The 72,089-nt window shown below is 40.2% G+C and overlaps 1 protein-coding gene across 1 annotated transcript; it reads left to right on the forward strand.

Annotated features, from left to right (window-relative positions):
- Positions 1-1,662: 1,662 nt before the first annotated feature.
- LOC306950447 (neuronal acetylcholine receptor subunit alpha-7) lies at positions 1,663-38,422 on the forward strand (the record flags this gene model as incomplete). Its single annotated transcript, XM_079540716.1, has 10 exons — positions 1,663-1,717; positions 2,664-2,803; positions 22,748-22,792; positions 26,572-26,681; positions 31,533-31,612; positions 32,639-32,806; positions 33,188-33,382; positions 34,737-34,823; positions 35,711-35,820; positions 37,904-38,422. The coding sequence occupies 10 exons, from the start codon at positions 1,663-1,665 to the stop codon at positions 38,420-38,422; spliced, it is 1,509 nt and encodes a 502-aa protein (XP_079396842.1).
- Between the last annotated feature and the right edge of the window lie 33,667 nt (positions 38,423-72,089).

Genomic DNA, 72,089 nt, shown 5'->3' on the forward strand with positions numbered 1-72,089 from the left:
GAGGAAGGGAGTTCCCTTCCAAAACAAGAAGAGGTAAAAGCCAGGTGCTCAGAGCACTGCCAGGTAAGGGTTTCATTACAAATGGATGACACTTGGCTGCTCAGACAGGAACATGGAGCTCCTAGCAACACATTCCTCCTCTTTGCTAGCTGTTCCAAGAAGGTCAACATCGCACAGAAAACAAACAAACAAAAAAACCACCCTGAAAACTAAAATAAACTGAAATAAAACTCAACCTAGACAATTCCAAAGCACCTGAGAATTCTATCAGGGTATGTTCCTGCGTGAGCTGGTCTGTAGGAGAATTACTGTTGCTGATTTTCAGGTTGGCTCATTCCAAAGGGGCATGATTCCACTGAGCCATATATAAGTGCCTGTATGACCAATGCATGCATATGCTGGGCTGTTCAGGTTGTCTCCGTTCATCTGGTCCTGAGCTCAACATGTAAAAACATTTGAACAGTGCCTCCATAAGTTAGATCAGTGCTTAACACAAAACAAATTACCTGGACTTTAAAATCTAGGAATGAACATGGGCTAATCGCCTGCTGTTTGCTGGGTGACTGGAAGAACAAACATTTTGTTATTTCTTGCAGAGGGGAGGCTCTTCAGTGGCATCCTCCCTTGAATGCAGCTGCCTGGATCTTTGTTTAACGCAGCAGCTGAAGGTTGGGGATTCGGGGATTTGGGCTGACCACCTACACACAGTGTCACAAATGTCAATTGCAAACAGGAACCTGATGATCACCAAAATGCTCTGAATTTTCTGGGCCTGCTTTCCAGCTTGCAAGGTGCACCTACACCAGGCAGGAATTCTGGCATCATTTCACTCAGTTCCCTGTTTGTCAAGTGCTGAACGCAGCACTCCTCAGCACAGGTTATTTTTTCTGTAAATGGACAAACCATTGCACACCTGACCCCACGGCCCTGCACCTCTGCTGAGCATTGAGCAGCCATGCGTGCTCTGGGAGAGGACATCGTTTTGCCCACCTCCTTCCTCTCCAAGACCTCAGCAAAGCCGAATTCCCACCTGGAGCCTCACACTGTTTCCTTGCCGCTGTTTCACTCAGCACGGACAGGTGCTCTCCTGCCCAGGTCACTTGCTGCCGTCGGGGCCGCTTTCCACAACGACAGCTGCCATCGATGGCGCTGCGCGGGAGAAAGACGGAGCCCCCGGGATGAGGAGGGGGTAAGCAGGGAGGGCGGCCCCGGGGATCCGGCTCCCGCCGCTCGCGGCTGCCCGGGCCGTGAGGCAGTGCTGGCTGCCCGCCGTCCCCGGCCCCGCCGCGGTGCCTCCGCCGTTCCCGCTGCGGGCGGCGCGGGCGGGCAGCGCTCGGGGGCAGCCCGGGGCGGGGCGGGGCGGGCTGCCGGGGCCGCGGGCGGGCTTCCACGGGGAGGGGGCTCCCGCTCCGGTCTCTATAACGCCGGAGCTCGCCGCGCCACGCCGCTCCGCCCGCGGTAACCTCCCGCTAGCGGCTCCGCTCCCGTTCCGGCCGGCGCCGAGCACGGCAGGGCGGCCGTACCCCGGCGGCGGGCGGCACCGGGCTCCGCAGGAGCCGGCACCACAGGGAGAGCACCGCGCGGGCGCAGGAGGGGGCCGGACGACGAGAGGTCCGCGGCGGCGACGGAGGCTCCCGGCTCCGCTGCTGCCGGGCTCCCGGAATGGGCCTCCGGGCGCTGATGCTGTGGCTGCTGGCGGCGGCGGGGCTCGTGCGCGGTGAGTGGGGCCGCGGGCACGGCCGGGCGCGGGAGCGGGCGCGGCGGCTGGAGGCACCTCGCTGCGCAGCGGCCCCGCGCTGCCGGGAGCGGACCGGGGAGAGGGACGGAGCGGGGAGATGGCCGGACAAACTCCCCCAGGGCACTGTTGCTGCTTTACAGGGGAAGTTCGGGACCGAAAATGAGAGGAAACTGTCTGGAGTGGGGACAGGAGCGGGCACGTTAGAGGACCTGTTCCTCTCTGACCCAGATTTCCTTTCCTCCCGAAACTGCCTCTGTGCCCGGTCTGCTCTGCTCCATCCGTGCGGAGCTCCTTCTCCCTCCATAGAAAATGGCAGAATAAAGATCCTCCCTGGATTCGATAGGACAGAAATCCCCGAATATTATCACGTACGTTAATGTAGCACCTATCATCCCTGCCAGGGATCCAGTACCCACGCTTTGCTGATAGCTGACTGCACAGAGAACAGAGCAGAGTACTCGCCCGAAGAGTTCTCAGTTCGAAGCAGTCGGGGTGCACGGCTCAGTCCTCGCCAGGAGCCATTTTTCTTCCACTGTCTCGTTGGTGCTCCCTGCCACACCTGTGCTGTGGCCCCCTGGTTATATGTGTGCCAGGACATGTGTGCCAAAATGCACTGCACTGCCTCCTCATCACTCCTCTGCCCGACCAAAGAGTGTGTGTGATGACAAAGGGTCACTGCCATTTCAAGTTTACCGTTGCTGGACAGCCAAGAAAGGAAATCCCCTTTGGGGGTGAGAAGAGTGGTAATGCATTTGGCAAAACATTTTGCCATTGCAACTGATGAACTACATGAATTGTTTTTCCAAGAATGCAGCATTTAAAGTAATAATAGCTACATAATATCTGGTAGGATGAAAAGAACATATGTCTGAGCCTTACTTTCCAATGCAGAATCCTAATGATTTCTCTCTTCCTATGCCCAAAGAGTCCCTGCAAGGAGAGTTCCAAAGGAAGCTGTACAAGGAGCTGCTGAAGAACTACAACCCTCTGGAACGACCAGTTGCGAATGACTCCCAGCCACTCACTGTCTATTTCACTCTCAGCCTCATGCAGATCATGGATGTGGTAAGTCTGTAACCTTACAGGAAACTATTTATTTAAGAAGATGGATTTTTTCCTTTCCCAGAATGGAGATATGTGGTGGGAAAGGAAGCCTGCAAGACTCTGGAAAGCACACGTAATTGAAGATGCAATGCCAAATTTTGCCTTTAAAAAAGGAAAAAAAGAAAAATGTAAATTTAAATTTAACAGTAAAGCTTTTCTACTTCCTTCAGCTCTTGCCACTATTCCCCTACACTCTTACCAGTATTAAATACATAAATGAAACTTTATTATACTTTGCCTTTTGAATCCTTAACTGTATTTAAATCATCAAGTTCAGCCCATGGGGGAATATGCAGCAACAAAGGCAGTGACTGTTGGTGGTTATTGAAGAGCTGCTTATCTGAGAATGGGAGAGCAGTGAGAAGGAAGAGGATGTTCAGTCCAAAATCTAAATTATATTGTTTCTAATCTTCTTTAGACTTTTTAAAGGTTTTTAAATTTTATCTACTTAGTTTTTATCTGCTTTATTTATAGCCACAGTTAGTTGGTGTAGTGATGGACGTTCTTGTGCAGCGCCTGCCAGGCAGGATCTTTTGGTTTCCATTATGAGTAATTTAAGCTTTATTCTGTCACAGCTGCACTGAAGTCAAACTGTACATGTAAGCAAGTTTACAGCACTTAACTGTACTGAATTCAGCCAGCTCTGACCACTAGTAAAGAAGATAATTACTTTAAACTAATAGTTTCTCTCCAGAGTCCATCCTCTTTCTATTAGATGCTTAAAGTCCAAGGCACCACATGATTCAGGAAAATCAGGATGGGATTATTCATGACAAGCAGCCTGCATTCAGTTCCCTTACAGGCTGCTGGTTGCCAAGATCCAGGCATTGTTCATGTAGTATCTAAAGGTCAGCACACATATAGAACTCTACAGCTTTAAATTCTCACAGTTTCTATAAACATTTTTGCAACTTGTAGAGTTATTAGACCTAGGATGAAAACTAGGGAATGTTTTTCAAGTGTGATATTTACTACTTGCTGAAGTGAGAGTAGGTGATTGTAATCAGCGAGTACCACTGAGGCCTGCAGGCAAACACATCACTTATAGCCTGCCTGCAGCAGCTGAGACACTATGTGCAATACCAGCCAGCCAACAGAGCAGTGTGGAGCGTGCTTCTCTGAATGAGGGCAAGAGATGAACGTGTTGCACAGAGCACAACAATTACCAGAGGTGCTGGCAGGCAGGCTCATGCTGGCTACGGCTATGCTGCATGGACACCTGGGAGCCAGCAGTGCACAGCTCGATGGTTATCTGACCCAAACTTGGACATGAGATAAGAGCCTGTACCAGTGGTTCATGCAGTGACAGGAGCATCACATTACCTGTTTGTGGGCACGCTTTTATTGTTAACAATGCTTATTATGGGTGAGCTTAGAGATTCTGAAGGAAGTGGATTTCTTCACATTGAACACTGTAGATGCAGTACTAGGTGAATCTGGACAGCAAGAGTCACAACAGACCAGTAAGCAAGAAAATGAGCAAAAGCACAAAACCAATAAATGGTACTGTGTTAACAAGCGATACATTAATTTCTTGATTCGTGTTCTAATCAGATGCCTTTAGGTCAAAGTAAAAGCAAACAGCGGGATGTGAATGGCAGTGGGTGTTTGAGGCCTGGCAGAGAGCAGCAGGCAAGGCAAGCTGAAGGGAACAGGAAGAAGAGCAGCATGGGACAGACAGTGCGTCAGAGGCCTAAATGCCTGAAAGTTGCTGTTTGGGCTTCTGCTGCAGCTGTTCCTGCTGGCTCACACCTCTCGCCACGTACGGCAGGGAGCATGGGGTTGGGGCAGAAGTATCCTTGAGGCCCCCCAGGCCCCATATGACCTGTCTGTATGGTTTTAGCTCCAGCCCAGCTCGATGCAGCAGGAGGCCCTGTAGAAGCCTTTGCAGGAGCTCCTGCTGGATGGAGTCTCCAGTTGTGGCTGTGCTTTCCTATCTGTCTGGTTTTCATTAGATTTTCATCTTTGGCAGTAATAGGCTAGAATATCAGGAAAGCTTATCCACTTTGAAGGCCTATTCTAACTTAGCACTTAAAACATATTTTGATGTACTCCTGCAGAAATCATGACCATGGTGTTTCAACTGGATCTTACACCAGGATTCAATAAAACCCCATTCCAACTACAAACACACTGCTTAGCACTGCCTTGTCCTGCAGCTCCCTTTGGGGATCAGCCTCCAGCTGCTGGAGGACCTTCTGCTCTGGTACAGGACTGTGAGGTCTGCTTCAAAGGATTCTGTACAACTGTGTGTTCAGGAAACATTTATCCGGTGCTTGGTTTGCTTTGATAGTCAAGAAAAAAACTTGGATGCTTTGGGGTGTCTGCTGTTTGAATTTGTTACTGTTAGCACTGCTAGATACATAAGTTACTCTGAAAATAATGCCTCCTATTTATTTCCAGGGAAACTACAACCAGTACAAAGAGCACAATAATACTGTTTGATAGAGCAAATTCTCAGCTGCCAAACACTCTTGTTCAACATAGGACCACCATTAGCTATGCGTTTTCACCACCAATGAACAAGACCATGCATGCCACACTTGTAAAAAAAAAATCTACACCAGCATCAGTGTCCCACTGTCACTGTCAGCTCTACAGAAATGCACCAACCACCACCTCACTGCGCTCACATCCACTCTTTGGTCTCCATAAATGTTCAACAGATATAGATGAATGTTAATGGGTGCCATTTTTTCCACATGAAGGAATTCAACTGCACCCCTTTGCTTCATCCTAACTTCCGTGTCAGACACCATTCTGTCAGACTGCTCCTCTGCTGCCACCTGTCGCAGCAGCACGTAATGGAATATTGGTGGGAAGGTTCAACTTCTACTGCCATACCACCAATATTTGCCTCTGACATCATGGGCCAACATAATAAAATAGGAGGTATTACTTTTGGAGCAGCTCTGATATCATTCTGTATAGATCTATTTGGCCTGAACACGTTAAACATTTTTTAGAATATTAAACTACCTTGGGAAATGTTTGTTGTGTAGACAAATCCTTCTGCTGCTGACGCAGGTTACAGAAGTCCTCCTCAAATCATTGGTGAAAGAGTCCTGAATGGGATTAGCTGAGCACCCTGGAGACTTCTTCCAAGAATAGAATCTCTACCATAAAGGTTTCCCTTGCAGTTCTACATCTGTTAAAGAATGGGGCTTTCTCTTCCCCATGCTCCTCACACAGGTATAACTGTGTCCTTGTACCGTATGAGGGGATGGCTGTTGGACAGACAAATGGCCAAAGGCCAGCAGATGGTCATCTCCAAAGTTAGAACTTCTGGAGTTGTCCAATTTAATAATAAAAAAGCAGAACTGAAGAGCAAATACCCACAGATCACTGGCCAATCTGGGTACACTCCATGACTGGCAGTCACAGCTAATGCGCTTCAGAAGGAGTTTTTGATCCTCCATGCCTTCCAAAAAAATCCCCTTCATTATCACTAAGAAGCTGCTGTTTTTGTCCTGGCAGTTTAGTTACAGCTCATTCTGCTAGCTATAAATCTGACTGCATTTATTTCTCTGAGATCTGGGATTGACAGGCAAAGAAAGAAACCAACCATGAAGTAAATTAAGCTTCACACTATAAAACAAATGAGTTTTCTTCATTGTCAACAAAAAGCAAACACTGCTGGGAATGACAGCTATTTGCAATAACAATTACTGGTGTAACAAGCTTGAAATAAAACATGTCACATCACGCTATCTTGCAGTTTATATATTCGCTTTAATGGCCTCTCAGCTGATACAAGGTGAACTGAGAGCGAGACCCATCCAGAGCAGTTCTGGAACATGCCCTGCAGAACAGGCTGAATCCCAGATGCTCATGTCTTTACTTTGAGTCTCTGCCATTCTGCTCTGACTTAGCAAAGGGGTAAGAGTACAGTACAGTGTACTTCCCCAGTACAGTGGAGGTTTCCTACCTTACATTTTTAGTTTAACCTTTTTCTTTCAAGAACGAGCAGGTACTTCTACCCTATCCTTGCAGATCTTTTTATTGGTATTGAACATTTATATGCACATGGGTATCAGGACTACAGAATGAGAGAACTGTATCTGTAAATTGCTCCCAACTTAGTTTAGTCAAGTAGAAGACTAAGCTAATGAACTGTCTAGTGCGGATGCAAACAAACATAATGAATTATGTAAGGTATTGCTTACGGGGGGGAAACAGTGGCAGCACATGAAAAATGCAGTTTTGAAACACATTAAAGTAGAGAGCTAGGAAAGTGGGAGTGCTTAGAATGGAGATGGGGCCACATGCATGGTAGGCCAGAGGGACAGCAAAGGAGTTTGGGAGAAAGTCAGAATTTAGGTGCAAGAGGACAGAGGGATGAAGCGGAAAGGCGAATAATGGAAGCTTCTGTGTCAAGTCAAGGGAGAGATCCTAGGTATCTTTCTGTTCACTTTATTCCTATACGCCTAAATAAAAAGCTGGTGCTCTTAAACCTTTGCAAATAACCTTACAATTAAATTGTTCTGAACTGAAAACAAAATGGAGACAGCCAACTGGCTACAAATGCTCTTTAAGGACACTTGAGATATTAGAATATTAGAGGATGAAATAAGTGGCCCCTTGGTTTTTGTAATTATTTGCTTCAATTTTCTTGAAATAAATACCAAGCAGTTTGATAAAATAGAAAAAAATAGCCTACTTCCTGCGTGATTTGCTGAAATCTTGGTTCAAAACTCCTTGGAGGAAAGCAATGTATATCAAACTCATAGGCATAATAAATGTTTCTCTGATCTGAACTGGAAAACGTATGGAAACATCTGACTTAAGAAAACTAATCAAAATTTCAGAACAAGAATAATGGGAAGAAAATCCTAACAGCAAACACTGAGGATATCTGCATTTGTTAGTGGCAGTAAAGGAAGGGGGATTAGTGGATAACTATAGCTGGTCATGGTCACAGTTTCAGCACAGTGTCAAAACAATACAGGACAAGATGCAGAGAAGCTACTTACTTTCTCTGCACCTCAGCTGATGGAAACTCCACTACCTGCACAAAACACTGGTCTATGGCCTCTGCCTTTCACTGCTGGCATAGAGCACAAACCTAGCCTATGCTTTGTAAAAAGCATTCAGTATATGCATTTTTGTGAAACAGATTCCTGAAGTGTGCAGTTTCCACACTGGATACAATTACAACCACCCCTTTCTTCAGCACTGAGTGGAGGCAAGCACCTAACATTCATGCTTTGTCTTCTAATACCCATCTCAGTAATAACATCAGGGAAGATTATTCTAAACATATTGGTTTACAGTGAGCAACTGGAATACACGCAGAAGCGGTGCTGTTCCTGCACAACAAGGACTGGCACAGAAAAACAAATACAATGATTGAGAAGGTATTCATGCTGTGCCTAGAATGACATTTTTCCAAGACATTCATGTTTGTTCTAAGTTAGTGGAGTTAAGAGAAACATCAATGGGAATTCCCTCCCCTGAAGTTAGAATATGAAACCTTAGAAATTAACAATCATACATTTATACTGCAAATCACTGCTCAGAAACAGAAACAAAGTACTGGAATACACTGACTTTCACAGTGATAGTTCAAACTCTGTTTCTATTGCTATTTAGATAAGAAGAAGAATCAAACAGTCTTATTTTAGTTTGAAAGAGACCTCCAGAGGTCATCTAGTCCAAACCCCTGCTCCAAATATGTCTGAATAGATCATGCTACTCAGAAGTGTGTCCAGTCAAGTACTGAACACTTCCAAGGACAGACTCCACAACCTGGGAAACCTGTTTCAGTATCTAGTTGTCTTCAAGGTAAGAACTTTTCCCTAACATCTGATCAGAATTCCCCAACTTCCACCTTGGGAACAATGCTGAAAACTTACTGAAAGAATAAGGCACTCTTCATTCTTCAGCAAAATCAGGCACATTACATGAAGATACTTCTAGTGATGTATATCAGATTGCACGACTACTTGCTGCAAGGTATGCAGTTTGACTTCAGTAAAGCCTTTTGAAATAACATTCTCAGAAAAAAAAAAAAAAAACAAACCTAGGGGGTGAGGCCATGATTGTAGAATGGGTTATAAAATGGCAAAGTGATTGTCAATGGTGCATTGTCCAAATGGTGGGATTTAGATACATGGTGCGATTCCCCAGGAACCCATCTCATCCTTAATTATTTTCATTAATCACCTAGAAGATGAATAAGGAATATTTTTATTAAATTAGCAGATTACTTACATTTGGTAGGGGTTTGCAGAATATTGAGGACAACAGTAGAATTAAACATTGTCTTGTGAAGATAATGGGACTGGCTTGACTTGATTTGATGCACGTTTCCCTATCCCTTTGGCTTACTGTTAATGCTGATGCGATCGAGCTAGATCGTTAACTAGCTAATTAAAGCTTTTACTACACAACAGTTTTCACTTATTTTCCGGTTTGTCCTTCTAAAATTTCTGGTTACAAGAAAGCAGAGTGCTGAATAGTTGTTTGTACCCAGTGAGCAATAGCAGAATCTCAAGAGATATTCTGTTCCTTTAGGCTGTTCGATTCACTTGTGCAGACCAAAGGAAAAAATGAAAACGCAAAAACTTTTTATGTTTATCTGAACTCCGTCAGAGTTTGCTGATCCCACATTGCCCTGCTTACTTGTATGACTTAGATTTATATATTCAAGAGCTTTTGTCCTTGTTTCATTTCACAAAGTCTAAGTGTACAGTTGACTTCAATGACTTTACATCCAGCACTTAGGAAAGCCTGCATAAGAATCTGCAGGCTCAGTAGTTGCAATCAAACACCCTGGACCCACTGGGCAAGATAGTAATGAGAAATATTTTGAAATTTTAAAGAGAAAATTATGCTGACATTCAGAAAAGCAGAACAGGTTCTGTAAAGAAACAGACTATAAAACAAACAGCTCCTCAAAAAAGAAAAAAATAATGAAAGGAAGAAAAAGAAATTTAAATCTGGAAAGGCAAATAAAACAACACATCAACAGGCTCATTGAGAAATTGTGCTAGAGAAGTTCCTAAGCTGTTTATCAAACCTCAGCAGCCTCTTTGTAAACAATGGTTGTGGCAGAAGCTCAACAAATCTGCATTATTCTTTTAATTTTAGCATTCATTTGGGTACATTAGAAAAAGTCTTTTCCAGCATTATTTTCCTCTCCCTTGACAGCTTGGTTTTTATTCCCTCCATGCTGAAAAGAGAAAATATTTTCACTTTCCTCTTGCGGCCATTTGCCATCCTACTGTGATCTCTCTCTTAGAATTTAGAAAAGCAGGATGGCGCTGGAATATGATTTTCAGTATTTTTAATCAGATTAATACCTACTAGAATTGCTGAATGATAACAGAAAACAGAACTTTTCCACACAGAATACGAAGAATAGATCTTCTCAAGTAACAGCCTAAAATATTCTTATTATTAATGTACCAAAACCAGCAGATAACACATCTCCAACCCTGCTGTGGTGAGATACTGATCTGCAAAGAGAAATTGCTGCTGTAGTTTGTGGGATTTTTCTGTTTTTCGTGTGCTTCTAAATTCTTTTATTCAATGTATTTTGGTTCTGATATTTTCTTCATCACCTTTCTTTCACCTAGTCATCTCAGCCAGTGAGCTTAGTACTTAGTTTTCTAGATACATCGGCACAGATGCCCCATTAACCCAAAAAGTGAGCAGATACCTAGTGATAATGTGACTTATGATGAAAGTTTGCATCCCTATGCACACATGGCCTTGCTTACACACTCTATAATCTGCTGCTCACTGACAAAGCCTGTTTAACTGTGCATGTAAAGATGGGAATTTGGTTGATTCTTGCTGGATTTAATTGGCTCTGACTGAAGTGTAAAGGCACAGCGGGGGCAGAATCTGAGCGCTGGACCCATTTGTTTCTGGAAGGCTCCTGGCAGTGCAGTGGGAAGATGCTGTGGGCTGGATGAATTCCTAGATGGAACCCACACCTCAGCAGCACAGCCTCAGCCCTGCTCCTGTAACGTGACCTGTGGGGGTCCTTCAGTTGGCAGAGGAGTGCTGCAGCATGTCCAGGGCTGATGGCAAGGGAAGCCAGGAGCTGCTGCTAGAGCAACCCTTGGAGCACCTGTGTGCAGTCAAGGGCTGGAGTCAAGTACCAGTATGGGTTTAGCATCTTTATTTGCTAGTCCAGGTGGATTATGGCTCTTGAACAATCAAGTATGTGTTATCCTTTCATTACGGTCTGCACAGATACAGTGACTGCTTTTTTTCCTCAGAAAAGCACATACTATAAAAAGTTTTCAGTAATTTGCAAATCAAATAGCACTGACAACAGTAGAACAAAGCATTGCCAATGGAAAGCAAGCAAACACTTTTCTATTTATGAGCAGTATATTAACATAGAAACATTCAAATGTTAATTATTTCAAATTTAGATGATACAGATTTGAATCTTTCTCCAGAACCCCTCACCATGTTTGCTTGAATAGGCTATGGAGCTATTCAACAGACCCAACTGTTCCCAAGCTAAGAAAACTTAAAAGAAATGGAAGGGGGGAGGGGGGGAGGGGGAAGATATAGGAATTAGATGTCACAATGGGTTGGCAGCAGGCAGTGCATAAGCGCAAGCACTTATGTAGAAAAATAAACCTTTTAAATTAATTTGGAGTTTTAAATACCTGAATATTTATTTTTAATGTGCTAACTAATTTATGTTGAATTTTTAATATATTCAACATTACAATTGATTATTTTTCAAGAATAACTAGAAGCCTAAATTCAGATGTAACTTTCATTTATGCTTTTATGCATATGGCTGTTCACTGAAACTAGAGTTTGATTTTGAAGCTGTTAACACCAGCTTCAGCAAGAGCTATCCTGGGATGTGCTAAGAGCATAAGAATAAAGCATTTTATTGGCAGCAACAAAAGAATGAAGTCTCTTGAGTTCATTCCTCCAAAATCATCTAGCAGAAATGTGAAGCCACGTCTAATGGCCTATAAACACATCTCCGCGTTGTGTGTGTGTGTGACTGTTGATTACCATGTGCAAAGTCAGCGGCCCCATGCATGTTTAGTGATATAGCACTGTCTCCTGGGATTGTTCTGGCAAGTTCTTTGTGTTCAGCTGTGAGCATTAAGAGATTTCTGTGGTTGGCAGCCCCACAATTACCCTTGCTGGCTACACAGTTGTGTCAGTTCAGTATTCAAGAGGAAAGAAGCAGGCTTTTTGCACATCAGCACCAAAAGTACTAAATGCAAGAAGAGGACAGTAAAAATAATGAGCACTGCTGAGTTTGGTCAAACTGCTCACTGAGCTCAAGACATTCAGATTAGTATTTTTATGGATTTTGGCATGCTCGCTCCATCTCTGACCGCATCAGGCAGAAATGCTCTTTTCACAGGAGAGAGTTTGCTCTTTTGTGTTGCTGAAAACAGCAGCCTGAAGGACTGTGTAGGTGTTCTGACATTTTGGTCATGATGCTTATTGCATTTGGGAAGAAAGAGACACGCCATTCATTTTCATCAGCATATTCTTCTCAGCCAGCCTCACGGTATCTCAGTATCTTTTTTAGTGATATGAATTCTCAGGGAAGCTTGAAAATAAAGATCCTGTAAAGGAGGACTGTTTCTGTGTGCCTGCATTTCTCCCTTCTTTGCCTAACTACTCTCCCTTTTCATTCTGAATCTGTTGGTAAAGTTCAAGTAACCTCGATAAGGATGAGGACATGAAGATAACTAAGTTCCTACAGACTTCTTGAAAGCACACAGTGGGGTAGAGGATGAAAGGAAATCACTATTTTTTAGTTGCCACAGTGATGTGTCAGTATCCTAGACTGAACAGAGACCCTGAGACATCTAGAGGTAGAGTTATGGTTTATATTACTATTAGAGGACTTCTTTTTAGCTACTTCTTGTATAATTTGCCTACACTTTGAAAGACAGAGATAAGAAAGAATAAGATGTAGTTGAATCCTTTGATATAAGGCTATCCAGGCATTGCTGTTACATCAAGATGTTATAACCTGACCTTTCAACTTCTATATTTTGCAGCTAACCTCTAGGCAAATGAAACTTCAAAGGCTCCCATTCCCTCATTTTAACTGGGAAGGAGGGCTGTGGGAGCTCTTTTATTCCCTCTAAGCCAAGGGAATGCTCTGCACCTTCCAGAAACCAGCATGAATTATGAGCTAGAGTGCCTATTTTTGTCAGACCAGCAATGATAACACCTAGAGCCAATATTTAACGCTAATTCAGGGTTTAGTCTTCTCAATTGGAGTCTGCCATTGAATACAATTGAATCAAGACATATTTGTAAATAAAGTGACACCGTGCAGTTATTACCTTGCATGCTTGCAATAAATGTAACAGGGTTTTTAGCAAATGTAATATATGTAACAATTAAACTGGGGGAAACCAACAGTGAATCGTGGGAATTCTTAAGTTGAAAGAAATTCAACCTCCCTCTCTTCTCTTCAAAAGGTTTTTTTTTCCCCCCCAAGTAAGATGTTCTAAAGCACAACACTAGCTCTGCTGTACTCTGCTTCTTCAATTAGCCTGATCCCTGCTTGTCTTCGCTTTGTCAGATGAATGTGTTCAAATCTAAATACAACCTCTTATTAATAATGATGTACTGAAAAACAAAAATGACTGCTATTACAATCACATCCTCATGGTAACAGAAATGACACATCATGAGGCTGTTAATAATCTCCACTCCTTTTCTGTGAAACCTAGGTAGAAAGAAATCTCAAGCCCTTGTCAGGACAAAACACTATCACCGGCAATGGCAAGCATGACTGCCAAAACTTTTCTGAGATTATAAATGTAATGGAAACCAATTCCCACTCTGTATCCTTCAAGACTGTGGAAAGTGCTTGGGACAGCAGGTTGTGTTGGGAATGTGCCAAAGAATTGCCATGCGTTCTGCCCAGCCAGAGATTTAGGGCACTTCAATAAGCTGTACTCACTACATAACAAATGAAAGAAGGGAGATCAGGAGGGGGTCTCCCTATAGCAAAGTTCTGTTCGTTTCTCATATTATAATAGGAAGTACTTAAGTTAATCATGGAGTGGCCCTTTATTTCAACTCACAGTCCTAAAAACTGTGAAAAGGGGTAGCGGCAGCAACCTGTGCCAGTCTGGGTTATCCCCAGCAAAAACCTCCACTTTCTCCAGTTAGGAGCAATTCTACAGAGACTTCTGACCTGACTATTCCAAGCAAAATTATGTCTGCTCCTGGCTTTGGCTACTCAAGAAGATGGTTATCACTCAAAGATGAAGTCTCAGAGGCTCACAAGGCACCATTTGATATGACTTTAGAGGGTCAATCTCTGAGACTAGTTTGGATTTGTTATTAGGCATAAGCTGATAACATAGACTGAGGTTTTTTTATCCAGGGTCATGGACAAGCTTGCTTTATTTTCCAGCTTGCCTCTCATTCACCGTTTCTTTTAACATGAGAAGCTGGACTACTTTTACATCTCTTACATTCTGAAGCTGATTCTGTTTTTCAAAGCAAATTGAACTCTGTTTTTAAGTCCCACTTAATCATTTTCTTTGTCCTTTTAGTAAATGTTCTAACAGCTGGGCTAACCTACCTGATATTAAGCATTCTGAAGTAAGATAGAAAGTGATTAATGCCATTCTTTCTTGCTAAGTCTAAAATTTCACTAATCATAGCAAACACAGCAGCTGGAAGCTCCCTATGCTTGGGTTGTTCTGGTAGCAGCTTGGAGATATGTTAACAAATGTTCAGGTGTAAAGTCAGCTTTGGGTAGTCAAAAGCCCACTGCTACTGCTAGACAGCTGTCATGGCAGACAGGCTCCTCGTTCACTAAGGAGTCCTACAGATGGGTGGTAGTGTTCTGCCAGTAGATTGAATCATTATCTGTGTTGATGAAATACGTTACTGATGGCTGAACTTCATGTTCTCCTGACTTTGTTTTACCTTTGGTTCACGCCCTTGAGTCAAACAGACTTTGATATCCTGCAGCAAAATGCTGCGTGACAAAATTGCCTCTTTTCAGCCCTCGCATGATGAAATCTTGTATGACAATTATTTGCTCGAGTCACATTCTCAATTTGCTCAAGATGAACTGAAAACTGATTAGCATTTTAGTTTCCAAGAAAGTACTCTCTTCTTTTCCCAGCACAAGAAGATTTTTCTTTCTCACAAAGGCTCTGGAAGTTACTAAAACTAAAAGTTACTAAGAGCTCAATAGAAAAGAAGTTTTCAAGTTTCTCTTTAACTATTCATATTTCATTTTGCCTTAAGATTTTAATTCTTTGATTAAAAGGGCTAAAATAAATTAACGATGAAGAAGTACACAAAGCAAGGAAGACATTTTCAGGTTGGATTTCAGAGATTTAAGTGCAAAATCCATATTAATGTGGTAGGAGATAGTTAGGTAAGCCCTGAGCACTACTGCAATACCTCATCCCTAAAGGTGTGAAAGAGCCTGAGGTTCTGAGTTGGAAGGTGTGAAAGTCAGACTGACAAGTATCATCCTGGCAGTGAAGGTACCTCAGGGCTGAATTTGGCTTTGATGTCCTAAATATCATTAGCAGCATGGAGTGGCTGAGTATAGAATAATGCCTTCCAGGAGGCATTCAGTGCAAACAATCAAATGAAGAGATGATGCAAAGGGAGCTGGCCTGAAGAAAGCACAAGCCCAAGGCACTCAGCCATGCAGAACTGGCACACTGTGCTGAATAGGCTGGGCACTAAAACACCCCACCTTAAACTCCGTTGTTACTATTTGTAAGAGCTGCCATCATTGTTCAGGCAGTGCTCCGTCCCAGTGGTAGGCTGCACAGTACAACACAGAGTCACTTGCTGTCAGAGCTCAGTTTTCATATGGAAATCTCACCGATATGACAAAACTTCTAACACTAAATATGTAAAATGTGTAAATAATGCGCTTAACTTTGAAGTGGTTTTGGGAAAAGTACAGTGAAACAGTAAAAATTTACCTCTAATTCTGACTATCAAATTATTTTGCACTTTCTGCACCCATTTTCAAGGAATCAGAAACATTTTGTGGCCTGTTTCTGCTCTTGTGCTCAGTCATGGAATATTATTTATGCATTGATAATGGCCTTTCTACTGCATTTTTTGCATAATTGGAAGTATGTGCTGTAAGCTGAGCCAAACATTTTTCAATGATAAAGAAGTATATCACTGACTACTAGAGAAAGGAGGGGTAAATGCAGTACTTTTTTATGGTGAAAGGGAAATCAAGTGGGAAAGAAGGATCAAGAATTCAAATCCCTTTCATCTGAAAAATCCTGTATCCTACCTTTTCCTTCACATTGTCTAAAAACCTGTTTCACATTGCCAACTCCACATGTGGGTATTTATTCCTACACAAAAAAACCCCAAACAATTCTTACAAAGACAATCTAGGGACTGAAGCACCTCCCCTACAAAGGGAGGCTGAGGGAGCTGGGCTTGTTCAGCCTGGGGAAGAGAAGGCTGTGGGGTGACCTCATTGCAGCCTTCCAGCCTTCCAAAGGGAGCCACAGACAGGAGGAGAGTCAACTCTTTACAAGTAATAGCAGGACAAGGGAAAATGGTTTTAAGTTACTTACTGTGCAGTTGCATATAGCTAGCTAGGCTAATAGCAAATTTCTACACTGCGGCTACATTAGCAGCTCACTAGGGATCCCACCTAGGATCTGGTATACTGCTGGGAGAACACTGCTCATACAACAGATTATATCTGCTCTATCTTTAGTTCCTGACAGCTTCCATGAATCTTAGCTCAACTTGACAGCAGCTTGATCTGACAGCATCTGAGAAGCACTGAAAGAAGCCAGAAGCCAACGGTAGATTTGAGTATCTTTTGCCAACTGGCCATTTAACAAGTGCTTAACTCACCCGCCAGCCCCTATTCTCAGTAGAATTCAGGCATTTTCAGTTTAGACAGAGCTCAGGGCATGGCCCTAAAGAGTAAGAAGGAAAAAACCCCAAGCTGTATTAAGCAGAAATTCCTTCTCTAATTAAACATAGCACAATTTTAAAAGAGGTGGGATAAGACTTCATTAGGTGCTAGTAATTTAACAGAAGATGCCGAGAACATTTAATGAGCAAGTGTGAGAAACTAAGATAAGAGGTAATGAACTAATTAACCTTCTGGTTTTGGTAGGATAACATTCAAGCAAACAAAAGTGAAAATCTATATAGGAAGTGCCTTACCAGTCTCTCAGTGACTGCCAGCCCATTTTTAATTTCAGACTACGATTATTAACTTCAGTCTCATGATGAGCCAGTTAGGAACCTAGCATTTTTGCTAATAATGAGAGACGTCTTTTATTAAGGTTCAGAGTAAGTGAGGTCAGTTCAAAGAGGTGCTTAAAAAGGCTAGAAGCAAGCTGTGTGTCATCTCTAGAGCTTCACAATACTGGTCCTTAAAATGCTCAACAGCCTTCTGGTCTGAGGATTCTCATTCTTGGATATCAGAAGTAATACAATTTCAAAATGATTCTGAAAACTAATACCCCCTTAATATGTTGAACTCATAAATAACAGTTCTGGGAATTAAAAAACTTTTATGAAAATTCTTACCTGGTAAAGTTTTTCTCAAAACAGAATTCAAGTCATTATGAACCTGAACTTGCTTTTCAACAAAGCAAATTGGTCCTTTTTTTTCTATATAGCTGTATAATCAATGAATATCAAGGTGCTATAGTTACAAAATAAACAAGAAAGTCAGGCAAAGCAGATTATGATAACAAAAAAAGAGAATAGATAGAAAGCTTACCCCTATCCCAGGCTCACTCACAAAACTCCAGCAGAGATCCTTCCCCCCCGGCAGGCAGCTCTTAAATAGGTCTAGGAGGGATGCAGCCAGGCTCCACCCCTTCCGGCAGCACAGGTGAAGGCAATTCACCTGTGCTGCTCTGGCTGAGTCATGGCTCACCTCAGGTGGTCAATCAGAGGTTCAGGCCGTGACTCAGCAGTTCCCATAAAACAGCTGTATGTAATTCTTGACCAAAACATTGAGAACACTGATGCAATCTGAAGATTTAACATGAATCTTTTTGGGAGAAAGAAAAAAGATTAATAGGGCTTAGGAAATCTTTTATTTAAAAGAAACTTCTAGGAAATTTGACTGTACTCATTCACTCAGTAGTAGAAAATCTTTAGCTAACTTATGGGAGAGAAAATACTGAACTTTCTAAGGGTTTTGCAAAAAAGGGACAAAGGAGTTATAAGCATTGCCTGGAATGGATGGAAGGTGGGGGAGACAAGACTTTACATAGACAGCGATCATAAACATTTTCTCTCCTCAAACCCAAGGCGCCTACAAAGAAGCATTTTAATCAATGGACAGCAGTGTTGCTTCCTCCTATGGCCAGAAATGCAGTATCTGTCTTGGCCCTGAGAAACTGAAATGCTCAGTGTGCCTGCAGGTTAGAATACAAGGAGCTGAGTAGACTCCAATGCTTAAGTAGTGACAAGTAAGGAGTTTTCTGTGATTTATTCATTCTCATGAAAGAAAAAAAACACATTAATTTCAGTCATCTGGAAGCAGTTTGCAAACTCAGACTGAATGTTGTTCATAGTTTAAGTTGCAAAACTGACACAGTTAGTGCTGATGGTTCTACTGTCCCCCAGTTTTCCAACAGCCCTGTGGCCTGCAGCTCTAATACTCCTCTTGTGCTTTCAGTTTCTCCTCCTCATGTTGTTTTGTTTAGAAAAATTATTCAAAATCTGTGGGGGAGGAAATAGATTCAGCATTTTTCTCTGCCTGTATTATTACCGTGCTATAAAGCAATTATACTTTTTTGTTGTTGTTCAATAAATATTTAATTTCTTCTCTTCGAGAGGGAAGGCAATGTGATCACAGCTCCCAGGTAGCTGTATGTTTTCGAAGAGGTGACGCAGTAGGTGTGGCTGCTCCCCGATGGTGGATCTGAAAACTGCTGCATCAACCATCTTCACCCAGGAACATGAGGCACAGCTGCACATTGCTGTAGCTAAACTCCCTGCTGACAGTAGCAACGTAGCTTTTTTTCCCTAGGTCTTACTTTTTCAGTGATTTAGGTGACATTCAACAAAGTAAAAATAAACGAGGAATTGGATTTGAAGTGCAAAAGTTACTGCTAATACATTTTAGTTAGGAATTCCTTTTATGCAAGTCTTCTGCAAAGTGTGCATTTCCCTCTGGCTGCTTGTCACTATCTAGATGCCAATCTATAGCGTCAGAGGCTTATTTTTCTTTATTTTATTCCTTGCTTTTTTCTGCAGTGGATGCTACATGTGCTGACATCCCTTTGAAAGTAATCAGATAATATTCCTCACAAAGTTTATATTGTCCAGGTTAATGGCCTTCAGAAAGCATATATCTTTCTTTTACATATTTTGTTGAACATAGGGTCAAGGTAAGATAATGTGACTGTGTTCCCTAAGGTGATCAGTCCGATAGATTATTTAAAGTGAAAAGACAGACAGAAATCAGATGGGAAATGAAAGAATAAAGACAGTGCTAAATCCTGCAAAAATCCTGCATGTTTTTGATACCTCTACCTATGAAAAAGAGTGAAGGACCATTCAAATCTTTTTTATGCCAGCGACATCCCTTTCATTAATCACACTACCATTAAATAATGTGATAATCAGTCCAGAAGCAGTTGCCATCTGCCATCACAGATCATGATTACAGTTATGAATTAAGCAGAGCGAGGCAGCATCGCACTGACATCCCGCAACACAAAAGGAACCTGACTTGCTTCTTCTGAGCTATGCTGCTTGTCCAGCACAACCTGAACACCAAGTGACCTGGACTACCTGATGTTAATGCAGTTTGCTGTAAAGCTTTTAAAGCTGTCCAAAAAACTTCCCTAGATACGAGAACTCCTGCAGAATGTCTCCTGCCCCACCCTTCACCAGCTTCTCTTGGGCTTGCAGAAAAGGACTTTCAGACAGAAAGCCTTTCAGACAGAATCTTTCCTCTAGTGATAGTCGAGTCAATCCGATAATGACAAGATTTTGGAAGCCATCTGTTCTGGGAAAAAAGAACTCTAAACCAGCTCTCAGCATGCAGCAAAGTTCTTACAGCTGAGGAGAAGTGATAGGATTTAATACAGCGATCCAAATGGGAGCTACTTTGATCATCTATATACTCTTTCAAGCCCTAAATGTTTAAAATATCAGAAAGAAACACCAGGAAAACAGCATAGTCCATCTTGTCTTCTGTGCAAAAGTTATGTTTGAGTTTGTACTCCTGAGATACTCAATTTCAGTTAGGTTTGAGCGGAAGCTTACTATTCAGAATAACTCTTGGCTTGTGGTGGATTAGTGTCCCAGAAAAGTCTGTAGAGACCCCTGCAGGCAAACCTGAGATGCTGTGCCATGTGGCAGCTGCCTTGGCAGCACAGCAGGCAGCTGAATCACTCTGCCAGAAGCACAACTGGATTTAAGGTCTGCTGTTCCCTTCAGCTGCACTGGTTTAACTGCTCAGTGATTGCTCTCCAGCATACTCTGTGATGTGTGCTGGTTGATAGTAGAGCTCCTTTCTGTTATTCCAAAAATAGTTCATCTGACTACGCTGTAGACTCAGGGCTTCAAAATAAATCCCCATGGCATATCATTAGCTTAAGCATCAGCATCTCTCCAGCTTTAGTACAGTCTTTTCTAGCTACTCAAAAGGGAATTTTTAAAACATCACTTATCTAAGGCTAGAGCCATTCATGTGTGGAAAGATATCACACTGGGAGTAAAATGTGAGTTTAACTCAGGATTTAACAATGCAGAAATACATGCCATTTAGCTAATCGTCCTGAAACGAATTTCCCACAGCATAATAGATTCTGAATTGCTCTGCACCTTAAAGTAGCCAGTTAGACCTGTGCAGGGCAACAAACCTCCTGTGTCCTGCAGTGAAGGCACACAGCAGTAGTGCCATCAGTGTAGCTCAGGTGTAACAGGTGGGACATCGCATCAGAGGAATGGGCATGTTTGTCTGGGACAGCACACAGAGCCTTGAGAAAATGCTGTTGAACTTTAAATAAGTTAGCATTAGTGGTGCTAGCAGTAGAGGGGCAGTCTAACAGAATGGTGTCTGACATGGAAGTGCAGATGAAGCAAAGGGATGGAACTGAATTTCTCTATGTGAATAAAATGGCACCCAGTGAAATTCACTGACATCTGCAGAATGTTGATGGAGCCCAAGCAGTGGATGGAGCACAGTGAGGCAATGGGCAGTGTGTTTCTGCAGTGATGGCAGTGACAATGGGGCACCTCCACCAGTACAGATTCTTATGAGCACAGCGTGCAGGCTTCTTGTTCATGGCTGGTGAAAATGCATTGCTAATGGTGGTCGCTATACTAAAAAAGGAGGTTTGGAACTGGTAATATGCTTTATGAAATAGTGCTATTGCGTTCTTTTTATCTGTTATAGTTTCCATGGGAACAAATAGGAGGCATTACATTCAGAGCAACAGACCTAAACTAGCTTTGTTGTGGTTGCAACATATGCAGGTTACTGAGAGAGGCATCAAATTAATGTTTGTATGGCTAGCAAATAATAGATACTATTACGAATTAGTTACTACTTTGCCTGGCTGACATCTTCAGCAGTGCCTTCAGCATGTTATTTCATGCACCATAATGCATTTCTTGTACTAAAGGGTTAAAGAGCCCTGTTTCCCCAGGATGCCATTTAAATGGCACGAGATAATATCCAGCACAATACCAAACTCTACCTAACCGTTTTCTTACTTGTCTGCATGTTGTACATTTAGTTCTGATCACATACGACCTACTAACACTGATGTGCACTTAATGATGCTGCTTTTCAAAAGGCTCCAGTTGTCTGAAACTGTCCCTTGCACTGTTTAATTTTACTATTGTGTTAATCTAATACCACTTCAATTAAATGTCTTTCAGAACTTTTATTGGATTTGTTCACTAAACAAGAAGAAGAGCATTTGTTTATATTTAGTAAAGAGTATTAAGATGGTATGAAATGTGATTAAATCCTTTTTAGCCATATAAGGTCATTTAGGAACAATATTTAAGTTCAGGAGTCGTAGCTGTGAATTCAGAGCTCTGGATGCACAACAGCTCTGACAGCTCCTGCTGTACAGGTGACCAACACTTGGCTGCCACCCTTCCTTTGCCTGAAGCTCTGGCTGTTGCTGGGACAGGGACTGCGATTTCAGCTCAGAGTGCCCAGTACTGACAGTATGTGCTTCACAAAACCCAGGTGGATACTGATGATGGGAGGATGACTGAGGGATGAGTAATTGCTGGTACCTCTAGAGAAATGAGGTCACCAACATTTTCCTGTGTTTGAGAAATGAGGAATTAATCTTCTTAATTAACTGCAGCGTTTAAAATGCCGTTCTGTCCCTTGAGCTTGCATCAGATAGTTATAGGAAGCAAGGGGAAAGGCCATGTGAATATGGTAACTTTCAGGCACAGTAATAACATTCTGCCCTGCAAATCCTTTCTTGTAAAGCTGTGACACAGCATTTCCTTGTATCATTCCACTGAAATCAGTCGTGCTACAGCTGCCTGTTAAGAAGCCACTGGATGTGGCCTCAACACACATCACTGAGCTTAGTCACTGTTTGTTGTCCAATGCAGTTTCTATGGTCTGTGTATGTTTGGTGTGTGAGGTTAATTAAGGAGAGGGCTGCTCCTAAGCAAAGGTGGAACAAGCAACCTTTGCTATAATCTGTTTCGTCTTTTGAGATACATTATTAAAGAAGGAGCCCCAGGGAAGAACCTGGCAGAAGGATACCCTCTGGTAACAACTTGACTGACAGCAGTAGTACACAGTGCGTCAAAAGTACCTGTGAACACTTCCTATGCAGTAAGGTAGAGGCAGTAATTCGCTTTGTTTTAAAAGGTACCTTAGTACAACTGTTTCATAACACTCATATATATCTACTAGCGTTATCCATATGACACTAAGCTGGTTTATTTTCTTCTCTCCAGGATGAAAAGAATCAAGTATTAACAACAAACATCTGGCTACAAATGGTGAGTTCTGAGGAACAAAGCATGTTTTTTCTTCCTTTGTTCTCTGCATTTAATCTGGTGCAGGTATAAATTTTAGGAAGCTTCCATGCTTCTGTTCTGTGTGTCACTACACAGTGCACGAAGCTAAGGTGAATGGCAGTCTGCAGAGCTGAGATTTAGGGCCTGATGCTGTTTCGGACATTTCTGAAAACTTTTTAAGAAGCTGAGTCACCACAGCTGGGTGGGTTACAAACTCACCTTAGCCGATTTAAGCCACTCTAGATTAATCATCACGAGATACCCAGAGTTCCAGGATGGTGCAAGTTCCTTATCACCCACTTCAACAAATCCATTACATTGTGGTAAATCATTTATTTGTGAGAAAGAACTATACATGTGTGAAATGCATTTAATCTGTTGTGATCAGAATTCTGAAAATCACCAGACATTCCAAAGAGATGGATTATTTCATGCTACCTGCTGCTGTTATCCTACCTGAATGCCTCTGCTGTCCTGTTTGCTTTGCTTTCAATCTGTCTCCATAAGAAACCGCAGGAAGATTTTAATTAAAATGGACATGCTGTTCTCATGTTCCACAAAATACTGTTTTTTAAATATAAATTATCATCTTATTTTTACTGTGAAAATGAGAATTTTTAATGATATTGCTCCAAATTCCATTTCTCAGTTGTATGACAATGTGTATTTGAACATACCTTCAGTTTCCCAACGTTCAGCTGTGAGCACTGTATTTTTCCTTGTTTCCCTGTTTATTTTGCATACATATGGTGTTTGTTTTTCAAGCAGTAGCTTTGTTTTACCTTTTGTTGCAGTGTTTACTTTCTACAGTTGTCAGAGGCTTTTCAGACTTAACATACCTCTATTACTGCCATAGATGGCACAGCAGAGAACTTTGCCCCCCATTAACTCAAGGCTGACATTACTGGGAAATAATGTTAATCACTTTTTAATAAATGGAACAGTCAAGATCTCTGTAAAAGTATTTGAATTTTTTTTTCTTTAAGATGAATTAGTGAGGGGTCACTCCTAAGCAAAGGAGCCTACACGGATTAATTCTCATAGGATCAGTTTTGGAATTGGTTCACCACCTAAGGTTTAGAATTAAAAAGATGCCTCTTACCATAATGACTACTGGTCTCCTAACCACAGTTTCTACCACAGATCCGTGTTTCACAAAGATGAGATACAGCATGGCAGTTTTTCCCACACTGCAGAGGCCAGGATGAGATCTGGCATTTTGTTCCCATCTTACAGAAACAGAACTGCATGGGCTAAGTAAAGCTTTACAGAAGAGTTGCATTTTTCAAGACAAGCATGCTGCTTCAGCAGAAACTTTACATCTTTCTGTTTCTTTAATTAGATCACTTAGTCTAAATATATTATTTTTCCTTTGACTGTAACACTTTAATGGAGGATCTCTCCCACTCAGTGGTAGGCCTCAGGAAAGAAATGAAAGACTATTTGGATGACCTAGAAAAAATAGTGTGGCTATTCCTTCTCTTCACAAAGAAGAGTTGACTTGGAAGAGGCACTCAGATCGTGCTATTTTAGAGGCTTATTTAAAAGTAAGATTAAAACTGTCAAACATAGCGTATTTTTGGCTTTGACTTGTAACAAAAACAGTTGCTGTAATTACTTACCAGGAAAAAAAGTGACCATTCATACTCAAGAAGCTATCAATTATTTCCCTCTCCTTATTCTTCCTGAGACTTTGTTTTTTCCCCCTAAGGAAATTCTCCTTTTTTTTTTAACGTATGTTAACTGTATTTCTTTTGATTTTTTTCATCTTAGTATTTACTGTATGAGGAGCATGTTATGGTCGCAGTGAGCAGATCGTGTGGTGTAGTCATTCATCATGGCCTGTTTACACATTAAAAAAAAAAACAACAAAAAACCCCAACCAAGTGTTTCTGTATTCACTGTATGCTACACAGATTCAAAGCATACTTATGGCAAACATAACATTTTATTGTGCTAAATGGTCTGCAATGAGAAGTTTTTCCCTGTATATTCATCTTTGCTCCCTGTTTTGATATGTAATGCGTATAGTCAGAGATGTATATTAAATATGTTTTGTCTAGTCGTCACAGGAATACCAAAGTATGAAAAACTAACCTGGGAGAAGGGAGAATAAATCTAGTTTATATACAGGCTCTTCGATTGTTGGTTCTATCTACATGGCAATACTGGTCAGTATCAAAATCTTAAACATATCCAGGTTTCAGCAGGAGCCTTGCCTAGTCACACAGATTAATATTAAACCAAATACTCTCAGGTGCTTGCTTTTCTAGTCTGTATCAAACATGCTTTAGCTACAGTGGAAACAGTAGCTCCAAAGTTAAAACAAAATTGGACAGCTCACGTCCAGCTTGATGAGAAACTGTAGAAGTTGGCAAAATGGAGCAGTCCCAATCTGTTTAGCATAATTTATAATCCAGACTTCAAACATAAGTTTGCTGTCACCCTTTGGACTATCTTTATAGCATTCAGTAGTGCTGTGTGCTCTACCATACTAGCCACTATAATTGCTCGAAGTTGTTATAATCAGAAATAACTGGATATATTGGCATTACTGTAGCACAGTTCAGATGGCAATCAACCTGGGTGGGAGGCCAGTGAGCTGAGCAGCTCCTCCATGGCCCCACAGCCCCAGCCAGGAGCCTACTAGTCAGAAAGTGATTTGTTCTGACAGCTACTGAAGACGAGTAACCCAAAGCCAACAAGAGCCCACAGATTTAAACAGGACAGCTCAGAACACACTTCAAATGGCTTACACTACTGGTAAAATAAATAAATGAAAGTATCATGAGGATCTTGATATTTCTAAATTCTACACAAGATGAAGTGGTAAAAAGTTCAGTATAAAATAATATAAGGTAAAAGTGGAAGTAAAAATCCTGAAAAAATAGATGAGAAGCCGTCGATCAGTTCATAGGAGATGTGTGTAGATGGGCATGAATAAGACTCATAGTTTGTAGTGAAAAGAAAAAGGTAAGAGCAGAGATATTGAAGATCTCTGTAAAAACTACTATTTGGAGAGCAAAAGGAAGAAAAGCAATTCACAATGCTGGTGATTTGTCCAGGTGACAAGGAGTTAAAAACTGTTAGTAAAAAATGAGAAATACCTGGAAGCACATACCAAGAAACCCAGATCTAAACCCTGTTGGATTGACCACACCAGAATCTATGCCTATATTGATAGCCATACTGCCACCAGGGCAGCAGCCTGCAGCGCAGGAAGTGCCAGTGGGAAGGGAGCTTCTGCAGCAGCTGCTGGGCACTGCTTCAGAGGTTGGCTAACTACAGGAGCTGCTAGTGTTAACTACTCAACCATTTCCATTGCTTTTCCCTATCAGCAGTCTGTTGGCTGCTCTACCACACATCTGTAATCAAGTTATTACAGTGTAAGAATTCACAAACACAGAAAACAAAATTGTGTCTGAAGAAAAAATGTAATTGAAGTAAAGTATGAATTATAAAACAAAACCTGTTGTGTCCCAACTTGCTACCTGAAACAGCATGAACAATAAAATAGAGGCATCTCAAATCTTCTTTTATAGGCTGTTACATATGCATTGCAGTGTGAATTGAAAATGAGATTATTATGCTTTTGAGTGAGCTCTTGGTGGCCTATTCACCCTTTCCAAGTTTTTCATTGTCTGAATCTAAATAATAATCCGAACAAGAAAGCGTGTATTGTTTCAGGCTGTATAGTCTGGAGAGCTACAGTAAAGCAATGAATAAGCTAATCTAACTTACTTTCTGTCTATATGTCTTAGTACTGGACAGATCATTACTTACAGTGGAATGTGTCTGAATACCCTGGAGTGAAGAACGTCCGCTTTCCTGATGGACTGATTTGGAAGCCAGATATTCTTCTCTATAACAGGTGGAAATACTTTTATTTTCCTGTGGGGAAGGAGAGAAGATAAGACAAATGACATAGCCATCTAATCAAAATGGCTAGGCTCTGAGCATTTGGAATGCTAGAAAATAACTGTTCTCTTGTTTACACAATGGAAGATGATATTTGCAAGTACTCAGTAAATAACAACACCTTCCCTACCACCAATTCTCATTAGATTCTATGTGATGATTAGAAAACCAGATTTTTCTGGCTACGTATAGTAATACAGATAGTGATAATTTTCTCTTGAGATTTTTTTTTAATCTAAATGTTAACAATGACTTCAAATCTGACTTCTGACTGCTTGCCTAATTTCACTAGAAGCAGAATAGGTAAATGCCTGTAGGAGTGTTTGCATTTTTGTACATATTTCAAGCATTAAAACAGTCTGCCTAGGGAGATGATGGAGTCACTGTCCAGGAGGTGCTCAAGAAAGGTGTAGTTGTGGCACTGAGGAATATGGTTTAATGGGTATGGTGGTGATGGGTTGGCCTTGATGATCTTAGATGTCTTTTCCAACCTTAATGATTCAATGGTTCTATAGCCACTTTTTGTGTCTTTCCATATTTCTACTACAAAAATAGCTAGACCTTAAGCTGCTCTTTTCTTCAAACTATCTGTTCTTAGTTGGGCTTATTTTAGGGGCAGATTACCTTCAAACTGCTAAAGAAACATTGCACCCAGTGTTTCCTATAAGATGAAACAGTAATGAATCTGAATCAGTTTTCCTTCACTGTTTCCTTTAAGATGAATCAGTAAGGAATCTAAATCAATTTTCCTTATGTACCTCGCAATTAGACGATGAATTGTTTGCTTGCACTGTAACTCTTCACACTTTGCTGCTAATGAGCAAGACCTCTGGATGTGCCTATACTTTCTAGGGCAGTCTGAATTTTGAAGAACAAATGGTCTTCTTGGTTTTAATTATTCTATACTAAGCAATTGCGAGAGGAAGCCCCAAGGAAAAGCATTAAGTTCTTCATCTCCAACAGGCCCAGATTAAACAAGACCTGCCTATGCATACATTATATTTCAAAAAATTCACTTGCTGACACCCCAATTTCCTGCTGTCTGTTGTCTCAAGATGAAAGACCATTTCTGCCTCTCTCAGAGGCATTGGTCAGTGTACACTGTGCACATAAAGCAGTGCAGTCTCCTATCTGAATGCTCAAGCAACCCTTATAGAGATCATTTCTTTATGAGTAAAGGCATAGATATAACTGCACAGATGAAATGCCAGTGCAAAGTCGGGGCAAGCAGCTTGCAGGTCAGCAAGCGAGCACTGATTTCTGGCATCTCTCTTCAGAAGTGTATCTCCATGCAGGGGCTGCTGGGGAGTCTCCTTTCCTATCAGAACTGTACTGTTAAAGCACTGGAAGATGTCTGCTCTTTAACAAGTTGTCCTTTTCTGCTGTTATGATATGCCTTCTTGCAGTTCCCCAGATACTGGAAAGGCCATCTGCTTTGTACATGCTCCACTGGTTCTTTTGTGGAAGACAGGCACTTGGTTATATATTTGCCCATGCAGGTGACAGGAACCTTTTGTCTTCTTCTGTGTCTCTGCCATATGCCCAGAAGACACCCTTGTGCTGAGCATCACCCCAATTCCCCCTCTGTGTGGCAGGAGCTGCTTCTTGTTGCAGCAACACCCATACAGTAGCAGGACTCGGCCTGTCAGCTGCAGCTGTGCTGTCCCTCTGCCACTTACTGATCACCTTTGTGGTTAATGTCACGGTCACAGCTGTTGTGAATTGCAATGCTGTGACAACAGCACACAATGTCAGCATTTGACAGCATACTTCTCCCCAGGGCTTACATGACTGCTTTGCTTACAGCATGCATCTGCGCCTCTCCCAAAGGTACAATTACCACTAAGTGATTTGAGGGGAGCTCTACTCAAGTTCCCCACACTGTAAGTGCCTGTCAGAATCACTTTTGTTTCTGGTTCAAGCACTGCAATTAGTGCTTCAGTTGTCCATACACCAGGTGAATAATGCTCTGTACATAAACAGTACACGTGCTGTGTACTCCTGAACACATATATCTGCAACACTGACCTTGCTTAATGTATTTTTCACTGCAAATTTGTTATTTTGAGTATCTTTTCCTATCTGGCTTGATTTCATAAATGAGAGCATTCTTGGGAAAGTCCCACACATCAGTCCTTTTCTCAGTCCTTTTCTCTTTCTCAGTAAAGCACTGGGTGTGCCATACAGCTCGTGCTCTACAACAGCAGTCTAGAAGTTTCCAGAGGAAGGCATCACACACACAACCTACCTGAGAGGCTTTCAGTGCATCTGATGATTTATGCGTCAACATTTCAGTATGTGTAAAATTAAAGTGTGATTTTAGCAATTTTCAACTACATTTCATAATATTCACACAACCATGCTAACTGTAGCTGAAGCACGTTACACAATTAGAACTGAACACCTGGAAAACCAGCAGCTATACTGCCTTTATTACCCGCCTATTGTAAACAGACTGAGCCCAGTTCATCTGTGGGTTTTTTGAGGGAAGTGAATCTTGGCCTGTGTACAAATGATTGCAGGACCGGCTGTGTTAGTGTTGTGTCTGGCCCTCTTCCACTTTGCTAGTTTTACTACATTTATTAGAAGTTCTTATTTCTGGTGGTATTATTTTTCAAGTGGCCACAGTGCTCGTGAGTTCATGGAATAATGAAAATTCTGGTAGCTATGTCTCAGTTTCATTTTTCCTCTTTTATAAACCTGAGATTCTCCAGTTAAGTCCCAGTGGAATTGTTTCTAGTAAGTGTAGCTGTGTCATCTCAACGTCTCACAGTCTATAGCTTTCTTCAAGTCGTTACACTTGAAAAAGAAACGTAGCAGAGATAATTTTCTATTATTATATTAAAGTACAAAATCTCATCAAGCAAAGGCTTTCCTTCTTAGCATAATCCCAGTTGAAGCACTGCATTTCAGAAAACAATCAGAAGCTCAGTGTAGAAAACCATACGCTCCTTTTTCTGAAGAAAAAATATTTTCAGGAAATATTGAGTCTAAATATCTTTTGATGTTCTTTTAAAGATATTTCTTATTAAAACCCAAACATATGGCAATGAAACCTAGGTTCCTTGTTCACTTCTGTGTTCATTTTTTAAATGTTACATTTACAAATGACCAGGAACAACAAACTGCAAGGTCTTCAAAGCAGCTTCTGGGCTTCTAAGACCTCTGCTCGAGGGAAAATGACTCGAATCTAACCTGGGAAACTAAGAATTTTATTTCTAGTTATTGCTTTCCACTTGTAAGCAATTTGTTCAGCATGGATATTTTCCATAAATTTGAGTATGTGGCTTGATTTTCATAGTGTAGCCCTTATTAAATTCAAATTACTGTAAATACGTGTCTACATCCAATATAGAGACCTGTTGCAGAAGTCTGATTTCCTAAGGAAACAAGAATTATGCAATTGGAGTGTATGCATGCATGCACACCTGTTTGTGTGTGATTCTTCTTGCCGCCCCTTCTTCCAATTCCTGCAAAATTTGGCGGTGCAGTGAGAAGACATCTTAGCAGTACCAGTCAGTACCAGTTCCTTACAAATGTCATGAAAATGGGCAACCAAGTTGAGGAGGGAGGACATTTAGTGCTCCAGCCAGAAGAGAAGCTGCAACACAAGCTCAGTCTGTTAAGCATCGGAGAATCCAGCCATGAGCTGTGAAGCTGAAGGAGAGTGGCCTGCATTCCTTCCACTGACAAGAACTGATTTGCCTTTTTCCCTGGGATCCATTCACATTATTCAATATTCAATATTTAAACTCTTCATCTCATCTTCATAGTTCAAATTAAACAGTTGCAAGTACACTGATGACTTTCAATACTGCAAACCTTCTACTCACCACTGGAAAAAGTGCAATTCCAGATAGGCAAGTAATTGTTTAGATATAGCTTTTCTTGTCTGCATATTTCACAGATCAGTCCAGATATCTTATACGTGTAATTTGTTTGAAATACAGAAGGCAAAATGTAAAGTGACAAAGACTAAGATAATGACTAAGATGGGCCTTTAAGATACATAATTTTGTATCAGAGTAGGTCCATTTTTTATTTTATTTATTTATTTATTTATTGACTGAGAATAAGTCAATAGGGCCTGCTATGCTACTGGAAGAAGATTCCCCTTACTATACTTACTTTTTGCTTGAATCATGAATATTTCACTTTCTCCCCATCTCAGATTCTCACCATATTTTTCTGGCAATGCTTTACAAGGTGATTAGGCAGTGATAAGGTAGCAGCCACTGCTGGGCTGACCTGACACCTGCCATTGTCACACAGCGCCAGCACGGGCCTTTGGCTCCGCACGTGCTCTGGCTGCAGCAGGGAGCCGGACCGCGATGTCCGTGTGCGCATTCATGCGTGCGGAGCTGTGGGCTCGGTGCCCTCCTGCTCCCACCATCCCTGCAAGGTAGATATCTCACCTCGCTCTCTCTCACACAAATGAAAGCCCAAGAAGGCCGTTGCTAAATGTAAACTGCAAGAGAACAGATTTCCCTGTACAATTGCCTGAGAAGTTTTTTAAAAGTGCTTACTATCCAAATGGAAATCGATAGAGCCATGGCACTGTAGCAAATCCCACAGGGTAAATGAGCAGAGGGAATGAGGTGATTCACCTCTGCTTAAGCTGTTAATCAGGAACAAGTCCAATAGTATTAAGGCACTTACCCTGAGGCCACAGAAAACTGGTGCCAGGAGTAGAGCTGACAAGCTTTATTTTGGGGAGAAGGAATCTTTTTATGAAGAAGAAATATCTTCTCAGATATTTTGAGCCGAAGACCACATAACCCACTTTGTTTCTTCCCTGTTCTAGTGCTGATGAAAGATTTGATGCTACATTTCACACTAATGTTTTAGTCAATTCTTCGGGACATTGCCAATATCTGCCACCAGGTAGGCTGTTTCCATGTCATAAATTCTGATAACTCAGACTGCTTATATATGGTGTGGTTTCAAATTTGACAGAAATTCATCGGTATTTTACTTATCTAGCCATCATCTGCTAGATTTAAAACTAGATGCATCCTGAATGTAGTTAATGCTTTTGTATGAAAACCACCATAGAAGATTTCTTATTGCCATCATTTAAATTATTCTGTCATAATACACTATTACAGAAGCATGGAAGTATAAAAGAAGATAAAAAATAAAAGCCCTTAATGTAAAAAGTTATTGTTTATTGAATAAAAGGTAGTGTCTCAATAAAAATGTATTTCATTAACATAGCTGTTTCTCCTACTAGCACATTACCTTTATAATGAGATGCTTAGAAACATGGTATGGGACATATCATCTATTTGAAATGACTCACTGAATACTCCATCAAAACGGTTTTGAATCTGGAAGGAACACAGTCTGTGTTTGGTCCTTTGATATCTGAACTGTATCACTGAGTCTCTGGGTGTGTTCCAGTGGATTTCTGTTCCTGTTCCCCGACTCAATTACCACAGTTCTCAGAATTAACTCTGATCAGAATTTTAGATACTACGGCAATAGAGCCAAGTGCTTTCCAGGCAAATTAAATCTGAGATCTCTAGAGGACATCAGGGTTCACTTCTTATTTTATCCAGTAACAGAAATAAGAGGAACACTGTGCATACTCTGCCTCATTTCTTTCTAATACACAATATCTAGAAAATGGAGCTCTTCTCTGAATAATTTCCTACTACATGCCTAAATGTAGTTCAAAAATAGTTTGTAACATGAACACATTAATAGTGCAAACATTAATAGTGCAGTTCTTTCCCTTTTCTGTAATTGACTTTTGCTTTTCACGTCTTGAGACACTGCTGAGATTAAGTATGCTTTACAAGTGAATGCCAAAAGAGGCAACGTAGAACAAGATCAGTTACAGAAGAGACATGAAATTTCGTGGAACGAGCATTTCAATTTAGTGTTCTTGTTTAAAATCCAATCTAGGCATATTTAAAAGCTCGTGCTACATAGATGTGCGCTGGTTTCCATTTGACGTTCAGAAGTGTAACCTGAAGTTTGGCTCTTGGACATATGGAGGCTGGTCCTTAGACTTACAAATGCAAGAAGCAGATATATCCGGCTATATTTCAAATGGAGAGTGGGATTTAGTTGGTAAGCTCTTCGTTATTTGCTTACACTTTGAACTTGCAGCCTTGTCAGCAGTTCACTGCTGAAATGGGCAGAATAACAATTGAGAAATGAAGACAGAAATTAAATTAATAAATGACCATGCTGGTGGTGTTTAAAGCTGTGGGAACAGACTTAAGATGAGAAACAACATTAAAAAGTGAGCTTGAATTCAGTATACATTTTTATCTATTTTTCCATTATTACCTGATAAAAATGACTTATTTTGGAATTAAATTTGAAGAAGCAGCTTTACCCCTAGCAAGGCTGACAAAGCTAAATTTATCTATTTCTAAAACAATCACTCCATAATATAGAGCCTGTTGACATTAATGTTGTGTGTTCTTCCTTTTCCCTTTTACACAGGAATTCCTGGGAAGAGAACTGAGAGCTTTTATGAGTGCTGTAAAGAACCATACCCAGATATAACGTTCACAGTAACTATGAGACGCAGGACTCTCTACTACGGACTCAACCTTCTTATTCCCTGTGTACTGATATCAGCACTTGCCTTATTAGTCTTTCTGCTTCCAGCAGACTCAGGAGAAAAGATCTCACTAGGTAAATATTACCAAATGAAGTTACCAAAAGTTGTCCTTTTAAAATTCCTTTTTGAACAATGTTAGGAAACAAGGAGGAATAGTTTATGTATCCTATTCTGGCTCATAAACTTTTTTTACTGTGTGTGATCCTGAAGACCAGGTGTCACTGTTAAACCTTTGCTGCAAGCTTTAGGGGACACCAGAGCTGTGAAAGGTAGAAATTCCCACCACCCAACCAGAAGCATGATGATTCCTAACTATCATCCCTCAGAAGAAAGGTTTCATTTTTTGGTGTTTAATTGCTGAAGCAAAAACTCCACATTCACTGATTAAAGCTTAAGCTTACAAATCTGCATTTCAGCACCTCAATGTGGCATTCTTCTCAATGGTTCCTTATGATAGCGAGTCATGTTAAGAGCCTAGGATTACTTTTTGCCTGCTCAGAAAGACTGATTCCATGTAACTGCTACACTCTATTTTTAATAGCAATTTAAAACTAAATTATTGGCTTGTGAAAGAAGTCTGATGAGTTTAGATACTTGATCCTTAAGATGGTGGTTAGATATGCAATGAAACATTTTGCCTCATTCAACACTGCAAATACACTGGCTTCTACAAAATGAATGCAGCTGCTAAATGCTGAACATTTCTCCAGAAAACAGTTAAACTGAGTAGTGGCCTCCCTAGCCATGAACTCCCTCCACATTTTTAAGGTGGATTCTTTGTCCCTAAATCCTTTTCCACCTGACAGTGGTTCCTTGTTGTTTTAGATGAGTCCTGAGAAAAGAAAGGGCCCTGTTCTGAGAGATGGGGACTAATGAAAAATCAGCTGTCACATCTTTGCACACAGCCACATGCAGAACCCAGCCACCAGTACTGAAAAACATCCAAGTCCATCCAATACAACAAAGCAAATTCTTTTTCAGGAATCTTATGTAGTACACTACCTGTAGCTTCCACACCAATTAATGAAGTCTCATAAGCTCAAATACCACAAATCACATCATGTTTCTAAAGGAAATGAGGAACAAGAAGTACTTTGATTCACCTCAGCTAATTAGCAAATAGTGATAAACGCTGAACAGTTACAAGGATCCAAAAATACACACACCCATGCAAGTTCAGAAAACTGAGAGTACATCAAAACTTTGCTAGTCACAGTGGCCATTCCTGGGCCAGCACTGGCACCAGCTTCATCACCCTGCCACCCTGACCCTGTGGCCGTCAGGGCAGGGCAGGAGCACCAGGGCTGCTGGCCAGGGGCACGGTGGGAATACAGCTGTCTGCAGAGCACACTGTCTCACGTTCACTTGCTGCCGCTTGCTGCCTTACAAGCTACTGACCTGCTTTCGTACTTCACATTTGTTTTTCAGGTATAACAGTTTTATTGTCTCTCACTGTCTTCATGTTACTTGTGGCTGAAATTATGCCAGCAACATCTGATTCCGTGCCCTTAATTGGTAAGCTAATTGCAGCTTTAATCACTTTTATTTTACATCAAATGAGAAGCAGTGACTTTGCATGAAATCCAGCAGTAAAGCAAACTATGTGTAGAATGGCCTGCTGCAATTGAAATAGAAAACAGTGCTCAGGATTGACTGTGCGTGAGTGTGCAGCAGTGACTTCCTCAGGGACAGAAGGTGCCTGGCCCCTCAGTGTGGGGAGCGAGGCAGAGAGACACTGCAGGAAGGAACACCACCACCAGCAAAAGCAGCATAGCCAGAGCTTGCAAGGAGCCTCAGAGACTTGGAGAGGGGATGGGGCACTGAGCATGGCCGCAGGGCTGCAGCAGAGGATTGGCAGCCCTCCAACAGGACTCCCAAGTGGCCTACCTTTCCTCAGTGTAAGACAGCATGTGTTGCTGGTTGAAGAATGTCTCATATATGTGATGCTCTGTACAACTTTGGTGCTGTCTGGTCTGAGCAAAGTAAAGAGAGAAATGACACCTTGTTTTTGGAGAGTGTATGGGAGTCAGTTTCCCCTAGACGCTGCAGCTGAGACACTGCTAGTGAGACATGAGGCTCAAAGAGAAGCAGAAACTTTTAAAAAGAAATGCAACAAATCTCTAAGCTATTGATGAAAAAAAATAAGAGCACCGCTTTGTCAGTGTTGCTTAGGAAAGGCAGGTGCTCGGTTCCACTGAGACCATTACTGAAGGTTGACTGCCCTCTGAAAACAGCTGCTGTCTGCTTTTGAGAAATCTTTCACCAGTACCTGATGTGACACATATAGCACTACATTGGAAAAATAACTTCATGTTACATTTGTGTACATAAACACTGCTTATCATAGATATAAAACTACATCTGCCAAAATATACCGCTATAATTCACTGTTTATTTTGCAGCTCAGTATTTTGCCAGCACCATGATTATTGTTGGCCTCTCTGTTGTTGTCACTGTTATCGTTCTACAATACCATCATCATGATCCAGATGGGGGAAAAATGCCTAAATGGGTAAGGTTTGATTTTAATGCTCTGTCTATTGCATGAATGTCAGGATCAGAGACACATTAGCTAGCGATTCATTTGCACTACTTATGGCTAAGTAAAAATCTATGCAGATATCCTTGTTAAACGTTTTGTTTTGAAAGGCAGTTTCACCAGAAATGATGCGTCCAGATACCTTTCTTCTGAGAGAGTGAGAGAACATAAATTTATTCATCTTACTTCTATAATCCAAATCTTCTTTACGACAGCTAGAAGCACCTCAGCATTTTGCTGGACCCTAAATGCATAAATGAATATGATTTTCAAATAAGCTGCAAATGTCAGAAGTGAAACAGGTAGAAGGAAAGAGCATGGTGCTGGTGGAGATTACAAATGCCTGGAATAGACTAGCATAAAGGTGCAGCCACTGCAAAGTAGCTGATGTGACAGAACTGACAAACAGTTGCCTACAGCACTCTTGTTAAAGATGGCTGCTGAAGTGAAAGATCCTCTGAAAATTCTGATCTTCACATCTCTCGTTGCGAGCATCTGTAAAGCACAGAAAAAAACTGAAGTGTTTTTCTAAGAGTGATCCACGGGTATGGTTGGACTCAGAGATCTTTTCCAACCCTAAAGATTCTACGATTCTTTTTAGGGACGTCGTTCTATAAGCAGTTGTTTTTGCAGAGATCATCAGTCTCCATCTTGAAGTTGCTAATTATTGATGAGTATCAGCTAACCATCTCGTCTTACTGCCCAAAAACTTACAGCAGCCTAAAGACCCAGTGAAGGTGAAAGGACCTCTTTTTTTAATCTCTCTAGAACTTCCAGTTATTATCCCTACTAGCAAAAAGAAAAAAAAAAAAAAAGATAAAGTGCACAGAGTAGAGTTCTGCAGACAAGAAGTGATGAGGTATTCTCTGGTCTGTTCTGGGGAGGTGACTTTAAAATAACTTTGAATGAAGAGAATGAAAGGTATGTATCTCTAGAGTGATGGCTGAAGAGATAAATCTGCAGTGCTGAGTCAATCACCAGAAAACAGCACTGGAGGTACTCTGGTGTTGAGAAGCTGAAGTCCACTGGAGTTTATTTGGATACTGCTGTTCTGCACCAAGCTGTCAGTTAATAAATTATTATCTTTCTAGGCGAGGCACAATAGCAGAGAAAGAGTAACAAGACAAAATCTATATTTAATTGGAATGTTTGCCTGGATATAACATCTTCTCTAAGTAGTAATTCGCAGTCAGAATAAATGGAACAAATCTAATATTAATTACAGTGCAAGATTTGTATATTATATAAGGCAATAATATTTCACTACTGGTCTGGAAAAGAAACACTGGAATGAGCTCTTAAAATCTGATTGAAATAAATAATGGAAGCTTGAATCTAAATCGGAAACTGCTCGTCTGCAGTTTCTGTATGGCTGGAATAAGGCAATGTGGAAAACAATAAAATGATACACACTAATTAAATTTGCATAATTTTTTTTTTAGATCAAAGTAATTTTTCCACTTTTTCTCCATGTTACATACAGATTTGTTTTCTAGAATCTACAGTCAACTGTCATGAAAGTCATATGAGAACAGAGCCAAAACACTGCAAAGGTTAATGGTCTATTCCAGCCCTGCACAGCATCTGTCTTACTATTCCTCTGAGCAGTAATGCCATATGGATTTAATGTTACAGTTCTTTCATTCATATTTGTGCTTTAATTTGCTAATTGTCTAAAGCAGAGCTACTGAGACTATTCAAAAAATAACTTATTCGATAAGCGTTTTTTATTTATTCACTGTTTATAGTAAAGGTAGAAAAGAGTGCCATATTGCTGCTTTAGCATGGGGAAAAATCAATGGGGACTCCCAGCAGAGAGGCACTCTCTGCAGCGACAGTCAGCCTGGGGCAGCCCACAGCACTGCTGGACTAAGAAAGCAGCCTCAGTGAGTGGCAAAGTAACCATCTGGAAAAACACTGCAACATTTTCTAAAACTTCAGCTCAGACTAAACAGAGACCAGGAACCTGAGAGTAACTAAGGCTACAGAAACACAAAGAGCTACCAAAGGCAGCAGCTGTGTCAAGAGGTGCTTATTGTCTGTAATTTTCTTCCAGACGAGAGTCATCCTTCTGAATTGGTGTGCTTGGTTTCTGAGGATGAAGAGGCCAGGGGAAGATAAAGTGCGTCCTGCCTGTCAACATAAACAGCGCCGATGCAGCCTGTCAAGCGTGGAGATGAACACTGTGAGTGGTCAGCAATGCAGTAATGGGAATATGCTGTATATTGGGTTTCGAGGGCTGGATGGGGTTCACTGCACACCCACTACTGATTCAGGGGTGATCTGTGGGAGAATGACCTGTTCACCAACAGAGGAAGAAAATCTTCTGCACAGTGGCCACCCTTCTGAAGGCGACCCGGATTTGGCTAAGATCCTGGAAGAGGTCAGATACATTGCAAACAGGTTCAGAGACCAGGATGAAGAAGAAGCCATTTGCAACGAATGGAAGTTTGCAGCCTCTGTAGTAGATCGGCTCTGCTTGATGGCATTTTCAGTCTTCACCATCATTTGTACAATTGGTATCTTAATGTCAGCACCAAACTTTGTAGAGGCTGTTTCTAAAGATTTTGCTTAACTTCTATGATTTGATTCTCTGAAGTATCATATGTAGCAAATAAGAGTGTATTTTTTTGTTTGTTTGTTTGCTTGTTTTCAATGAGTACACTGTATCTCATTGTCCTCTGTCTTTTGCCCTCCCCCCTACTCCCCTGGCACCCCCCTGGCCCCGGGTTCCTTTCTAAAGGGCAGCACCCTCTCAGAAGGGGAGCCGGGATCCTTTCCCCTGGGCTGTGTGCCCAGCTCCTCTGAGCAGCTTGCTGTGGGAGATGCAAAGTGAGTGCAAGTCCATTCAGAATGAAAGGATAGTGCTCAGGCATCTTCTACGCATTTCAAACTGGCTAGTACATAAATTAATAGGTAGGTAATGCCAGAAATGTCATTTCTTCCAGAATTTGCTTTACAAGATAGAAGTTAGCCCTATGTTTTGGAAAGGATTAAATCTGAATGAAAGGAAACTCAAACAACAGAGGAAAAAAAGAATAAGAACACCCTGCTATTCAGTCTCTGGTTCTTAGTGAGTATGGAGCACACAGCTCCCTCACATCCAGTCGCATTTTAAATCCCACAATGCATTCTGCAGTGAGCTTATGTGAGTACAGAGGATTCTGATTTTTGCCTGAACATCAGGAAGATGAAAGTCAAGATGAAACAGCACATAGCTTGTCCTTCTGTCACTTCCTGGACTTGACCTAGAAGTATGGCCTGGATTCTTAAAAAGGCTTCCCAGTAATTGCAGTGTTTATTACAACTCCCTTCTCTGCAGAAAAACATTCTTTCAACAAATGACTTCTGTCAGTTTTTACCCTTTACAATGACATAAAGAAAATGAAGTATTTATGATGGATTTACCATCGTTTGTTAAAAAAAATAATAAATCATACAAACTTGTCTCTACTTTTTCTGCATTGAAATCCAGTTAACAGTAACTGTCTTGTACAGGCTCAAATGTAATGACAGATCCAAAGCAAAAAAAAAAAAAACAAACCACCAAAAAAACAAACAAAAAAAACCATTAAATCATCAGATCCAGCTTTTCATTTCAATGCGAAATGCTTGATCTGTTGCTTGCTTAGCCTTTTATACACCTCTTTTCATTCAGCCACCATAACATGTCCGAACAAGAAAACTGCATCCTTTCTCCTCAGTTTATCATACGAAGAGCATTAATGAATTATAAATAATATGTATAAACTATACATACATCCCAGGAAAGATCAAGTCTTAAATACAAATCCTTTTTAATGAATAGTGCTGAGAATATCAAGGTCTGAAACTGTGTGTGTAGAATAGCTAAGAACCAGCCTCCTGCTAGTATAGCAATATTCCTGACCATGCTAGAAGTGGTGAAAGACATGGGCAAGGATTACTTTAGCATCAACTGCTTGCTTTGTCCTGCAGAACTGTGACTTTTTGGCTGAGGTTGACAAACAAACAAATGGAGGCCTGTTGTGGTACCATGTTTTTACCATGAGATAAGAAACTTGAGGCAAGTCTATCTCCCAAGGTGTATTAAAATAGTGACCAAAATACTTGCACTCCCTTCTTTTCCAAGGCCTGCTTCCCTGACAGCAGGAAAATCAAATTGCATGCCAAGCAAGCCCAGAGTCACTGCAGTCCTTCACCAGAGATAACCCCTAGCTGAAGCCCCATCATGCCATATAAAAGGGCGGGAGAAGTGAAAAGTAGCAGGATATTTCTCATGGTTTATGAATTGTCTTCATGAAAGAATTCATGAATCTCATACTGCAAAGACCTGAGTAAAGCATTTGAATCCTTGGAATCCCGTCTTGAAACTTTGAAATTCTTGTGTGAAGAACTTATTTTTTTCAGGAACAATTATTAAGAATTAGCCACACAATAATTCCTGCAGTAATTTCTAGTTTGTAGATTGACATAAATAGGAAAATATGAGCCCAGTCTCTGAAATGAGTTTTGTTCCTTTGTGAATGACACAGGGTGTCACATACTGCTCTGCTGAGCAACATTTCTAGAACAAGCTTCCTGATACAAATGTTGGCTAGCATTGGTATTTTTCCTATTGTAAGTAACTATGTAGAATGTTCCATTCAGTCTGTTTTTTAAAGCTCTGGGGTCTTGTTAGATAAGAATGTTTCAAAAAGAAAAGATGTGTGTGGACGCGTGCAATGGGATGCAACTATTGCGGCACATACCATCTGACACACGTTACACAGCAGGCAGGACGATCACCCTCTTTCCACTGGAGTCCATTTACAACTTCTGTAGGAGTGATCTTGCTAAGTACAGGAGTTCTTTAAGGGAGAAGGAAGAAAGCGATTTGTGAACTGACAGTAAGCTTGTTTATTAAGAGCAGAATGCATCTGCGCTTAAAAATTGCAGACAGGTGACTGAGCTTTGTTGTAATTCCTGCCTATGTTTGTACTTCTGGAATCACACTGTCAGCAAATACCAGGTGTTAGACAAAGTACTTGTAAGACACCAGCATCACGCCTACCCCACTGCCTTTAACATTGGAAGGAGTAATGAAGATGCACCGATGAGAAAAGTGAATTCTAGTTTTCCCACCATCAATGCAACCCATAAACATTTGGTAAGAGCATGGTTATAAACCTCAAATACAACAGTGACAGTCTTATTTTGCACCTATGGGTTGATTTGTCATGTAACTGAGCTGAGCAAAATCGGTATTTTTCTTGTGTGTGTCAAATATTTGTGTGTGCACTAAACAGTATTTTGATCTAAATGCTGAGGAAATATTTATAGTTCTGGACATAGAGATGGGAATAAATGCTGTATACAGTATGTGTATGTAATATTATAGACATATAAGGATCTGTTACCATTTTAAGAGTCCAGAAAAATAGGATAAGCAAGTGGTTCACCACAGCTAAGCTCTGACTTGTCTGACACATTGAAAAGCTCGCTCCAGAGGTCAGCTGTCATGTACAATACTGTGTGAACAATGTATATTACCTTTTCTGTTTTTATATTGAATTGTATTGAATATTTTAAAAACTTTTTAATATTTAAAAACAACTATTTAAGCATTAATGCCAAAAATGTTCCAAACAATTTTAAAAGGTTAGTTTTAAATACAGATAAATTATTTAAACAGTATTTAAAATCATAAATTATTTTATATAAGAATTGATAGTACTATACGAGACTCTTTTTAAAGGTTTCTTTAAATTCTCTTTACAATCTCTGTAGCTGCAGGATGTAATCTCAGTTCACCTGTGACAATTCTACTTTTCATTTTCTTTATCAAGAATAGAATGTAAACCAAAGTCATGGGGCTTTTTGTTTGTTTGTTTTCCCTTCTGTTGTAGTATTCTACATTAAGAAATACTGAGTAAAGGGCATTAGAAAGTGATGTTACATCTGTCAGGTACTGACCGTCATATTACCTATTCAATACTTTTTCAGTCCAGTACAAATAAAAGATTTAGATCAAGAGAATTTTGATTCTTTTTCATTTTTCTAAGATGGAAACAAACTCAAGCAGTAAAGACCATAAATAACCATAAAAGAAAGAGATATGTCTTTGGAAACAGCATTCTGTGATGAGAAAGCTCTTTGATAATTAAAAACACATCGCATCCTCCTAGGAAAGCAGTCCCACACCAAATACATATTATCTTAGTCATACATGGGCTGTCAAAGTTAACTGAGTAGGAATAAAATGCCAAATACGCTTTGGACTGGCCTCAATTAATTCTCCTTAAACCTTAGCACAGGAAAAAAAAAAAAAAATCAACAAAGGAAAAAGCAAATCAATGCTAGCTAAATAAACTGCCAATTTATTGTGCTATGATGTTCATTTATTGGCCACTGGTGAAAAATTAGCTGGTCAGTAAAATACCCCCTGATGGGGAGAAAAATCTGGCAGTGTAGACAGGTGGGAGTTGTATTGCCAGCAGGCTGAGAGTCTCCTCTACATATCTTTACAGCATCCTGCTGAGCACATACCAGTAGTGAGAAGCAAGGGCTGCTGAAACAAGTAACTCAAGACATCATTCTCTCATTTGTCCTACGCTTGTAAAGAATCACCGATGAAGATGGCTTTGGTTGAGATCACCACACACAGTCACACTGCCCACAGTTGTTACACAGCCACTTTGGTTTGGCTAGAAGCTGCCTGCTCACACAGTCAGGTACATACATGAGGGTCACTTGGCCAAGCCAATGTGAGTGCCTTCTCTCCCGGAGCGCTGACAATCAGGATGGATACACTACCTTGGACTTAATACTTCAGCATGGTTGCAGGGGTTCAGCACCACGTATCCTATAGGCAGCATCTGCCATTCTGTAGAGTCTATCATCACACATACTCCAGCTTTAAACACTTGGAGATTGTCTGCTACCACTCTCAGACATCTGGTTGGTTGTTATGCAGACTGAAAGCTGCTGTGGTTTAGGAGCTGACATATGAGCAGCTCCAATTCATTGCTGTGTGGGTGGCAACATCCATTAGAACATTGGATCTTGTGGCTGCAGGGAGTAACAGGACCAGCCAGCCCATTTTAATCCTATCACAACAATCAGAATATATTTCTCTTCGTCAAAGCCAGTATCTCCTGGTATTTTAACATCAGTATAACCCAAAAGGCTGTGAACGGAATCAGTACGAGCAATTAAAGCAAATCTAACCCAGAAATAAAATGAGAGTTTACAAGACCATAACCACAAATGAAAGCATTTCATTGTCACTGTTTCTTACGTTGCATTTGCTGCTTACAGGAAAAGCTTAATGTAACATTTCTGCTATTAGACAATATGCAGATAATGACACAGAAAACATAAGCCAACTTCTTACACTATCTCATCCTCTTCTGACCCAGTGAAGTCCTTCCATTCCCCTTCCTCCCCATTCACTCCCAATTCAGAATTGCAGTTGATTAACAGAGCATGAGAGTGTTCAAGGCCAAAACGTAGTACTTTATCTGCGTCCTTGCTGTGAAGATATCACTGGGTTTTCAGAGCTGCAGTCCCTTAGACCTGTAATTGTACCACAAAGCAACAGCATTTTAAGATACAAAGTAGTTTAAAATATCTGAGCATTTTTACCTTTTAAAAAAAAAAAAAAATTGTAATAATAACATGATCTGTTGCTACTTTGGGATGGGTGTAAATGAGAATAAGATACACAGATGTCTTCATTCTACCTAACCCTATTCAGGATATAATCCAATGCAAGTCAAAGGCAGAAAAATCTTTGTACTCAGCCCAGCAGTCTGAGACCAGGACCACAAACAGTCCGGTGAATCTCAGTTATCATTTATGTATCACTCTGGTTCACGGCAAGCGTGCAAATGAATTAAGAATGAGCTACCTATTAAATATTTATATTAGACTGGCTTTAAGCTTAGAAACCAAAAATTTAGGACCTGATCCCAGAACAAGATATATCCACAACATTCCTTAAACAGCATTATCTTACTTCACTGTACATGTGGTTTACATACAGCTGTGAAGCATTTCCAGTGATTTGCTACCATAGAGGACTTCCAGTTTAAGACTGCTTTTGCTGGTGTGACACCTTGGTTGCTCCATCTTTCTTATCTCCAATTTCTGACCAAAAGAAATCTAGTTAGCATGCTATTCTGATCACAAAAAAAACCAAAAAACAAAAAACAAAAAAAAACAGTACAGGACCACTGTTCTGAAAGAAAACAGGGTAAATGGTTTTAAGTTGAGGGAGGGAAGATTTAGGTTGGATGTCAGGGGGAAGTTCTTTACTAGGAGAGTGGTGAGGTGCTGGAACAGGCTGCCCAGAGAGGTTGTGGATGCCCCATCCCTGGAGGTGTTCAAGGCCAGGTTGGATGGGGCCCTGGGCAGCCTGGTCTAGTATTAAATGGGGAGGTTGGTGGCCCTGCATGTGGCAGGGGGGTTGGAGATTCATGATCTTTGAGGACCCTTCCAACCAGGGCCATTCTGTGCTTCTGTGAAAACACAGGTTGAACCCTTTGACTGAAGAGAGGATGTAGTTACAAAATTTGATGTTGTTACGCCAGCCTGGGCAATGGAGGGAACACGCTCCTACCAAATATTTGTGCCAACATTGCAGTGCACATACGGTAGCAGAGGGCCTTCTGAGACGACAGCAACATTCTTACAGGGTTGAGCCTGTTAGCCAGGTCCATTGCGGAGAACAAGTGTTTCCTGGTTTTCCTGGCTGTGCTAGTGGAGGTATAATAAGAAGACACTATTTTAAGCTCTGGTTAGTGCTTAATTCAGCTTGAAAGATATTTTTTTCTTTAGGCTAGGTAACAATGTATTTGAAAGTGGTGGGCTGCAGCCTACAGCCCAGCACAATGACGATTTAGCTAAGTCAACTGAGGGTTTGTTTTTTCATCTTGCCTTCTCGGCAAAGGGAAAGGGTAAATTCTCTTAGCAACTAAAGAAATAAGGGAAGGGAGACTAAAGAGCATTTTAGGTGTTCCTGCTTCTTTCTGGGCTCACTCAGCCTAGTCCTGCTGTTGTAGACCATCCTATTATTCCCACAGATACATTAGGATGCTACACTCTTGTTCACTGTTTTAATGTGTTTTAAAGAAAGGCTGGAGCTTTAAATACCTTTATTCTGAAAGCAGTCACAAATGTTCTTGTAAATATCATCCTTTCCAATCAGATTGGTAAGACTGCTCTCATAATACAGCAATAATTCTATTGCATTAGAAGCAAATCCATATAGAGCAGGTGATAATAATACAACATACATCGTCCACATTGTTTTCTAAAAGCACAGGAAAAGCTTTGCTGCTGGCCCTGTTGAGAAATGCAGGCTCTTCACAGAAGCACAAGACACAAGCATCCTGTCAGGTCCCTACAAAGACTCCTCATGCAGACTGAGCAAGGCCTGGTCCTCCAGTCTCCTTACAGGGCCTAGCCTCCAGCCCCGAACCATCTCTGTGACTCTCTGTTCAACCCACTTTAGGTTACCTGGAGGGGCCCGAAAGTAGGCACACTATTCTAGATACTGTCTAAGGAGAGCTGACTTGAGAGCACTTCCCTCAGACCTGAGGCCACATGATACAACTCCACATACTGTTAAATGGCTTTGCAGACTGGGCGCTGGGTTGGCTCATGCAGCCTGCTGACTGCTAAGGATCCTGTGGCCTTTTTCAGAGCTGTCTCTCAGCCCCTGCCTGTCCTTAAAACAGCCCTGCTGTTGGTGATGTCCCCAGCTGGGAGTCATTGCAAACTTCAGGAAAGAGCCTTCCATCACCTCCTTCTAGATGATGGATAAAGACATCAAACAAGAGCAGGATAGATGCCCTGCCGTTATCTAGTATTTTGGAGTCTAAGTAGAGTATGACCATGACCATCTGAGTCAATTACCAAATGAGCAGGTTTTTTTTTTAATTTTTAACCTATCCAGCTGTCATTTACAATTTGACTTCTCAATAACAAATTTTCTTTTACCTCTCTTTTTATTTTTCCTCCCTTAAGCAAGTCTTTGACATAAATTGAGGAATCCTTCATAACTTTTAAAAGTAATGCTCTCCTGCCTGTTCACTAATAGTGCATTAGATGGTTTCATTAAGTTGCAGTGCTGAAGAGCTGTAGTTCAGATTGGAGTTCAGTCACCTTCTACAAAGGACAGTATGAACATCTTTGATCTTCTTTACAATCAGAAATGGCCTTACTCTGTACTAAGCTGAAACTAACTTAACAATACATACAGCATTCATAGTTCTTTCCTCACTAAATCAATGCTGTAATCTATTGAATTTAAAAAGCTGCATCTTTTTTTGGCAGTCTAGGTGAATATTCATTATCCTATATGGAATTAGCAAAGAGCTGCTGTAATATTAACTTCACAAGCTGTACGCATCGTTTATAATTGAAAGTATCTTCCAGTTAAGAGACTAGAAACTGCTACAGGACAAGCTGTCAAAACATCACCTTTTTAAAAATAAGCTCTTAATGGTAAAAGAGGATTTGAGGGACTGACAGAGAAAGGGTGAAGGTACGCTTGATGAGAGGCGTAGCATGCATCACCAGTACCAGAGCACATAGGTCTCACCACCTGTGGGGCAGTTTCTCTGAGCAGCAACATGTTACTCAGGCCTGGTGGGGCTGAAGGTGTGCAGGGCCAGGCTGACAGGGGACACATCAGACATGATTGGCCACATATTGTTCTGGGCTTTCAGTGTATGCTGTATGACAGAGCCCCATTTGTGCCAATTTACCTGAACAGCACTTAATTCAGTGATGCACATACACCCAACTCTGGTCTCAGTTTGAAGTACTCTTGTCCCTCTTATCTAATTCAGAGAACATCTCCACTGGCCTCCCTCTGTTTTCATGTTTACACATAAAATCTGTCTCTTGAGGAAGACCAAGTAAAAACAAAAAACACTGAAAGACATAAATGAATGTTTATGTAATATTCTGAAATCTGTACATGGATAAGCTACAACATGGTACATATTAGCTTAAAATCAGAATGGTTATTGCTAGAAATATGCTGGCATTCATAGCTCTCTCATAGTTTTCCAATTGCTGTAATATGCCAGGGCTTTGAGTTTGATAAACAGTATAGGAAAAATGACCTTGCTGAAATTTTGTAGGGATCTGTGGGTTGAACGGTGTGCAAGTGAAAACTCTGAAGGGCAGCACAGCTTTTAGCCGTAGCACACTATCTTCTGTCTTCTAGGAAAGCTCGCTGTTCATTTTCAATCATTTAATGGATTGTTCTGTGCGCTTGGTAGAATCCAGCTCATAATGAATTGCACTGCAGAGATCTGAAGCATCCAACCTCAATTCTGAAAGAGTGGATTTTTGCCCACTAACTATAGCAATAAAAGCCCTTTCATTTTCTCATGCACTTTTCCTAATACACCAGAAAATGTCACATCTACATAAAGCAATATAAAACCTACACTGTACAAATTCAGAGACCTGCGCCTCCAGGCATTGGCTTCACCACATTTTAACAGTAACTCTATGTCTATCTAACTGACAGGAGCCTTAGAGCAATGTTATATACAAAACACATCTACAGCTTCTGCAAACTCTTCCATCCTACAAAGTCCCCAAGAATAGCTGTATCATATCATTTGCATGGCATGCAAGAGTAAAAACAACAGGAAGATGTTCTTATCGGAGCTAAACAACACCAGAATTTTTCGCATAGAAATTTTTTTGAACTATAGTTTTTGTTACCTTTGTTATAGAAACCTACTTTAGACTGCTGAGTCTCAAAAGTCTACCTATTCTCCAGTTCTTTGAGATATCCGTGCTTGCACTCTTCATGTCTCATTTTTCTCGTTTTCTCATCTGTATGCAGTATTTGGCCAAAGAGCATTCAATACTGACACCGTTCATTAAGGGATACAGAGCGTTACAGAGCACCGTGAGTACTCCATAATACTTTTCTTCAGACAGTAGCAGCACTGATTTTCCATTCAGATGGCAAAAATAAGTATCTGGCGCTCCATAGAATACTTTAAGACTAGAACCAGCAGACCAGAGCTAGAACTTAAAGAAGCTTGTGAAGATACGTTTTCTTCTCAAGAGTATTTCAGAGGAAGGGATAAGGCAGTCAATTTTCACTTCCCGCACTGCAGAGGAGTCAGTCTGCTATTTTGTAACACAGCAGAGCATCAGCTCTTGCTGAGTCAGAAAGCTGCTGAGGATGTGTGCATGGAGATGCCTGCCTGCAGGCAGGCCCTGAGTCACACCGCCATTCCCTGCCAGCCAAGGATCTGCAAAGAGGAACTTCAGCAGCTCCTGGCAGGTGGCACTTCAGCGAGGGCAGACTTCTGAAGGAAAACTCAGCCTTTTTGCCAAGAGTTCCTCTTTGCTTCCCTAGCTAACAAGAATGTCAATACAAAAATACTCAACCATTGTGTATTTCAAAAGTTTTTTGTACATAATTTATTTCCTCTTCAAGTGAAGGGAAATATGCACATACACCCGTGTCAGGAAAATGATTTTTTTTTCTAGTTAGGTTGAGAGCATATTTACCTCTAATCCACTGGCTGCAGAGCTCAAGGCGGAGGTGAGACACATTTAATCATTTAACGTATGTTACTATATACTACCTGAACAAAAACTTTTCATGGTCAGTTTTTTGTTTGCAGTGTGAAAAGCTTCAAGTCTTCAAACAACTGAGCTTTAGTAATGCTTTCAAAGCAGTCTAAGTGCTCTTAGAACCTCAGCCCTGTTTCAGAACAGATTTGCACAAATAGAGCTGAAGGGCTCACATTCTCAGAAGAGGCCAAAGGTTTCCACAAATCAGGGTTTTTTGAAAGATGTCTGTTGAACACTCATTTTCAGTACAAAAGTCAGCATCTGAAGCATACAAAAGAATTGAATTGGAAAGATGATGTGTGTATTGCTGGTAGTATTTGTGCAAACATGAGTGCCCCACGTTGCATAGAGCTGGGCAACTGAATGGTACTGATGATCCCCTACTGCAGATGCTGGCAGTTATACCAGATGCATGGTAAGCATTTTCCCTGTACCTGAAGCCTGTCTTCCCAGAAGAGCTCAACAACCTCAGTTTGAGTGACCTGAGCCCCTGTAGTGATGAACTGCATTTATTTTGATTGTGGATAAAGTGACGGTTTTGCTGTTTTCTCTTTAAAGGTATTTTTTAATCAATTGTAAGGAAGTTAATTTGAAAAGATCAAAGTATAGAATAGATAGAAAATGTCACGATTATTTGAGGTAACATACCAGATCTGCAGCCACCACAATGGACAGGTAATACTGAAACCTGCAAAATGACTGCAGCCATTTCCTCCTGCTTACACCAGAACACCAAAGCAAGCAACAAAAACCCAAAGGTGAACTCTCCCAAAAGTCCTCTCAGTCAGCACTAATGCATTGCACCTTTTCAGTTGCAGAAGAATACATTCATGAAAAGCAATATGCATTCAGAAGCACATTTACAGCTTTCGCAATACACGCCAGTGGCATTCAGCATCTACTTGAAACATACAGTTTGCTTTCTGAGCTTTATTCTGCTCACTTCTATCTTCCTTGATACTGTCACATGATGTCACAGGACTGAATTGAGATTAATCCACAAACCACGATACTGATTTTAAACACAAGTTTAAACAAAGGAAGACCAAATGCTATTCACAAGATGTTCACACATTGCTCGCATTAACCTAAAGGGACTCCACGTTAATGCAGATTAACACAAAGACAAACAAAACCAGCACAACTTTTGCCTTAAAAAGTTGCTCTTTATGAGGTTGCTTACTCTTGCGGGCTGTTCAGAAAGGAAGCAAGCCTACAGAGCAGCTCAGGATGAGAATAAAGTGTGCTTTGTTCTGAAAAAAGGTGGAAGAGGGAAACTCAGAGCGCTCTTTGGAAAGATAAGTGACTTCTCAGGGGATGCAAAGAATGGATTAGAAATTTTCAGAAACAAAAACTGAGAACAGACTCTGGTGGGGACAGCCTGACCTCAGAGAGACAGCAGGGCCATTGTCCTATACAATGTATGGAATTTAGTACTACATCCAGCAAGTTATAAACGATTTCTATTACATGTTCAGAATATTACGAAGATGATAACCCTAGAAAAATTGATGTCCAATTGTGGGTCAAACACAAGGTGGAATTTCTACATCAATCAATTTCTAAGAGTTCATCTCAATGAAAAGGAGAAAGAGACAAATGAAGAAGTACGGAAGTTATCTGAAAATTAGGAAGGGTTCTTAGATATGCAGCATCCTGAAAAAAGCTATCTGCACAAATGTTTAGCCAACGATCCAGATGGGCACAAATTGAAGAGTTAGAAGTGAGTTGGTGATAAAAATGGCAACTCTGCCCCATGACAACTATAACATTGTTGGGAAAAATTCCTTGAAATTATTAGAAAACATTTGGGGGGTGGGAGGGAGGGGTTATTTTCAACATTTGGATGATTATTGCCCATATCACTGTGCCCAGAAATCATTCATTTTTATATTTTTCTCTAAATGGCTTGTCTAATGTAGAAGGCAAACTGACCTCTGACTCTGCATAGGCAACAAATTGGTATAAGGAGACAAGTCCTCCTTGAGGATACACTTTGGAACAAAAGCACTGCAACTGTGAGCAATACATGCTAACCAGCTTGTAAGAATGATTGCCTATGCTTGGGTTGTGAGTCCTGGGCAGGAAATATGTCCTGTCTGCCTTACAGACCTCTTGCAGGGGGCACAGACAAGCTCTTCATGGATGACAGTGCTTTGTCATCTGACCTGGAGTATCATCTCTCTTCTTCCCCCTCCTCCTTCTGTGGCTTCACTGTGATGGACAGCAGTACACAGGCTAACATGACTGGTATTTGCACACAGACTGTAAGAAACCCACAAATTGTTCCTGATAGTCTTTATTAGCTTGTATTTCCTGTGAGAGTTCCTGGCATTAAGATTTAAAAGGGCAGCTGCTGGGCTATCAAACCTACTTCCTATCTTCAAAAACACTTTGAATCACTGATGAGAACATCCTAGTGAAATATACTACATGCACTTATAAATAAAATGGCAGAGTATGTCTGCCATTACATGAGATCAGGGGATTGAGTTTGACTTCATGTACAGCTCTTGTAACTGGCAGCACACTGTTTGCACAAAAAGCCTTCCCAGCATGAGTGAGTGGGAGTACTCCTGCTTTTACAGAAGAGGTAGAGTATAATGTTCTTAGCAGAGACTGATTACTGACTGGCTTCCCAACGCTACTGCATTATAAACAGCTCTATCCCTATTGTAAGACAAACTGACACGCGCAGATTTACTCAGTTTAGAAAAAATGGGGAAACCAGCTGATTTCACCAGGAAAGGCTGCAGGCTGAGAGCATTACAAAACACTGAGATAGAAATGCATGCTGGGTATTTACAAATTGTGCCGTTGTGCCATTTCTTCATGGAATGTCTCACACTGCATACATTGGAAACACCACAAGGGTGGAGCAGCAAGGCACAAGTACAGCGTTATTAACCTGAAAATGTCCACAGTGTATGTGAAAGAGCAGCACCACAAGGATATTTAAGACGCACAGAAAATGTTTTTCTCCCCTTCAGCATGAGTTATCCATAGCTTAGAAAAACTTCTGCTGTGCACATACGAATTTTACTTGGGGATTAACTCCTATTGTACTTCTCCATTTAACATTCCATTTGTTCCTGGGAAACATATCAGAAAGAGGCTTTTCAGTAACAAGCTCACTTCTTTGAAGAATACCACCCTGTAAATATGTAGTTCTGAAAAGAGATTCGATTCACTTGATAGCTTGTATATTGACTACGCATACATGTGCATTTTTACATTAAAAGGCAACGCTTTATCATGTCCTCAGCGTTACAGCATCATCACAACAACTTTCTGTACAAAATAACTATTGTCTTACAAGCTTATGGTGGATACTGCAAGGATTCTAACAGCACTATCTTAAGATCTCCTCACAAATCATTTAGTGGTTTATTTTTAAGCAAGTGTTACCTAAAATCAACTATTTGTGAAGCTTATATTGCTAACCTCATTCTGTCTTCTGAAAGGGTATTTCTCTGGAAATTTGTATCATCTTAAAAAGCAGATGAAAATAGCAAGACATGTAAAAATCTTTGGAGGGATTCAGTTCTAATATCATTCTAATTAAAAATTTTCCAAGCAGCTTAAGAAAAACGTATAGTGACTCTCAATGGACAGACCCACTCTGAAGAAGAAATTGTGTTCAAAGATGGGGAATAAGACTGATAAAAGGATTAGCAGGCATGAGACAGAACTTAAACTGCGGTAGAGTTGATAAAATTCACTATGGGGTTATAATGAAATTTGCTAAAGCCATTAATGCTCAAGATTTCCACTAAGCATAATGGAGTTCAGATGCATCTCCCTATAAAAAAGGACAGCTTCTTACTCTGACTTCATTCTGAGTAGATACAATTTACACTGTGTAGAGGAACAAACCACTGGGAATCGTTTGCAAGAAGGCAGAAGCTGGCTCTTAATTACGCTTGTTCCTGCAGCAACAACAAACCTGACAAGGAAAGCGTGCAGTTCGATCAAAATTTGTGTACGGTAGGCAGAAAAAAAAGTAATTCAATTGCATATCTGTGGTGTAAATCCTAAAGTGACTAAGCATAGTCTTAGGGGTTGCATGCTTTCATTTGCCATCTGAATATTGCACGAATCAGGTACTGATTCCTACATTCCTACGATGACACAACAAAGAGTAACAAATTTAGACTTGATTTCTACATTATGGAACTGGAAGGAAGAAACAAGCAAAGGAGGGAATAGGAAAGACATGAGGGACAGAAATCCTATTGAAACCTTGGGACTGGAATTCTGTAGATCTACAGAGATCTAGATCAAGCTGAATACATACAAAAAAAGAGTGGATGCATATATGAACTTCCCTGAGACGTGTACCTATCATGCCTACAGGAAAATCATCTCTGAATGTATATATTAAAAGAGAGAAGAAAATAGGATTGAAATAAGAGGAATGGGTTGCACAATGCCTAATATAAAGGCAAATACCAAGCATGATGTTGTTTGGTTACAGAAATCATAATATTATTTTCCTGCCAGGCCTTGCTCATAAGCATAATAACTGCATTGCAATTTCTCAATGTTTTTTTCCTTCCCTCCAACTGCAATAGTATCATGCATACCCTTTGTTACCACAACAGATGAGATGTAACTGATTTTGATACCTTCCTCAGAAGAATGCCTAAAATGATTCCCAAACCACCCTAGATTTTCTTGCAAAGGAACTGATTGCCCCCACAAAGTGGGAAAGCAGCAATGTCCAATGCAGAAAAGCGGTCACTTCAGCTTCAGGCATTTATGATTACAAATAAAGGTGAAAAAAAAAAAGAGAGAGACTGGAAGACTGAAAGAATAAACATGTTTATAAAGAAAGGTTTGAGGCTTCTTTCCTCTTCAGGCCATGTTAGCACAAAGGCATCCTTGACAAGAAAAACAAAACAACAGCAGCAAGATAACTTGCAGATAGGCTACCTGACTCACTTCTAGAGTATTTTTTCTATTTAAAATGTGAAATCAAATTTATGTCTCATCTCTATTCAAAACTAAAATGTAATTACTCATATCAAATCTTCAAACTGATTACATGATATAAAACACTTCTTTCTCCTTCATAGAAGTATTCTGCTCTGACTTCAAGCACCTGAAAGTTTTCCCCTAACTCATCTGCAGGGTTTACAACCATGCAACAGCTTAGTTAGTGCCAACATTCATTTCTGGTTAACACTGCCAGATATAAACTTGTAGCAGTTCAGTTGCAGCTACATAAGCAGTTGATCCTCTCCTACATTAGATCTCATTAAAATGAAATGTCCAACATTAAGCTGGTAGCAAATGTCTCCTACAAGAAAAATTCACATTTTCTGGGAATGAAGTTTGAAAAGTAAGTAGTATGAGAACAGCAACGTCTGACAGGATTACTGTGATGAAAATTAAACTAAGAGGCCCTATGGAAAGGCACTTAAGAGCAATTACTGTTGTATGCTCATAGAGCTGATTTTTCTTTTACTGAAGACAAGACCATCCATATTAGCTACCTGTGTCTCTTCACACGCACGAAGTTACAGTACTAAACAATATGATCACATGGTAATCGCAACATATACAAACAACAATAAGTAGATGTAATCAACTAAACATCTGCAGATATGGATTTTCATGAGACATATAAATTAATTGTAATGTAACGCTGCCTTCCACTGATAGCTATATAGCTATCGTAGGAAGCTTGTGTAGATTGATTATTTACAGAAGAGTCATATGCAGGTTTATACCCACGTATGGGACCTTTTCTCTTTTTCTCATATGGCATCAAACGAAAATTTGTCCTCAGGCAAAAATAGATAGGAAGCCTACTTTTGCTCGCTGCCTTCCTATTGCTGTATTTACTGGCTCGCTAATCTACACACGGAAATGGAGCATGGGAAACCAGCCAACAGTTGCCATTGGAAAGCTGGCATCACTGTATGTGCTACCAGGTCACATCTATTCTCTCCTTCCAATACCAGCAATGCTAGCAGCTTTGAAGATCTGAGCTGCACACAAATGAAAAACTTCCCTTCCTGGATTCCAAACACAGAACATATTAGGGATAATCATGATCAAGTACGTTCATACTAAATGCAGTCAAAAATACTAAAAAATAATTTAAAATTACAAAATCCCTTTGTCTGAAACAACAAAGCAAAAGCAGGTATAATTAGAAAAACATCATGCTAACAAAGACGACGTCATTCTTCATGAAGTAAACTTAGAAACTTCCATTGGAAATAGTCACATGCATTAGCTTTAAAACAGATCCCATATGTGTCTTACTGACAAATCTTTCAACATTCCTGTTGCACTGAGAAGGTACTAGGTAATATTAAAAGACACAGTAAAATATTTACTAGTATTATAAAAACCAAGCTAAGGGTTTTTAGTTCCTTATCAAGAGTAGTTCTTGAGATCATCTGTAAGACTAATGATGACACACAATGCATGATTTGTTTGAGCCAAGAACAGATGACCAACTTGTTGAAAGTGGATTCTTGCCCACAAAATGGCTGCACAACACTCACCAAACATTTTGCATAGACAAATACCTCACACTTTAGAAATACAGCTTTTCTAAGCAACTTTCCAGTGGGTTTAAGCAAGTGGTATTTCCTTCTAAGAAACAGAATCTACTCACCTACCTACCAACCTCCCTTCTAACATCAAAGCGCTCTGAAAAGGATACCAAGCAGCACTCTTTTCATTTCTTACAAAACATTAACAAATGGGATTTTTTCTGTCTCAAAATGGGTGAGGATAGCTATGTAGGAGGTTGTTTACATAACACACTGGCAAGCTATTTGAATGAAAGGAAAGCTATCTATTCTCTCTTTGCTTTAGGATTGATGAATAGTGAAAGTAAAAAATTTACCACAGGGGTTTCACTCCCCATACTTGATTTCCTGTCTACCACAGAACAGACTTTATTACAGATTTATTTCCAGACGGCAGAACTCATCTGTTGTTGTGACAAACAGCCAGTAACTGTGAGACAGCGTGTTACAACTTCTTTCATTCCACTGTAGTACTGCCATGAGGAAAGGACAGCTCAGCTTTAAACCAGGACACAAACCCAGCCTGTTCGGAATTATTTTGCAGCACAGTGTTTACACCCTTATCACCTCCATTACAAATAACAGCTGTTGCTAACTCCGTGCCTATAGCAAATCAAAACAGAAAACTCCCCATAGGTTTTGAGCTAACTTAGAGACTTCTAATACTCCTGCCAATGCCAGAGAGCAATAAAATCCTGTGGGTCTGTGGAGGTGACCACTCCTGTATGAATCTCCCATGGAAGTTGCTGAACACACACAGTCAATCCCATCTCTTTGCACCCCTCTTACCCTGCTCACACGGACAGCTGGCAGATGAAGCTAGACAACAAACAACTCTCAAACAATATAAAACATTATGAGAAAAAAAAAAAAACCAAAACAATAAATCAAACCTGTCTGCCTTGCAATGAACAAACTGTTTTCAATCAGCAGTGTAAGATTTCACCTACTGTAGAGATGATCATAGAAAAACAACAGGGAAAAAAAAAAAAAAAAAAAGAAATCTGACAAATTAGATCTCATGGTTCAGGAGGTAAAAACTCTAGATCAAGAGAAGAATCCCCTGCAATGCAACTCCTACTCACAGCACCAAACTATCATTTGTTTCTTTTGGGTAATACTGAAATTGATTAGATTTGAGTACAGGGCGCTCTCACAATAATACAGTATTTGCAAACAAAAGATTTTTATTTCATTATAAAGCTGTTAGACCTGGGGCGCTGGACAAATCCCAATCTGTGTAATTACATTCTGTCTACCTAAATTCTCTCTGCAGCCTTAATCATAAATGACATTTTCCTTCATTTTCTGTCTTTACGTTTTCACCACAGAAGAGCCTCTACTTGTATGAAATGACACTAATAGCCAGCATAAAGGGCAAGCTGGATGTAAGTGCACAATGGAGGTGTGACATTTGTAGAAGTCACAGAAGACTGTTGCGAGGAACTTCCAGATTCCTCTCTTTGTTGAAAAGTAAGCTTCTACTGGCACAACTGGAGCCAATTAAGTTTCTTCATGGGATTGTGGGGTAGTTGAGGCTGGAAGAGATTCCTGGAGGACTGTCATTCAATCTCCAGCTGCAAGCAGGGCCAAATGAAGTCCGAATTGCCCTGGCCTTATCCATCCTGATGTTGAAAACTTCTAAGGATGGCAATTATTCAGCCTCTCTGTTCCTATGGCTGTTCCCCCAACTACGCTCAAGGGGAGAAAGGTTTTTCTAGTTGAGAAGTCCTAAGGAATTTGTCCTTATTGACTTTCAACCTCTTCCTGTCAGCTGATTCCTGAGTCTGTTAGGCATCTATGAATGCTAATTAATTAAAAAAAAAGGTGCCTACACACAACAGCATCTGGCATGCTTCTCAGCAATATTCTGAAAACAAAACACCATTCTCTCCTCTCCCCTCCAGAATAAAAAGGAAAAAAAACCACAACAACCACCCAACACCTTAACGCAGCCACATTTAACTCTCAAAACAAGGCTGAAAACTTCCCACAGTGGTTGCAGCAGGATTCTATTCATGTACACAATTCCTGAGATCCTAGTTGTATTCTTAGCTCAGAAACTAACTCAGTTGCTGTAAGATAATGCCTACCTTTGTATGCTTTACAGGAAAAAATAGCATAAATTATAAGCAATTTACTCATTTATTGAAAAGCTTGCAACAGTGAAGCCACAGACTTTTCCATAAATCATAAAACGGGATGTTTTCACATGCTTATTTTGGGGACAGATGTGTGAAGGTATGTATATTTATAAAATATGAATATATAAAAAAAAGTTATCATTAAATAGTTATAGAAATTAGAATGTGTAAATCAAAATGTTATGTATAAGCATACAAATTTAAATAGGTCTAACAAGCCATCATGCCTTAATTCTCCCTACAAAATAGTAAGTTACATTTTCTTCCTTTAATATTGCTTAAAAAAAAGCCAGACCTTGCTTACAGTTCAGTCCATCTTGTGAAAGCACTTGAATCTTACATAATTCTCACTGAGACTAAAGAGACAGCATGAGTACAAGGACTTCTTTGCACAGAATAAACAAACTTGGCCGGGCTGCAGGCTACAAAATGTTCTATCATTACACTAATCAATAGATGAAGTAAAAGGATCTATAAAAATTGAATATAGAAACAAACAGGAAAAATAAAACAGTACACTTAAGTCCCAAATTGATTTGTTGCTTTAAAAACCACAACATTCAAATGGAAGAGGCTCAGTAAGTACTAAAGTTCAAGAGGAAATTAATCACATATTAAGCACAAGAGAATCCCAATATTTCTCCGACTTGTGGCCACAGGTTTTCCAGAATATCCTAACTTCTTTTTAAACATGCCTGCATAGAAAGACTGAATAATGAAACTATAAATAGCAGTGCAGTTTCCAGAACGATAGGATGGCAGCACTGTGCAAACATTAAATGTGTTCGTATTCCCATCAAAGAAGCAGAAATGGTTGAGGCTGGAAGGCAGCACTGCAGCCCTCAGTCCTGCTCCTGCTTAAGCAGAGCCACCCAGAGCAGAGCGCCCCGGGCTGTGCCCAGGTGGCTTCTGATCTCCATGGAGAAATCAAGTATGGAGGAACATACCCAAAGTGTTCTCATATCTTGTCATCTCATGACTGTAGTTATCTTTGGGGAATTGCATCATATCATCACAACATGATTAAAAGGCAGCCAACCTACAAATTTTTCCATACTCAAGATGCATGCTACCAGACATTACAACTACAGACTGAGAAGCAAGGCAGGCAATCACTCTCTGTTGCCAGCATTTATTAAGATGAAGCTAGCCTTAATGAATATTGTTAACATCTGTCTTTGAAAGAGTGGGAGAAGGCAAAGTTTTTTTGTTCTTCTTGGCTAGAAAGCTGCAGTTAAGAGACAAATACTCACAGAATAACTTGGCAGCAAGCAGACATAGGGAGAAATAAAACCGAAGGCTATTCAGAAGCCAGTGATGAAGGTAGAAAACAGCAGCAGCTCATGCCAGTATGATAAGACTGATGAGACAGACAGCAAGAGTAAATAGTGTTAAATTACTGTAAAGCCAAAGAGACAGTGAAAAGTGTCATGCCCACAAAGAGAAAAAATGACCTTACTGCAGTAAGCAAGTCAGCATTGCAATCCAGATTTGCTATATTTTCAGTCTCCTTCAAGAACTCCAACTCTTTGGCATTCTTCCTGTATGTGGGGTGGCCTCCTACTTGCCATATTAAGCTTAAAAAACTGATAAGGAATACATAACCGAAAGCACCAGAAAGTGTATGCTGCATTTTCATATGACAGAGCATAGTATAAACTTCAAGAATGGAGTATGTAGCATATCCAACAATCCAGAACAAACCCAGATCACTACTGGCTTCATCTACACGAGCCTACTGTCATCACAGCCACTACCATCATCTTGAGAGCATCCATGTCTGTTGCTGAGGTCATCAGCTCAGAATGGCTCATAAATCAATAAAACAAAAAAGAGTACTACTTCATACAGTGGAATTCTGTAACTGATAAAAAAGTCAAGTGGCCACTACAGTTTTTAGAGGATACAGAAACCAGAGTTGTTATGGAGATCTCCAAGTCATAGAATGTCTTGGGTTGGAAGGGACCCCAAGGATCACCAAGTTCTAGCCCCCCTGCCACAGGGTCATTTAGTTCAGAAAGAAACTTAATTCAAGCCTACACAACCTAGGAAGAAATGCAAGCAATGGAGCCTTGTTCTGGGTGGTTATCACAGGGGCAAGGATGACTGACACCACACTGAAGGGCTGCAAAATGCTCCTGTTGCTGCTGGAGCATATGACAAGATCCACATCTCCACCTACTTGTGTTTGCAAAATACTTCTGTCTAGAAACCATGCTGCAGATGGCACAGCTACATTCCGCTCTATTAGCTCAGTCGCAGCAATTCCAATGTGGTTTAAAATTATCCAATCAGTGTGGAATTTACAGAAAAAAGATTTCTAGCAGCTATTGCCTTAACATCAGCAGACCACAGTAACTAGGCCACAGGATCTTCATCTGCCAGGGAACTCAGGGTCATAGAGCGCAAAAGATCCCAGAGACAACCAGGGTTTCTCCTTTGGGAAGTGCAGCCACACCAAATTAAGTTTTCAAAAAGGAAAAGCCATGAAATGGCCACATTGTAAGTACAGCCTGGGATAAAACAGTGGCTCTCACTCCAGGCCCACCCTGATGAAATGCAGTTGGCTGGTCACTCAAACCCTGCCATCTGCACTACTGCAGCTCAACCTGTCTGCAAGGTCAGTCATTGGTTGAATCTCCAAGGAGAAAAGTTCTACAAAAAAATCCCTTCACCCTACATGATTCACCTCCATGTTTGCTTCTGGTGTCATACGCTTCTCAAGGGAGTTTCACTGAATAAAATAGACTTCCAAACACCCTATAGATATTTGCTATAAAAAGCTCCCCATCACCAGAATTTATTCCTCATCTCTGTTGCTACTCTAGATGCGTAACAGTAAAGCACATACCTGCAACACACATTCCATGTCAGCCAATGGCTACTCATGCTTATGTAAGTTAATTATAATTATCCATTACAAATTGACAGTGCTGCACAGAAAAGTTGTTTTAAGCTATCACAGGAGATGCCTACTTTTTAATGCTTGAATGACTACTATTTAAGTAGTAAACTGGTGACTACAATAGCCAAAAGCAGAAACCTTTCACTGCAGAAGTGACGATGATTCCATCATCATCTTTCAAAGCCTCAGTTACTGGCAAGGAAAGCAATGAGATATTTATTATGACTGTGTCACAAAAGTCACAGAAGCTGTAAATGAAAGCAAGCTTAAATTTTTTTTTCAAGCTCTGTCAGAAGCTATTTCAAGCTATATCTTTTTTTGAATGAACAGTCCCAAAGGAAGCTGCAGACACGAGCAAAGCCAGACTGGCAAACGAAAAGTCTTGTTTGTTTACTGGGATAAAAATATAAATCTCCTCCAATTACTACCAAAAAAGGATTGGCAAAAAAAAATGCATATTAGTCAAAGTATGGCCACAATACTTATTAATCCAGCAAATAGATAATTTATCACTACTGTGAAAAAGCTGATGCTTTTCGATCTTCTTCTGCTGTTGATGATGTACTTTTTTTTTTTTTTTTTTAAATCAAAACAGGTCAGACCCTCATGTAGAGGTGGTGACAGATCTGATGGGCAGCAAGTATCTGGGAGAGATGGAAGTGGTGACAGGCACTGCAGTCAGGAGAGGATTGATGAACAAGTTGTGAATGAAGTAGAGCAGAGAAAATAGGACATTCTTAAAATTTTATTTAACCAAGACAAAAACAGACACCATTTTTCAGCAGTGCTTATTGTTGCAGATACTCAAGAAAAGAATGTTCATTAAAAACAAAAGCTTAAATTTATTGGAATCTAGATATTGGGCAGTGCTTGTATGAGGAATCACACCCCACAGCAGGATGGCCGATTGGCCTGGAAAGCAATGGGAACTTCCACTGCCAGGGTCCTTTCTGTGGCAGCTTCACCTGGATTGCAGAAGGGCACACAAACCACAGTTCTGCTCCAGCGTTTCAGTCCAGCTGGCCCATCATAACACATGGCCATTCCAGCTCATGCAACATCCACTGCTGTAACCCTAACTATGTATACAAAACATTAACATTGCTAGACCCTACAAAAGACTGCCCTCACAGAACAATTTATGCTTCTGCAGAAGCACTTTCTACAGACTGTTTCCAAGTGTCTTACCAATACTCAGTTTGACTACTTCCAAAGCAGGAACTCTGGAAATCCCTGGGACGTGCCATCGAGGGCATTAGTTTAAGCATAGAGGTTGGATTAGATGGAGAAGGAGCTCCTGGGTGTCATGGTTTTAAATCTCAAAATCTGCTCAAAATTCCCACCTGAATTTGCCACATATTTTCCACCTGCAGGAAGGTCCTGCAGCTATGAAACATTTCACTGCAAAGGGGGCTGGCAGGCTGGCAGTTCTGTCAATCACCCAGATGCAAGCTACTCCTCATCTCTTCTATGATGGCATTGACCAAGGAGATCCTGCATCCCCAGATAATCAATTAATGCCTTCCATGTAATGAGTATACAAGCAGAGTCTTGGTATCCAGTTACATCATTATTATATTGACAGTGGCCTCCAGTTGCACCAGGGTAAGCTTAGGTTAGATATCAGGAAACACTTCTTTACAGAAAGGGTTGTGAAGCACTGGAATAGGCTCCCAAGGCAGGTGGTTGAGTCACCATCCCTGGGTGTGTTTAAAAATCTTTTGGATGTGGTGCTCAGGGGTGTGATTTAGCAGAGGGCTGTTAGAGTTGGGGTAGTATGGTTAGGTCATGGCTGGATTGATGATCTTCAAGGTCTTTTCCAACCTGAGCAATTCTATGATCAATTCTATGACAGAACAAAGTTAACTTTCATAGTTATAATGCAATTCCCCCAGCTCATGCCATAACCTGCAATTTCCAGTTCCCATCAATTTCATTCAGAGCCCTGGTGAACTTTAATTGTCTGAAGGCCTCAAAAAAGAGATAATTCAGCACACTCCTATTCTAAAATCAACTACTGCAAGAAGTAATTAACCTTTTAAGCTATATGATAACACGGTAAGGTGTACATGCTTCCTCTAAGGCCTGTTGTATTGCAAGCGACCTTGATTTTCTGCTAGATTACAAAATAAACATTTTTATAGAAATAACTGTTCCATCAGCCACATAATAAATGCAAGTAGCTGTAAGGCAAAGGAATTTGATCTCATGCTCAGACCAAATCTCCACATGAATCCCAATGCTTAACAGAGAGAGGTTAAATTCAGTGGTGCTGAATAAAAATGATGTTCCAAAAAAGAAAAGTCTGCCTGATAAGAGGAATAATAATAATAATAAAAAAAAAAAACAGTACTCTCAAGAATAAAAGTTACAGATCATTAGGTGAAGGGTTCACATACTATACCCAGAAAATATAGTCCTTTATATAATTCTTTTCACTTTTTTTCTTTTCCACAAGAAATGAAACACTGGTTGCTTCTCTGAGCTTGATGACATAGCCATGCCTGTCAAAAATCCACTCAAACTCACAAGAGCACCGATGACAAATCCATGTCACAAAATGTCTTTTCTGCTTTTAAGAAAGGTAAAACACATCCCGGCTTACTTGAATTCCTGACCAGGAAAGCCTCAGAACTATCTGTCTGGCCACTTGCTCATTATGCAGGGTTGCACATTGACACATACAAGGTTTAATAGAAATGTTTGAGTCCTACAAAAAGAGATTGCTTTAAAAAACTGAAAATTACTAAAATAATGTCCTTCGTGCAGTCTCTCAGGCATTGTTAGAAGGCAAAATGCTGCTGACTGCAAATGATGGGCCTGATATTGATCTCCTTTACGAATCAGAGCTATAAGCTCCTTGACACGTAAGCAACCAGTGTGATTTATTTTAGTACGCAGGAGTGAAAACTTCCCAGCAAGTTACTGAGAGCACACGAAGTGCCAAGTATATCTAGGATGACTGGATGCAAAGGACATCACCCTCAAGGACTCTTGGTAACATTTTTATGCATTCTAAGCCTTAAATTTACATTTTCTTTTATGCATTAGATGATATTAACAGCTGAATATAACCTAATTGTAGCATACTGCATTTTAATTACCGTTATACAAATGTAAAATTAAATAAATAATTAAGGAATAATTACTATTCATCAGGAACATTTACTATTCTACTTCATTACTGTTATCTAAGAAGTATAAAAAATGAATAGCTACAGAGCCCTGCAGGGTAGAAATACCACAATCACTATTCTAATTCTTCCTTCCTGCCAGATTCAGATTACAAACACTAAAGAAAACCTAAAGATATCTAAACAGAATTAATCCAGACCTCCATCAGTGACAGTGAAGTCAGAATCCAGCCTATCAGTTGGCAGGAGTTATTTTTCAATCAAACAAAAAAATCACAACAAAAAGACCACGTAGACACATAGATCTGCTCTTTCAGGCAGTACATCCTATAAACTAGTTTGGAAGAGAAATGCAGCCACAAAAGAATGATTTTAGTTCCCATTAAATACCTAGTTACCATTGCTCAGAATGTCTGACAGTCATTTTTACTGCAAGGACTTATATTTAAGCAGTTCAGATTATTATTTATTGTACATGATTTCTTAAGAGCAGAGTTGTACTCTGTGCCCGGATACATAGCACAACCAGGCTACTAAATTACTTAAATACGAGCACATCGAAGCCTGTTTGTTGCCTACAGTGATACACAGTGCTCTCCTCATCACTGACAGATGTGCAGCACTGAAATGATAATACCAGACCTAAACTGTAAGTCACTTTTCTAGCAGGTCGGTGTGGTGCACAGATATCTAAGGAAGGACAGTCAGTAAATAGTTCTGATACATACTGAGACATCACTGCCGTGGTTTGTAAGTCAACAGCACAGTGTTGGGAAATACACTGTTGCTTAGACCCAGCTCCTTAGACAAAATAAGTACATTAAACACGCTCTGACTCAGCGGGAACATTAGGAGGTAATTATTTCTCTATTGTTGTTATTCAGAAAATGGTACATACCTGTGCATACAGAATCCCTCAAGGGATGACTTGTCAGAAAAATGCAGCACAGGGAAGAAGCACAGTCTGTAATTACTCCATAGATACCTCTCCACGTGAGAAAGCACACAATGTTTACATCTGAGAGTTTTCAAGATGATGTAGCACATGAAGTTGAATGGGAAGAGACAGTGAAATCTGTCAAAAACACGTAAGACTGGTTGTGATGAAAGATTTCCCTGAAGGGGCTTATTATCAGCATGTCAGTGATTCCCAGCACAGGTAAGCCACTTGTTCATGTACACAGCCTTTCAATGGCACATTCAGTACCGAACTTTTTTGATGTGAAGCCACTGTCTCATTTACACTGTACTCAGATTCCAGCGAGGAGACATTGTGAGTATAGACAAAACGTGGCCTTTAGCACATTTAGCCTTCCTGGCAGTCATGAAATCCCCTGATGATAAGAGATGGCTTTGTTACTTCTCCGGACATTTTCAATGTATTTCAGTGAGCTGAGCTTTAAATGTACTTTGAGTACTAGAGTAAATTACATGCAAAAGACTGACACGGGGAATACGAAGTGTTTGTTTTAAGCAACAACGACAAAAAAAAAAAAAAAAAAAAAAAATCAGCATGCAGTTCTGAGCACTGTAACTTGTCCTATAATCCACTTAGAAACAGAGCACTCTTTTGGCACACATTGTAGTCAGAACAGCAGTGGAGCAGACTTAATGATACCTAACTGAAACAAAGACGTTGCTTCTGCTGTGGTAGTTACTACAGTAGATTCATGATTAGGAAGCACTATTCACTTTTTGGTTTGCATTAATCCTCTTCTATGCCAGGTTCTGTGCTTCAGCCATGGTTAGAATTGGTGACTGCCTTTCTGCAGCTACAGTTGGAACTGCAGCCCATTTGCAGCTGTGCAGAGCATTACCAGTGCAGTGGCTGAAGCACGCCCTTCCTTTGTGCTGCTTCTCTCCCTCTTCCTCCTCAGCACACTGGGGAGGCCCACCTGCATCAGTGCTATTCTGCTCTCTCGTTTGAAGCTGCCCACATGTACCCTCCACAGAAAACTCCTTACAAGCTTTTCAAAAGCAATCTGACTGAATATATTCTTTACAAGCTTAATTTGCATATAATTTGCGCTCAATTTCTCTCTGTTACCTCAGATAACTGAAAGATGCCTACATAGTTCTGTTAATTGCCAAGTACATGAGTTGTTTTGAACTGCTGCTATAAATAGGTTCTTTTGCACTGGGAAAACAAAATGCTTTCCTAAGGCTTTTTGACTGATTGGCACATTTTTCTTTAACAGAAAACCCTATATTTGAAACAAAGCCTGGACAAGCAGATTTAGCACAGGACTGTTCAAAGTTGTCTTCTTTCCCAATTGCAACAGCAGGAAGAACAGGAACATAAGGGCTCTCTGGTTGTGCACCTCTCCAAATGGAACAGCAGGGCTGACAGATCCACACAGGTGATTTGCCCTACAGCAAACCTGCTCCTGGCCATCCACAATCAAATCAGTTGGATTCGGTGTCACATCAGCAAGACAGATTCCCATATGCTGGTGATCCTTCCCCCTCTCAGGAGAAAGGCTGAAAACCCCCAGTAAACAGCCAAATCACAAGAAAAAGCTGGTATTTAGATACGACACATCTTTCATAATCATATACTATTATGGCCACAGCTTACACAAGTAGTATATAATTATTCAGAAATGTGATGTACTGCAGATATATATTCCAGAAAGAATAATTCAATGGTGTGAGAAAATGTATGACACAAATATGTAGACTGCTCCAAAAGTAATGCCCCTTATTTATTTCCATGGAAACTGAAACCAATACAGAGAATACAAAGGATCATCTAAAAACACTTTTTTAAACAGAGTCACCACCAATATCTATACATTTTTACCAGCCATGAATAAGAGCCTGCATGCCTCTCCCATATTAATCAGCACTGGCAGAGGTGCCCCACTATCACTGTCATCACCACTGAAACACTCCACCCACTTCACAGTGCTCACATCCACTGCTTGGTCCCCAGAAACATCCAGCAAGTGTCTTGACTTCTTTGACAAAGAAGACAAATGACTGCCAATGAGTGCCACTTCTTCACATGCAGGAATTTAATTACTCCTCTTTGTTTCCTGACACCATTCTGTCACACTGCCTCTCTGCTGTCATCTGTTGCATGACAACAAATGTAATCAACCAAATCAAAATCAACCTCTACTGCCATATCACCAATCTGATCATCTGATATATATTACATAATTAATATAATATAATAATTAATATATATATATATTACGAATGTATACCAAGAAGGAAATCTAATTTGTTCTCACATTCATACAATCCTAAAATTCTCCTGATGCTTTAGGACTATATTTATGCAAGATTGCAGTGCTTCTCATTGGGGCTATAGCTGCTATTTACCACTTGATTTATAGGCCCTCTGAATGCTAGGGTATGGAATGGTAGGAAAAAACCTCAAATTCAGTGAGTGTAATTCACTGGCACCTCCACAGTCAGTTCTATTTGTTCCTGTTGCTGATGTTTTTACTAAAATCCCAATGCATTAGAAGTTATCAAAAAATACAAATTCAAAAGTGTTCTAAAATGACTCAGTTAAAATGTTTTTAGAAAGTTATGCCATAACATCTAGTCTTACAAAACTGTATTTCAGAGAGCAAATTCTTAATGGGATTTTCTGTCCGGTTATTTAAAACAAATAGCCTGAAAATGTACAGAAAAACCTAATCTGTCACCAAGATTCAAGTTGGATATTAAAATACATTATTCACCTTAACTCAAAATAATGGATTTATTTAATTTACTTGGCCTGGCATTACCAGCAATTTCTGTATTTGTTTGGGAAATCTCCCACCACCATAGTGTAGCTCTATATTTAATGACTGAGCAAAGCATCAAACAGAGATAATAGCAGTAAATACACAAGTAATAAATAAACCCTAGGCATTAGAGAGCATGCCATGGGTGTCCAAAAGGTCATCATCCTCCTGCACTTGGGAGTCAGGGATAGCCATGACTATTTTTTTGCTGTTTTCCCCAATTCATCTCTCTAGCCAATAAAGGCACATTTATCTCGCTCTGGTTCCAATTACAGAGAACTCTTCAGTGATTTTGCATGAAGAGGCAGAGTTCAGCAGAAGATATATACACATATATGGTTTAGCACAATAAGAAGCACAACAGCAGTGCAGCAAGATCTCAGATGCAGCAAATGAGGATCCATTCAAATGCAACAGCAGTAGGCACAGAGATAAAGGAAAGAATCTGCTTACCTTTAAGAAGCCCCAGGCAGGTAGGGATCTCCAGAGAGATGCCTCGTCTCCACTGCCAACTTAAATGAGGTCTGGGCAGGAATGGATCCAGGCTCCACCCCTTCTGGTCACTCAGGTGCATTGAACTGCAGGTTGGCCCTGCCTTCCCACTAGGTGCTCACTGTTTCAAGCCCTGACTTAACATTTCCACTTCACATGGTTTTCGTAAGTCTCTACAGATTTAACAGGAATCCAGAGAACTCGATAGCTGTTTCTAAGACTGTTATGAGAACTTCTTCCCCAGTATCTATTTAGTATCTCAACAAAACGGAGAACGGCTTAACCACTGCTGTTACACTGGTGGAGAAAAAAAACGATCTCTGCTTTCAGGGACCTCACAGCAGCATTCATTTTTAACAGAAATCTTGTGCTTAAGAGTATGTGCACTCTCTGTTGGAACACATCACTGTCACACAAGCATACCCTGCTTCTCTTTGTTACAGTCATCACTGCAAAACTTGAGATTTACAATAGTATTTTTCCAGATATATTTCTAATGGAAATCTCTAAATTGATCTTAAACCAAGCAACAGCTTATTGTAAAATATTCTTAAGTGCTGAAACCTAACTAATAAACATCACAAATGAAGATAAATGCTATTTTGAACAGTTACCATGTAGCATTGAAAGGCACTGGGCTGCTTATAGGAGTTTAATAAAGTTATTATTGGTTTATGTGAATTGACTATTAGTGAGGTCATGAATAAGCACAGCCATACACCGGCCATTACAGGATAGTAAGTATATCTTCATAAACACAAAAGGAAAAATCTTACACTCACCTCTCACTAGGCTGCTACACAGATTCTTATGTTCCCTAAGAAGCAGCCCATGCTACGATGTAAGGACACATCCTGAGAAGAGTTTGCATTTTCATGAGCTCAGGTGACTGAGTCAACATGAAAAAAACATGTGATTTATATGTGCCAAATAGCCAACAGCTGAAGAATTCTGTGTGTAGCAAACACGTTTGGACTTAGATGTGCTTCAGTTAGAGAATCCTTGAAAATGAATATTTCAAAAGTAACGACATTTTTTTTTTGTCAGTCACACATTAAAGCTACATTTTATTTAATTGGCATAATGTCAGAATAATTATTTTCTTCTGATTTAACTGGTGGTTTCTGGAGCATTCAAATAGACACTACAAATCCTTTCCTGCAGTTAATACTTTCAGAGGAAAAACTTACCAGTAAAAGCTGGATGCATTTTCAGTATTAAATATAATCAATTCTCTAAGGGGAAATAAGAAGCACATTGGTATACAGTTTCAGAAGTGTAGGCTAATACATATTATTGTTACCATGTGAGTTTATGTTTATGTACAATAAGTGTCCTCAGAAATAATATTTCAAGACTGAGGATTCATTTAAACACCACCAGAATGAATGATTCATGTCGAATAGAAGTACCTGTGACACAATGGAAAGAGCTGGTCCTTAGTTGTCACAGTGATGAGGAATATGGAAATTTGAGTTTGCACCCTTGAAATATAATTTAAGCACTGATATTACAAAATTTAACACAAGCTAGCAACAGATGACTATCAAAATGTATGCAAAGTATACATATGCAACTTATTATAAATATACATCGTATAATAAACATACTTTCTGAAACATGGCAGTACTGAGAACATAAATACAGTACAAAGATCATAGCCTTCTGGTGTTTGTAGAGCTCATTCTAAGTAAAGAAAATGACAGCAGATGATCCAGGAAGCAATCTCAAGGTTTCTCTTTGTAAGATTTGATGAATTAATCCTTGAGAACTGTGAGATTACGTTACACCAATGATTCAACCATATTTTCTTTACATGCTCAAGGCTGATGACCAATTTTAAATGTTGGTTTTTTATAGCACAACATTCAACAGGACAACAGCACACAACTGCACAGATGGATTTGAAATCACACAGCTGTAAACAGAAGAGAGATGTTCCTGTGCGAATACTACAGCATCAACATTGAAATTTACAACACTGGAAATATGGTGGGTTTTCCCTACAAATTATACAGTATCCACCGTGCAGACTGTAGTTTTGGAGACCTTTTTGTATGCAGTAATAATTCTGAAATTTCTCTTTTCTTTCCATTTTATTTTTTTATTAAATGTTGGATTGAATTTTTAGATGAAGATTCAGTTTAGCTAATTTTACTATTATACAAGAAGGAAAGGGTTTGTAGGTTCAACTCCCCACAATCCAATTAAATCTATAATCACATATTCTGGGGACTCAAATTAGTAAATTTTATCACAGAAAGTTTATCCAAGATCTTAGAATCCTGCTTTCCATTTTACATGAACAAGTGCAACAGCGTAGTGCTGAGGCTGAAACCGTAGGTTAGTGCAAATCACAACAAACTAGATGTGCAAACAAGCAAGTGGGGTCCTTGCAAGGTTAGGCAAGCTTTTTCGACTTGGACGAGCTAGAAGACCTCTATTCTTGAAATCCAAGTAAATTTTTTCCTCTACAACTAAGACACAAAGAAGTTGATTAAAAACAAAACATTTATGAAAGCATTAGTATAACTAATAATTTGCATTCCTGTCAAAAGTAGATCTCTCATTGATTTCAGCAGTAGACAGATCAGAGGAAACCTACGTGAAGTAAAGATGAGGACAAGACTACAAATCCATTTTACAACATATTTTAAAAAGTTAATGCCTTATTTCACCCTCTCAGGAATATTAGCAACGTTATGAATGGAGAAATAACTTCAATTCCTATCTACATTTCAAGGTGGATGGTACTTATATAGCCCTCCTGCAAATATGTTTTAAATAAACTCCATACCTATGTTACTGAGACTACAAAGGAAACTGTACTGTTAAATACTTCACCCGCACAGTTTATTGCTGCTGCATCAGGCTGCTAATGGTTTGAGTGACCTTGAAGCACATTAACACTCACCAGAACAGCATTGAACCAGTCTCTGTTGATATAAATATTTTGCCTTTGCTAAGCACTGTTCCCTGGTGGTATTCAGAGCTTTTGTTATCAGATCCTAAAGCAGCAGTGCTCTTTATTGAGATAAACAAAGCTATTAGCACAACCTAGGATCACTGCGTTTACTCCTCTGATTAATGTGTATCACTAACACCTCTCTTCAGAAAAGAATTTCATAATAGCCAAAGCAGCTTCCTACAAACTCTCGCACTCCATATTGCAGTATTTCTGAATCCGAGCTACTTCGGATTATAGGAAAGAAGACAAAGACTGGCTGGGTACTGGTACCAAACTCTTGTTACAATATACAAGTCAATGTCAAGATTCGTCAATAGTCATAGTTGAAGAAGTTAACAGAGATGAGAACTATCCAGAAGGCAAGTAAGAAAAATCAGTGATCTTTTTGTTTGATGGCATCTGTACTACAGTATATTTATTCTGTTTGGATTTTTTTATTTTTTTTAAGTTTATTGAAATGAAATGTCTTAAAATACTGACTGCATGCTAAACTTGATAGTTCACCCTGAACCAGTGTGTCTTGTGCCCAAGAAAAGCAATGCAATCTTCCAACATATTTATGACCCACAACAGGGATGCTCCTTCACCATCCTTCTCACATTCTTAACACCACCAAGTCAGAATGTTTAAGTACAGCAGAGAAACATTTAAGATCCAAACTTCCCTTACGGCTCTCAGAAAGGGCCTACACCTCCTATACTTTGGAAAGGAAAGTGAGAAGACTTTATCTGCTTTCATATAATATTTTGTTTATTGATATGGAGAGGATAATTCCTGGAGCCCTATATACGCCTAGAATGAGCAACAAAGTAGTACACGCATAGAACTCTAGAGATTTTGCTTGGCTGGAAGAACGCCTACAGATCACCTTGTATAGCTTGCTACTTGTAAGCAGGGTAATCTCCAACAGAAAATCAAGGCAGACATGGTTTAATTCAGCTGAATCTTGAAAGCTTCTAAGGACAGACATCTCACAATTTTACTGAAAATATTTTTTATTAAAATATCTAATATCTAAAATATCTAATCTGAATATCCCAAACCACACCATCTGGTACTTCTAAGAAGAGCTTGGTCCTGTCATTTTTGTCTTTATTGTAGCTGGAAGCATCTACTAGATAGCCTTTTGGTCTTTTCTAAGCTGACTAAACAGAGCCCTGGGTTTCTTCTCAGAAAGTCTATTTCAACATCTGACCACCTTTCTTAATCCTTCCTGCATCTTTCCAGCTATTTCACATCTCTCAGTTAGAAGAGGCAGGATGGGGGACCTAAGTAGTTACAGTACTCTAGATGTAACTTCACAAGGATTGAGCAGAAAGGGATAAAACCTTCTTCTGATCCACTGATGATCTCATTCCGTTTTATTTGACCTGGATGACAGAGGTTTTGAGTTTTTTTCCTTTGCTTTTCTGACGCCAAACTGTCAGTCAGTCAAAGACTCAAGGAACTGTGAGTATTCAAACATTCAAACACTCAACATTCTCTTGAGCATCATAGATTGAACCTGCAGTGTCAATAGAACATACTTGTCACCTCCATGAAGTAATCTGCAAGTCTCATTGCAGCCTGAAGTGCTAAACTAGACAGGAAAGTACTGATGGGTTCTAAAGAGGAAGGAGACGAAGGACAAAGAATGAGCACAGGTTCACATTAGGTTATGGGAACTCTGCATACCTGCAACTCTGATTCAATCGATCAAACAGTTTTGTGAAGAAAAAATAGG

This window comes from Tetrao urogallus, assembly GCF_951394365.1.
Source record: "Tetrao urogallus genome assembly, chromosome: 11".
Classification (NCBI taxonomy): Eukaryota; Metazoa; Chordata; class Aves; order Galliformes; family Phasianidae; genus Tetrao; species Tetrao urogallus.